The sequence below is a fragment of the Humulus lupulus genome, chromosome 2, assembly GCF_963169125.1.
Source record: "Humulus lupulus chromosome 2, drHumLupu1.1, whole genome shotgun sequence".
In the NCBI taxonomy this organism is placed as follows: domain Eukaryota; kingdom Viridiplantae; phylum Streptophyta; class Magnoliopsida; order Rosales; family Cannabaceae; genus Humulus; species Humulus lupulus.
In genome coordinates, this window is record NC_084794.1 from 16740309 (window position 1) to 16812397 (window position 72089).

The 72089-nt window shown below is 35.2% G+C and overlaps 5 protein-coding genes across 5 annotated transcripts in view; 3 read left to right on the forward strand and 2 right to left on the reverse strand.

Annotated features, from left to right (window-relative positions):
- LOC133817382 (bifunctional riboflavin kinase/FMN phosphatase-like) overlaps positions 1–3580 on the forward strand; it is a 3898-nt gene extending 318 nt beyond the window's left edge. Inside the window, exons 1-10 of the mRNA XM_062249885.1 lie at positions 1–78; positions 198–387; positions 629–759; positions 1160–1229; positions 1659–1724; positions 2127–2278; positions 2364–2441; positions 2737–2879; positions 3040–3138; positions 3284–3580. The exon at positions 1–78 is cut by the window's left edge and continues 318 nt beyond it. Coding sequence (XP_062105869.1) covers positions 1–78; positions 198–387; positions 629–759; positions 1160–1229; positions 1659–1724; positions 2127–2278; positions 2364–2441; positions 2737–2879; positions 3040–3138; positions 3284–3391 — 1115 coding nt within the window. The 3' untranslated portion in view covers positions 3392–3580. The remainder of the gene's footprint in view (positions 79–197; positions 388–628; positions 760–1159; positions 1230–1658; positions 1725–2126; positions 2279–2363; positions 2442–2736; positions 2880–3039; positions 3139–3283) is intronic.
- Positions 3581–12739: 9159 nt separating this feature from the next.
- Positions 12740–16426, forward strand: LOC133817386 (ubiquitin-conjugating enzyme E2 36-like). The gene is made up of 8 exons (XM_062249889.1): positions 12740–12893; positions 13019–13046; positions 13896–13982; positions 14542–14600; positions 15303–15344; positions 15445–15518; positions 15680–15777; positions 16190–16426. The coding sequence occupies exons 1-8, from the start codon at positions 12858–12860 to the stop codon at positions 16225–16227; spliced, it is 462 nt and encodes a 153-aa protein (XP_062105873.1). The 5' UTR covers positions 12740–12857; the 3' UTR covers positions 16228–16426.
- A 305-nt stretch (positions 16427–16731) lies between these two features.
- On the reverse strand, positions 16732–18061 carry LOC133817385 (uncharacterized). The gene is made up of 3 exons (XM_062249888.1): positions 17744–18061; positions 17591–17635; positions 16732–17430 (listed from the first exon to the last, which is right to left on the reverse strand). Exons 1-3 carry the CDS (start codon positions 17858–17860, stop codon positions 17011–17013), a joined length of 582 nt encoding a protein of 193 aa, XP_062105872.1. The 5' UTR covers positions 17861–18061; the 3' UTR covers positions 16732–17010.
- Positions 18062–19419: 1358 nt separating this feature from the next.
- Positions 19420–20296, forward strand: LOC133817387 (uncharacterized). Its single transcript, XM_062249890.1, has one exon. The coding sequence runs from the start codon at positions 19781–19783 to the stop codon at positions 20195–20197; it is 417 nt and encodes a 138-aa protein (XP_062105874.1). The 5' UTR covers positions 19420–19780; the 3' UTR covers positions 20198–20296.
- A 1966-nt stretch (positions 20297–22262) lies between these two features.
- LOC133817388 (inactive TPR repeat-containing thioredoxin TTL3-like) lies at positions 22263–26304 on the reverse strand. The gene is made up of 7 exons (XM_062249892.1): positions 24856–26304; positions 24197–24392; positions 23915–24099; positions 23498–23831; positions 23211–23415; positions 23022–23128; positions 22263–22728 (listed from the first exon to the last, which is right to left on the reverse strand). Exons 1-7 carry the CDS (start codon positions 25878–25880, stop codon positions 22555–22557), a joined length of 2226 nt encoding a protein of 741 aa, XP_062105876.1. The 5' UTR covers positions 25881–26304; the 3' UTR covers positions 22263–22554.
- Between the last annotated feature and the right edge of the window lie 45785 nt (positions 26305–72089).

Sequence of the window (72089 nt, forward strand, 5' to 3'; positions counted from 1 at the left end):
GTCTCTGCAATGCCCAAACCCTAAAACCACAGATTTTGGCTGTTATTCTTGATTTGGATGGTACCCTTTTGGACACAGGTATGCATATCATATTTGTTTGATTCATCCTCATATATTGCATTCGTTTTCGTTTCTGTGAAATGGGTTTTATTTAAATATCTGTTTCTCTACCTGAAATCATGTGTTTGTTTGTGCAGAGAGGGCCACAAAGGATGTTTTCAAGGAGTTCTTGGCAAAATATGGTAAGGTTTTAGACATGGAAAGAGAAGAGAAGAAGGCTGACGGAATGACCCTGAAGGATTCCTCAGCTGCCATTGTTAAGGACTATGATCTCCCATTGACACCAGATCAGTACATCCAAGAGATAATCCCCATGCATCAAGAAAAGTAACTCTCTTTTGTGCTCTCGAGTTAAAAGTTTGTGTAATTATGCATAATTATGCTTAAGATGTTCTTGTTTTTGTTCCCATAGCTCTTCTAGGATTTTCATTTGTGTCAAGTTGATGTTTGTTCAGAAATGAGTTTCAACATGGCTAAGCAAATTATATATATACACTAGTATATGCATCTGCAGCCTAGTATTATGGCTTTCTTCTTTTCTCATTTTTTTTCATGTGTATAATTTTAGGTGGATGTATGTCAGAGCACTTCCTGGTGCTACTCGACTTATTAAGCATCTCTATAATCACGGAATTCCACTTGCTCTAGCATCAAACTCCTTACGAGAATACATTGACAAGAAAATCTCCCACCAAAAAGGTTTATTTTTTATTTTTGTATAAATTTTAAGTCAGCCTGTTGGACCCTGCAGTCTTAGCAAGGTTAGAAACTCCACCATATTGCAAAATTAGGGATTTTTTTTGTGAAAATGTAGAAAAAGGCATTATGATAGTATCATTTTCTTTCTATGATTTTGTTTTGATCATCAATAAAATTTCAGCTAATAACTTGACAATGAATTAGTTACTGTAGTAAACTCCACCAAATTGTTCCTTCTTCTTCTTCTTCTTATTTAGTGGTTATATTCTTATATGTTTTTCTTCTTCAAATCTGGTATTAACCAGTTACAATTCACTCTAGTACTTACCATGACAGTTAAAATTGATAGTGGTAACTGGTTACAACCACATTACTAAAAAATCCAAAATAATTTGTGCAGGTTGGAAGGAATGCTTTACTGTAATTCTTGGCAGTGACCAGGTTAAAGCAGGGAAGCCTTCACCAGATCTGTAAGCCTTTTGACATTAAGTAATTAGGATTGATCATATATATGTATACCATGAAAGAGTAAATGGAATTTTTTGACATCAAAGTCCCTAAATTGCCCAACATGGAGTTGAAGGGAAAATCACTTCCTTAAATTGAATCAGTAAAAGCATGGGATCTTTTGTGATATTCAGTGAAAAGAAGAGACCGTTCTAACAAAATTCTGAAAACTGTCCAATATATTTTACTTTGACAGAGACTTTTCCTACGAATTGGAAGGAAGATTAAACTGATGTTATATATTTGATACCATGTAAAACACTAAAAATGATGTCATTCCTATTAGGCAGGTTCACCCTGGTAAATATACTTTGATATCAAGTAAAATCCTTGATATGCATAATACTTTTGCCTTTCCAGGCGTACTATTTTACTTTGTAATTTGTTTACAGATTTGAAGAGGCAGCGAAGAGAATGGGTGTGGACCCAAGTCAATGCATAGTGATTGAAGACTCCTTGTAAGATTATTCTACACTAATTGCTTAGTAATCAGCAACTGCATACTGATAGCTTAGTTCTGTTTTATATTCACTAAAGAGATCTAAGGGTGACATGATGAAGAAAAAGCTGCTTGAATAATCCAGAATAGATGGAGATATTATGTGTAGGGTATAAGGTCTCTGATCATTTAATTTTTTTCCAATTAAAATGACTGAAGAGACTTAAAGACCTCAAGGGCTACAAAATTGATAAACCCTTGGATAAGTTTATTTATGGCATTTGATTCGATCCCTTTAAACCAAGATGATATCCTGATAGCAATACCAAAATAACATTAATGTTATGAAAGTAGTAACAGAGTTCGTCCAAATTATTTTAATAGAGTCAGTGTTTACTTTGGAATAAATCAACAAATACAGGGTTGGTGTTAAAGCTGCAAATGCTGCAAAAATGGAGGTGGTGGCTGTTCCACCCCGAAGTGAAACTGATTTTTCTTCCCTAGCAAATATTGTGCTTCATTCTCTTCTGGAATTTGAGCCTGATCTTTGGGGTCTTCCTCCATTTGAAGACTGTAATAATCCCTTTCATATTCTGTGTGCTACTGTTTTCTTCTTTCCACAGGCTTCTATTAAAGGGTTTGTTCTGATCAACTGCAGGGGTTGATAATGCATTGCCAATTGAACCAATATATCTAAGTGGTCAATATGTAAATGGGTTTCTACATGATGTTACAGGTTGGTTAAATTGTTTCTTTCCTTCCCAAGTTTGCACTATGGATTCTTAAATTTTAGGTTCATATTCATAGTATGCTACACTACTAGAAGTATGAAACTAGATATAGTTCTGCTATTTAACTTGGTCGACCTAATTCTTTAAGTGAATTAGCGTGAGATGACATGCCATGCCACTAGTTTTTTTTTTAAAAGTATTCTTCCACATACAAAGGCGTGTTAATTGCTTTCACATTAATGTGGCCTTTGATTTGTGATGATCCTTTCTTTTTTATTTCTTTTGAGTACATAAATCCAGAAGATGGAACACATTCTCTTCCCAATCAAGTTTTCGGAGTTTTCTTTGGTTGTGCTTATGCGGAAGTTGATAAGCAGAGGATTTCCAAGGTCCTGGTTTGGATTGGAAATGAACGGTGTTCCCGCACCCATCAGAAAAAAATTGTATGAACTCTCAACTTGTCCATCTCAATTCAGTCTAAGCAAATTTATTAAATCTCATTTGCTTTCTACAAATTGAGCAATTGTCAATGCAAAAGAGAACAATACAACAAAATATGCCTGGTTTTTTGTTTACTGAGAGATTTCGGTTCCATCTTTGAAGCAAATGCACTTAGTTGACGAAACAGACGTAGTCAGCTACGCATCCAATCAACAGATGACACTTGAGCTTTTTGGCTACATACGATTTTTGACTGGCAAGGTAATGATAAACCTATCAAAACCTTATAGAGAAGATAATGATAGTCTCTGCATTATCTTTTTCACCTAAATAGTAATACCTCTCTGGTTTCCAATTTTCATGGATAAACTCTTAAATGTGTGGTTTTTTTTTGGGGGGGGTGCAGGAGAGTGGATGCTTCGATACAAAACTACTGGAAGAATACAAGTCCATTGCAAGAGCTTCAATGGATCTGCCAAAATTTACTCAGAATTCCCATTTACTCTCAGAATAGGGTTCTCTCTAATGATAATGTAGTATTATTAAGACTAATAGACTGTATTAGTCTTGTTCTTATAAGCTTCCTTGTTATAAATACAAGCATCTCTGAAAAATGCTGTATTTCTATAATATTGTGATTGTTCAATGGGTCAGCCATAATGACATTAGAATACATATAGTTTAAGGGTAAATACTCATTTGTTACCCTGTTTTTGAATACAAACTTGGTATACAACCAAACTGCTCCCAGTTATATGTAATTGAATAATTAAATTTGAATATTTGAATTTAGAATCTATATTGAGAACAGTTTGGTTATAGTGATAAAATTTTATTGATAAAATTCGTGTTCCGGGTGTGTATTTTAACAAAACACATAATTATTTACCCTAATTTTTTGAAAAACTAGAAATTGCAAATTGTAATTTTGCGTGCCTGGCACATACTTATTTTGTTTATTATATAATTTTATATAATAGTTTTGAAATTTTATGATTTATAATTGTTGTTTGAATATTAAAATTATATATTTTAAAGATTTTTATTATGTTGTACCCAATTTTCGAGTAATTTAATATAGGAGTTGGTTAGGATAAATTCATTTTGGATATAGTCAAGTGGGAAGTATAAAATGAGCATGCTTACTATTCAAATATTATTATGAAGATAAATTAGTGAAAATGACCTCTTTTTTTAAGCCATTTTGCACTGTAACCTATTTTTGATAATTTTTTGCAAAATAGTTTATGTCTAAAATTCGACCAGTTGTCTAAATTTTTCGACCAGCTGTCTAAAATTTTCGACTGACTGTTTGAATTTTTTAACTAACTACCTAAATTTTTTACTAGTTGTCTAAATTATGAGAGACCATATTTTACAAAAAATTATTAAACTAGGCTAGAGTGCAAAGACCCTGTTAAGAATGATTAATTTGCTCAAAGCGTTATGGTCATTTGGTCTGATAATGATACAAGTTTAGGAATGTTGAAATAGAAGCATCAACTTGATGGAAACTACTCGGTATTAATTGGTCAGGTCTAGCATGTTTTGTTTAAATGTAGATTTGAATGAGTAAGCTGTTAGTTTTACTTTATTATTAGATATTCATAGTTAAATTAATATAGATTAGATAGTCTTTATTAACTGTATTATGCGGAGAAGATATTTTAGTAAATCTCTACTATAAATAGGGGGTCGATTGATGAATTTCAGATTAGTTAATTGTTTTCGTGATAAAGTAATAGAAAATATAGAATACAATAAAATTATATATATATATATATTTTATTTTTAATTTTATGAAAGATTATGTGTTTTATAATGAATATAAGTAAATCGAGTATTCTAAACATTATATATATATTGAAAAATAATGTGTATTTTTTTAATTAAAAAAATCGTATTAACACATCAATGCGACGATTTAAACTCTCTAAAAAATCACAAACTCTCAGCTGGAAAATGACACGATGCTTCTTTAACACATTAACTTGTGACCAACGAAACCATTTTCTTCATTCTTTAATATTAGTCGTAGTGCTTACCACCTAATTCTACCTTTACTGTTTTCTTTCTTTTCTAGTTTATAGAAATATTCCTAACTTTCTATTTCCCTCATAATTTAGGGGAATTTTTGGGTACTGACGCTAGAAATGTCAGTATCATAGTGTCGTTTTAAAAAAAAATCTGAAGTGGCTTACTTTCTCTAATTATCATATGCTAATTTTGGAAATTATTTTCAAAAATAGTTTTAAACAAGGGTTTATACTTTTTTGTATCATATATTTTGTTTCTTTATCTATTCAGATTTTGTGTTTTGACAAATTTATTTTTGAACCCTGTATTTTGTAAAATAGTTCAAATAGACTCCTAAACCTAATTTTGATGATGAAAAAATTAAATATAACTATACAGTTGTTAGGCAAAATAATTTTATTTTTGTTTTAAATTGTTAGTTTAATGAATTATTTATAATTTTAGCTCAGAAAATTTTGACCAAAAATGAGTTTAGAGTTTTAATTGAACAATTTTATAAAATACAGGGTCCAAAAAATCATTTATCAAAATACAAATACAAACAGGTAATTGAACAAAACACATTATACAAAAAGTATAAACATTTTTAAATAATGACATGTGCCGTTTTATTTTATTTATTTAACATATATACAGTTCTTTATAATGGATTAGCATGGTGTAATGTATTTATATACTAAATTTGCATAACAAAATCTAAGATTTTATATATATAAAAAGCTTTAAAAAATAATAATAAAGAAAGCATAGATTACTTTTATTTGCGGCATAAATTAATGTTGTTTCACACTTATAGTTAAATACTTAAAAAAAATTTATAGCAAAAACACACAATATTCAATATATGTTAAAGATAAATACTTAATTTTTTTTTACGGCAAAAATACTTAAAGTTGTTAAAACATTGTTTTTGTAAGTACATTCTTTGTTGAGTTGTTAAGCTTGTTGACTAAGCACACATTTGACATTCTATAATCGGTCAATTTCATTCATTTAAAAAAAAATTAAATTAGAAAAATAAATTAAAAAGACATTTTAAATTAATACAAATTAAAAAAAACATATTTTAATGATAAAAATACCCAAATTACGAAGTAATACATGTTTGGTGAGTCAACACTTAACAATTCTGACAAAAAGGTTACTGACAAAAGCAATGTTTTAGCAACTTTGGGTATTTTTGCTACAAAAAAAAATGGATTAATTACATCTCCCACCGTAAATTTTAAAAAAAATCGTTTTATACGGCATGTTAAACAAATTACAAAAATACGGCATGTTAATCGTTTTATACGGCAGTTTTATACGGTTATTCTTCTAGGCTTCATGGAGTACCATGGACAGTTTTTAGTACTCCAAATCTTCAAAGAAAAGACTCCTGTAATGAAGAGAGAGGTGACTCTAGATAAATCATTTCCAATATTGTCTTTGAAAATTAATAAAGTAGATTAATTTATTTTTATTTAAAATGAATGTATTTATTAATATTTATACAATTACTCAAAAAAAAATATTTATACAAATTACAATATGCAGTTAATTAAAATTAATATTAATAACTATATGTTACAATATACAGTTAAAGTTTCAAGTTTTGTTACAAAAATATATTTAAAGTTAAAAAATTAGTTTTGTAAATCTTTGTAATAATCATGTTAAATAAATTTATAAATATTTATGTAAATGTGAGTTACAAAAATAAACTTTTTAGTTGTGAAATTAGTTTTGTAAATTGTTGTTACAAAAATGTAAAACTTGTTTAAAAAAAATATTGTATTTCACCACTACATTCAATAAAGTGTTTTATAAATAATGAATATCTTAAATTTGTATTTTTAAGTTGTATAGCATAAATATGATGGTTCATGTAATTTTTTGGTACAATATTGTAATAATATAGAAAAATATAATATTTTTATGTATCTTTTGTTTATGATTTCTTAACTATAAAATATTTTCGTAAATATTAGTTACAAAAATATCTTTCTTAGTTGTAAAACTAAATTTGTAAACTATTGTTACAAAAATAAAAAATTTAGTTACAAATTTATTTGTAAGTTTTATCTACAAAAAAACAAAAAAAAAAATCTACAATTCTATAACGGATTTTGTAAATATTATTTACAAACACGTAACAAATATTTACAAATTTGTAACAGATATTTACTAGTTTGTAAACGTTGTTCACAAAAAATTGTATTTTACAGCTTTTATTTATGATTTTGCCACTCCGTATTTACAATTTTGCCATTCCGTGTTTTTATCCAAAAGTTCCGTATTTTTGTAATGCACCGTATTTTTCAGATTTTTTTTAACTTTTAGTGCACTTTTGTAGATTTCCCAAAAAAAATTAGGTATTTATTCTTAGCTTATATTGAACATTGAGTCTTTCTGCCTTGAAAAAAAGATTAAGTATTTAACTGTAGTAAGTATAAAACATTTAGTATTTATGCCACAAATACCCTTATATTTTTTACCTTTTATTTTGACATTTTTAAGATTAAATTATATATCTTATTCTTAGAATGGTTTGTCTACATTAAACATCAACAAAACTTGCGTTGTTTGCCTTATCTATTATTTCGTCATATGAGTCTAAGATTATTTCTAGTCTTTTAAGTTTATTTCACTGTTGTAAAACTCTATAAATAGGCTTTGTTCTTTTTAAGAGAACAAATTTCATAAGGAAAAATATATGAGTATAGCCAATTTTACCTTTTTTTAAATTCGAGTTTATAAGTTTTAATTGTAGAATTAATTTTCTGTTAAATTTTTTAGCTTTAATTATAAAAATATTATGCAACAAATTAAAAATAAAAACATATACATACGTCTTACTATGAATTCAAGCTTAGAGACATAAATATTTTTAATCAAATCTAAAATAGACTCTAGCAAGTAAGCACATCTCCAATTAGGCCAACTAGAGTTACCAGAGAAGTAGTTAACTAGCTGCTACAAACAGTCTAAGAAAATCACCAGCTTTTTCCATCATTTCTTCAAAGCAAAAGTAAGAGTGGAATGAATTGCAGTATCTGACATCGAGCAACCATTATTCGATGAGGCCTTTAAAATCAAGATTGTCATAAAAAAACGACTTTGTTTGATAGTAGTTCGATTGTGACTCGATGGTGCTCGATGTGATTCTTGCAAGCAATGATGGAGACAGGGGGGGCGGAGGTGGCCATGGCTCTCCCAACTTTTTCTTAATTTTTTTACCTAGTTATATTAATTAACAACTTAGTTATTATTTAATACAAAAATAATAAATTAAAAAAATGTTATAATTGAAATTTGGATTTAAAGTTTACAACTATGAACCAAATTATGTATAAGGCCAATATTATTTGTTAGTAATCTTGATAAAGTTAGTCTCTTTTTATTTTTTTTTAAACCCTAGTATTTTCCCTAAATGAATGAAGACAAATAGTATGGAGGTGGAGCCGATACCTGCAACGGCTATATGCATTAGCGCAGAAGCGCGTACTTGTCTTTAATCTTCCTCTTCCACCAAAATTTTCTCCCGAAACAAGCCAATACCCTTCCAATCAATACCCCCTAGTCAAGGTCCCCCACCAAGTAATTAGTTACAATTATATTTTATGTTTTTGTTATTCATTATATATATATTTTTTTTTGTTCAGTTTATTTGTTATAATTTTAATATTTCATCGATTTTATTTTATTAATATAATTAACTACATGCCAGCAACTAATTAAAATTTCATAAGAAAATATATATTATTTGTTACAAAGTAATACAAAAGGTTGATAAAACTGATATCGTTGGCTGTCATATAAGATGTTATAATTTAATTGATTGAAAGATTGATTGTGTTGCTATGTGATTATGGATTGTAATTTGTACATAATTATAATTGACAAATCTATTACATTTAAAATTATATATTTGTGTTGTTATAAATTTTGATTTATTTTTCTCTTATATATAGTTTCACAATACAATTTTAGATTCAAATACTCTTCATGGTCATGGGAAAGCTAAGAATTGATGCATTTTTTAAAAGAAAAAGCATTGAAGATAAAAAAAATTTGGAGAAAATAGTCAAACATCTATTCCAAATTCTGAAAATTTAGTTCCCACACATCCTAAGAAAGTTCAAAGAATTGAAAGTGAAATATTTGATATTGCCTCTATGGAGCATGATCCTGGAAAATGTCCTCCAATTTGGGAATACCCAATTAATCAACAAGATGAAATTCGTCGAGCTTATATTAAAAGCTTGACCATATCAAATCAAACTTGAAAGCTATCCGCCATTCGGATCAAATGAGCATCTTCGACATTTTTGTTGCTCTTGGTTTGAATTGTTTCCTCATTGGCTAGAATACTCTCCATCAGTTGATGCAGTATTTTGTTTGCCTTACTATTTATTTAGTAAGCCAATTGGACGGATGGAAGCAAACAAATTTCTTCTTTGAGGCTTTAAGAACTAGAAGAAAATCAACGATGGAAATAATTGTGCTCTCTTACGACATGTGGGTAAAAGTCCTAACTCAGTTCATAAAAATAATGTAAAAGCCTACAATGATTTGATGAATGCTTCAATACATATTAGAGGTTTTATTGAAAAACAAACTTCTGAGAAAATTGAGAATAATAGATTAGGACTTCAAGTTACAATTGATGTAGTCAAATGGCTTGTCTTTCAAGCTTGTACCTTTCGAGGACGTGGCGAAAGTAAAAAATCAATTAATCGAGAAAATTTTCATGAACTTCTGAAGTTATTGGCATCTTACAATGATAAGGTAATGGTGATTTTTATTCTTTCATATATCATTTTCTAAAAAATTTATTCTTTTTTACTTCTTATATTTGTATGTTTTTTCATAAAATAATTTGTTTAATTAAAATTAATGTATAAGTTGCAAGTGTTGTTCAAGAAAATGCCACTTATACATCGCCTGATATTCAAAAGGAGATTCTTTATATATTTTCCAACAAGGTCAAGAAAGAGATTTGTCAAGAAATTAGAGACTCAAAATTTTGCATCATAGTAGAGGAAGCGTGTGATGTGTCCAAAAGAGAGCAAATGACTCTTATTTTGAGATTTGTAGATAAAGAAGGGTTCATTCGTGAATGATTTTTTGGTGTTGTCCATATACATGACACTGCGGCATTAGCTTTGAAAGAAGGTATATTTTTTGTTCTTTCTCAACATAATTTAGCTATTTCTAACATACACGAGCAAGGGTACAATGGAGCTAGTAACATGAGAGGAGAGTGGAATGGCTTGCAGGCTTTAATTTGTAATGAATGTCCATATGCATATTACATCCATTGTTTAGCCCATCGCCTCCAACTTGCTTTAGTTGCAGCTTCTCGAGAAGTAAGTCAAGTTCATCAATTTTTCTCTACCTTGGTTTTCATTATCAATATTGCTACTGCATCTTGCAAGCGTAATGATGAATTAAAGAAGGCTCAATCTGTTGAACTTGCTACTAAGATTGCAAATGATGAAATCGAATCAGGGATGGGGCTAAATCAAATTGGCACCTTAAAGTGAGCTGGAGATACTCGTTGGGGTTCTCATTTGGATTCTATTTCTAACTTGCTCAAAATATTTGATGCAACTTGTGTGGTTTTGAGTAAAATTGCAAAAGAAAAAGTTTCATATTCTCAACTTGGAGATGCATATTTTTCTTGCAATCAATTATTATCTTTTAAGTTTGTTTTCATATTACATCTTATGAAAGAGATTTTGGAAATTACTCGTATTCTTTGTGTAGCTTTACAACGACAATCACAGGATATTTTGAATGCTATGCATATTGTTGCAAGTACAAAAAGGCTACTTAAGAGCTTTCGAGATTTAGGATGAGATTCTTTCCTCATGAAGATTGCATCATTTTGTGAGCAACATCAAATTGATTTCCCAGATTTGGATGATCAATATGTTGCAAGGGGTGGAAGATCTCGAAATCAACAAGATAAGATTAGTGTTATGCATTATTATCGAGTTGATATCTTTATTACCACACCTGACTATCAGTTGCAAGAATTAAACTCTAGATTCAATGAACATTCAGTAGAGTTGCTTGTTCTTAGCACTGCTTTTGATCTTAGAGATGAATTTAAATTGTTCAAGATTGATGATATTTGCAAACTTGCAGAGAAGTTCTATCCTGATGATTGCTCATAGCAAGAAGTAGTACGTCTAAGAATTAAACTTCAATATTTTGTGCTTGACATTCCAAATCATCCTACATTACAGAATTTATCTAGTATTCATGAATTGTGTCAAGGCTTGGTGAAAACAAGAAAAACAATTACGTATCTTCTTATTGAAAGATTACTTAGGCTTATTCTTACTTTTCTTGTATCAACAACAACTACAGAACGAACATTTTCTATCATGAAAATTATCAAGACAAAGCTCTGAAACAAGATGGAAGATAATTTTTTGAATGATTGCTTAATTGTTTGTATTGAGAAAGAAATCGCTACAAAATTTAGTACTGAATCCATTATAGATGAGTTTGCATCTAGAAAGAATCTTCGAACACAATTTACTTATAAAAATAAAAATAGATATTTTGAATTATTATTGTCGCTCTTTCTATTAAGATACTTGTTATTTGAAAGAAGATAACTTATTTTTAAAGGTCATATACATAGTATATTTGGATCTTTACGATGAATTATTATAAATTATAGTTGTATAACAATATGAATTATTTTGCATGATATTTATTATTCAATAACAAAATTGGCCCCTCTTGTCTATAAATCCTGACTTCGTCACAACATGCACATGCAATTCTGCATATGAGAATATTATATTAATATAACATTTGCTTTAGTTAGACAATCCATTTATTTTATTTAAAATATAATTAAATAATTGGATGAACTTGTCATTTATATAAAGCAGGTATTTGTCTAAAAGGTTTGTTGTTGTACGGAATCAAGAAACTAATCCTCCTCTGCACCAAGGACCCATACTGTCATGTCTTTTCGTCACTCTCCTCCTCTGCGTGAAGCGTATACATGTGCCTGGTTGAAGAGTACAATGCACTTTCCATTGCGTGTGCGGGCTTTAACAAAATACAATGAAAACGCTTTCCACTCTAATGACGTTTTCATCCACAGCACACAAGAATTTTCCATAATTTATAGCAACAATTTTAATTAGTAATTAGGTACTTAGGTCGCATTATTTTAATAACATTTTTATTTTTTTTAAAATTAAATTATTTATTAAAATTATTAGAAAATAGATAAATTTTAAAATATTAAGAGTTAATTGTTTTTATTTTAAAATAGAGAGAAAAATATATATTATCAAAGAATTTATAGTGTGTACTTTTTTATAAGTTTTTGAATTTTGATATTTTTCATAAACAACCTACGAATCAATTATTTTATTTTAAATGAATTTTGGACTCTAAAAGAGTTTCAAAGAATTTTACTTGTGAATTAATTTTTGTTTATAAAAAAAAAAAAGAATTACATGCCTCGATATTAATAGTCATCGGGGAAAATTACTTACAGCTGCCTACGCACAAAAAAGAATCTTAAAATAAATTTATTTTATTTTAATTTTAATTTTTTATCTTAATAATATTTTAGGAATTTACTAATTTAGTATCTTATGTCTTTGCAAAGTATTATTTTTATACTTTCTGTTTTCAATAATACTTATATGGTACTTGATATTTTATTAAATAATTAAATTTAAATTTGGATGATTAAATTAATTAAATTTAAATTTACGGTAAGAGAGAGAGAGAGAGAGAGAGAGACAGAGTAAAATTGAGTATACCTTCCAAATGAAAATGAGTATATATATATTATATAATAGATAAAACTGAATATTACAGAGTTGAAATTACCATTCGATTTCAGCTGTTGTGTTCTGACTCTCTCTCTCTCTAAAATTCTCTGCGGTCTTCTCTGAGCTCTTTCGGGAAGAGAATCAATGGCGAATAGTAATCTTCCTCGAAGAATTATCAAGGTTATTCTTGCTACACCTTCCGATCCTTAAATCTTTCAATACAATAAAATTATTTTTCTGTATACTATGCATGTATTGACGTATGTCGACTTTCTGGTTTTTGTGTGTTTCGGTATTGCGTATAGGAGACGCAGAGGCTTCTCAGTGAACCAGGTCTATTTCTCTTTCAAACCTCTCTTAAAATTTCTCTTTTGTTTTACTTTATCGAGAATACTGGTTGTCTGCGATTCCGTGTTGGAGCACTTTCTTTTTAACGATTATGTTATGGTTTAGGCTTCTTGTTATGAGAAAAAGTTACGATTCAGTATGTTAAATATTGTCTCTCGAGGAAAAACTAGTTCTTGAAATATGTAATTTGGCACTTCAGAGATTAATTCTAATGGTGTTTGAACAAAATATAGTAGCCTTAACCTCAAGAGTTTGTGGGATTGGATTTCGAAATGGATGTATCTGGTGTGGTGAAATTAGAATCTTTTTCATTACGGACTTTGTTTGCTGATTGATCCGAAATGGGAATTGTAATAGGAAAAGATTGGAGATGAATGAGAAGTATAAAAGGGGAGAGTTACCTCTTCCCAATTTCATTTCACTAATTATGTGAGGGTTTCGCCCAAACTTGTGTCCTAAATGTATAGATATATATATATATATATATATAGATGAGAAGAGAAATACCTTTCTTATTTTCACTCTTATGATTGCGGTTCATTACTAGAATTAGTAAACTTGAATTTTCTAACTATGAAACGTTGTGAAGCAGAGAGATAATTTATACTATCCTATAAAGGTCAAAAACAATATCTTTTATGCTCTTGTTGAATTAATGAAAATATTCTTATGAAATAATAATTCTAAGCAAAAACCCTACTTCTGTTATGAAATTGGTATTATTAAAAAAATCTAACTGAAGTCTTACTTATATTTTATTCATTTTATAGTTTTTAAATTAAGTTGTAATTTATATGACTAATTTTTATTAGTTATTTTATCTTTTGTTAACAGCTCCTGGAATTAGTGCTTCTCCATCTGAAGAAAATATGCGGTATTTTAATGTGATGGTTCTCGGTCCATCTCAGTCTCCTTATGAAGGTGATCAATCCGCTAGATTGCTTTTTACAATAGTGCTTAGTTGAAAGATATATGTTAAACATCTTCCCTGCCTATTTCTCACTAGTCATTAGTGTCTACTTTTTCTAATTGTACATCATTTCTATCCTTTTTCTCGAAAAGGACTTTCCTGGAAAATTCCGAGAAGAGCAAGCATGTGATTAGAACTCTGGTGGACTTATTTCTTTTATCATTGTGCAACTAAAACTAAAAGAGTTGTTATCTTTTGTGAGCCCTTATGATAATGTGGATCTTTTATGAAATTGGCAATAGAAAGGAAAAGGGAAATCAAGCTTGTGTTTATATGCAATATTTTTCATAAAATTTACACAGCAAAGTTATGTTCTCCATGCATCATCCTTTAGCAGATGCTTCCAAGGTCATATTTCATAACCACATTGAACGGAAAATTTTGCCATCATATTCTGTCTTTAGCCACACATTGTGATTTAATAGAATGCTGTATAAACATTTATTTTCCTATTTTCCTTGCTTCATGTTTATATGCCATCTGAATGTTTTAAAATTCATTTCTTCTTAGGTGGGGTTTTCAAGTTGGAGTTGTTCTTACCTGAAGAATATCCAATGACACCTCCCAAGGTAAATAAATTGTTTTATTCTGTGGAAACAACCCAACTGTGTGGGGAAAATTGATGCGCTAGCATTTATTTGATTGTTGCTCCACCTTACTTACCATTTCATAAAGTTTGTTTCAGTTTCATAACTTTTGTTTTTCTGTGTATATATGATGTCCAGATGCTAGATGTGTCGGAGTTCAATTGATTTTTTATTTTGGACTAGAAGTGGTAGTGACATATAATACAAGTTAGGATCTAAAGTATTTCCAATTAGTGGTTCAAACTACTGCATGATTACTTGAAGTTCTTAAAAGGTTATGAAGCTAAGATCGAAGAAATGAGGATAACACGGGGCAAATTCTGAAATGTGACAACTTAAGTTGTCAATCTTTACTTCTGTGTAGGTTATGCTTGGTTCCAAAATTCATGTTCGCTTAGGGCTGGGATGACGGTGAATGAAAATTGTCAATGTGGTCGCAAACACTCGTTACTAACTACTCAAGATTTTTGTTTGGTTTCTAGCCTTTTTGAATGAATCTGCATGTTTTTTAGTAGGATAAATGAACTAATATTGATGGATATATATATCATGAGAAAAATAATAGCAAATGAGAACGCATGTTTTTCAATATATGCCTCTTAATTTATGTTATAACAGACTTCATTGTGCAATTAGAACAGCTGTAGTCTCACAATCGATGCATTTACTATTTCTCATTTACAGGTTCGCTTCCTCACGAAAATATATCATCCTAACATTGACAAGGCAAGTAATCTTCTTCGTGTCACTTCTTTTGTTGTTCATGTCCTGTTTTAGTGTTTTGAAACTTGTGAATATAAAGGATAAGAAAAATCTTCTTTTGTAGCTTGGACGGATTTGCCTTGACATTTTGAAAGATAAGTGGAGTCCAGCCCTACAAATTCGAACAGTATTGCTCAGGTGATGTAGTGTGGTTATTTCTTTGGTTCCTCACTCTTCAGCGTGAAAATATATGTCTGTTGTAAAAGCTCAAACTAAACTATAAACTGCAATGGATAAAATTTACTTTGCATTTACCCCAGGATATGGGTTATGAATGATTTCGTGGTTTACTGAAACAGTATTCAAGCCCTGTTGAGTGCTCCAAACCCTGATGATCCTCTTTCTGAGAACATTGCAAAGCACTGGAAGACTAATGAAACTGAAGCTGTTGAGACAGGTATTTTTCTTTCCCCACAATAGTTTGTATATGTTAAGATATTAGTCATTACGCTCTAATGGAAAAACATCAAATTTTGAATGGATGGCTAAACTACAATCTTTTCATGGATAAACTATAGGCATTGGCATTATTATTTTCAATCACAAGTAGTTCTTCAAGCAATAATTTAAATACTTCACTATTGTACAAATGAAGATATATAAACAAACATACTATATTAAGTTGAGTAGGCACTAGGTAGGCTAGAGCTGATTTATGATGTCAAGGGACTACAATTCCTTGGTGGTTCCTGGTTCCTCTACTTTCTTAGAATAGCGAAAAAGTACGACAATTCCATATTGTCGTAAAAAAAATATTCTCCTCAAGGGTTCTGTACTAACTGTTTTCTTACAATGGAAACCGTTTGCAGCAAAAGAATGGACCCGATTGTATGCAAGTGGGGAATGATGATGAGAGGCTTCCCGAAAAACTTATGATAGTTGTTGATGTTAAGTGTCTGTCTTTGGTCTTAAAACATGCTTTTTAGACTCGAATAGAGACATATTTTCTGACAGGTCGAGATTCCTTGTGATTTTTCTCAAATGGGTAGTCTGAGATATTATTGTATTTTATGATATCATGATAATGTAGGAGTGTTGGTTATCAAGTTTTTAGTCTCTGTTTTAATTCGTATTCCATTTTATCTGTCAATTATGGATCATACATGATTATTTTCTCGGGATTTTTTAGGGTGGAGGAGCAATTGTTAAATGCTCAGTAATTCGAGGATCAAAATGAAAAATGTCCAATAGAACGAGACTAATGGGAAACAACTGTAGCAATCTCTAACTAATAATATGGCATCACTCGATAGACTAATTAACAATAACATGTATGAAATTATGATTCGCATATAATTAAATATGCTTTTTCAGTAACATGTTTTAAAAAATATGGTTTTCCTAAGGTAAGTCTCAAAAAAATCATATTGTATCCATTATTTGTGTAACTTGCTTCCATTATCCATAGTCAATCCATCCAACAAAATTACATTTCAAAACTTTAATTGTCCGAAAAACTAAAACAAATATATCACAAATTCAAATTCAAAATCGAATTCTAAGCGATGGATCACAGATTTCATATGACAGAAAAGTCCTTGACACTTGATGATTATTACTACTACTGTAGCAATGAGCATTGCTTAAGCTGAGAAGCAAGGTCTGAACATTACCATAATATGGAGTGATCTCAGCAACGCGATCCGATTGAGAATAAATCCAAAGCCAGACATCCTCCACATTCAGGAGCACTACCGTTTACGGTTGCGGTTCCTCTCTTCCTTTTCGGTCGTCTCCCTCTCTGGCGAGCGCCTTTGGGATTGCCGCCCGTAGCTTTCTGCCGCTTTTTTCCGTTGGAGCAATTCGCGTGATGTTGATTGGAATCGGTAGGAGGAGGAGGAGCAACGGGAGAGGAGGTCACGAGGCCGTGACCGGCCGTGCTCAAGGTCTGAACGGAGGCGGTGGAGCACTCTTGCCAGTTGAGATCGTTGAGGTCGGAGATAACGTCGTCGAGCGTGATGGATGCCATCGGCGAGAAACTGATGTCGTTGAGAGCAGAACGATGTGGACTAATCAAAAGGAGCGTGCTCACTGCATCTTCTACGACCGTCTGTGAGAAATTGAAAACCGAAAACCGCGAGCGAATCAGATCATCAATCCGTTTGGTTGATGAGAACACTCGTTTAAGTACTTTCTCGGCAAACAAACAGAGAGAAAAACCTTAAAAGATATCATAAACAGAAAATGAGCAGCGAATTTTAACAAAAGACCTTGGGAATCTTGTGCAATTTCTTGTAACCATGCATGCTAATGATCTGCACACCAAAAAAGAAAGAAGAAAAAGAAAACATAATCGATAGTGCGAACTTGAGATCAAAGTTAATGAATCGATGATGAGAGAGTAGTAGAGTAGATGGAGCGACCTGATTGAGATGATTGACAGGGATGTTGAAGGTATTGCGGGAATGGAAGAATTGGATATACTCTTCAAGAGACATTTTGGCTCTGCACCTCGGCTTGCAGCACCCCCCTTTCGCCATAATTTCTACTCTTCTTCTCACTTTCTCTGCTTTCTTCTATTTTTGGCCTCTTATATAGTTTCTTTTGGCGGGAAATGATGGCTCAGCCATTATTTTTTTATTTTATTTTCCAAACAAAACGGAAAGATTAGTTAGTTATTCATTGAGCAGAGTTACGTGAATTCTTTCACCACTCATCGCCAGTTTGTTAGCCTCAAAACTGTAACTGGCCTTAACTTTGTATATGATGAATATACTTTGTTAATTATCCTATTTCAGTAGACTATAGCTATAGCTAGGTAATAGGGTATGGTGTGGGCTACAATTTACAAATTTAATTATTCTCATTCTACCACTATTATCATTACAAAATCTTCATGAATTTATATATCAAAATTATACAAAAATCTTGATTCAAAATCTTCACTTAATTTCTCAGTAACTAATTTATCTAAAATATTATTCCAAACCCATCATCTGTAGGTACTTTTAACTCCACATGTGAATGCCAAGAGAACAAAAGTCGAACAATTACTTATCTTTAAGACCATCTTTGCGCGAGTATTAATTGTAAATATTATTATGTAGAATCATCTTAAAAAGTTAAATATGTAGGTGAACCAAACAAACAAAAATTGTAAGGTACACAATACCAAGTGGTTATCTACTATGACTTATTAAATGACATTAATAGTATACCACCTTCGTTGTCCCCTAACAACACTAAAAAAAGGTTCAAATGAGCTTCCATAATTTATGTTGAGCTTATCAGAGCGTGCCTAAGATAGGTGAGGCCCAAGATATATGTTAATTTTTCAATTTTTACACATAAAATTATATTTTTCTAAAATTTTAGATTTTTTTAAAATTTAAGGGTCATTTAGGGTGGGGCCCTAAGTTTGGGTCTACCGCCTATACTAGGCAAGGATTATTTAGATAGTTTCTATATATATAAACATAATTTTCTTATCTTCTTAACTAAATCAATTGCTGATGACTATTACTATTTTTTTTTTCTGTGTTTTATAACAAATACATATTGAGACATACATTATTTAGATAAAATATCTTGAATTAATACAAAGGAAAAATATTCAAAAGTAGGAACTGTAATATTTATGGAAAATTCAAACAAAATCTTTTTATGGAAAGAACAGTCATATAGTATTGGGAGGTGGGGCATTACTTTTGTTTTGGATGGTTTTCTATTTTTGACTCTTGCAAAAATTATAAACCAATTTTTTTTTAGGAATGTGTACGGAATATTTATACTAGACATGTTGCTAATTTTTTAAAATTTTTGAATAATTTACCGTGCTAAAATCAGAGTTTAAATAATCAGTTTCCACTTGTATAAAAATATCATGCACTAGTGCAAGTGACTCTTTGAACTCTGATTTCGACACCATAAATTATTCAGAATTTTTCAAAAATTGACGGGATACTTATTATAACTATCATGTAAACTGTCATATAAAATAATTGAGTTATAATTTCTCTAAGTATCGAAAATAGAAAATATCACACGATAAAGGCAAAAGTGATAGTATTACCTAAGAAAATTTCACTAGTAGTATCATATAATGATTTTTTTCAAAGACTAGATCCATATAAATAAATAGCATGCATATTCAATAATGCAGTAATACTTGTAAATACTATTTCTCTAGAAATTAACAAAGTAGCCATAAACAAACAAAAACACAGAAAAACGTGGTTGACGCGACGACTACTACAAAGCAAATCACATTGTTTTCCACCATGAAATTTGTTTGAACTCATTTGTCTCTTAACACCACACAAAGTCTATATAAATTTTCAATGCTTCACCATCTTCTTCCATCATAAAATTTTAAAGCTTATATTTAATTAACTATTCAAAACCACTACATGCAATAATATTAATATTATTAGAACGTAATTATAGTAATTAATAATATTATGGCAGCGGATCCAAAGGAGGGAGGGGTGGTGAAGAAAGGGCAGGAAGAAGGCCTGAAATTTGCGGTGTCGATTCTGAAAGAGTTCGAGCTACCGGAGGGGCTACTTCCGCTGGAGGGAGTGGTGGAAGTAGGGTTCGTGAAGACGACGGGGTTCATGTGGATTTCACAGGCCAAGAAGATTGAGCACGAGTTCAAGATGATCTCCAAGCTTGTCAGCTATGACACTGCCATAGAAGGCTACGTCGACAAGAAGAGGATCAAGAAACTCAAGGGAGTCAAGGCCAGGGAGCTCATGCTCTGGCCTCCCGTCGGCGAGATCACCCTCGACGATCCCCCCACCGGAAAAATTCACTTCAAGAGCTTCGCTGGTATCACCAAGACTTTTCCTGTTCAGGCTTTTGCTCTTGACCAGTGACTACGTACCTACAATTATATATATATACGTACTGGTGGTGGTACTCATTTCATGAACTAATTAATAAGGATTACCTTGCCCTACACCTAATAATATTACATATATGAGTTCACGTAATATGGGATTGGGTAATTATTATTATTATATGTATATATATTGTAAATGTATGTGTGCAAGTTTGGTCAAGCTTTTTGAAAGCTAATTAATTAAAAGCACTTTTTATATGTATAATAATTTGTTGCTAATAAAGCGTGTATGCATGTTTTATTGAATTTTTATTCATTTAATATATAGTCAACATTTATACCCAATTTTAATTTCCGAACTAAGGGAATATCTCAAATAAGTTGAAAGAATATGTCAATCTTTGTAACTGTGGCTGAAATTATGATTATAGGTCACTCTATAAATATAAAATACTGATCCTAAAGTTATTGCTCATTCTGTCTTCTACTAACTCCATATAAAAGAATCAGTGAGAATTTAGAAATTTGTTTACTCGTTCTAATTTCAGTTTCTTTTCTTTTGATTTTCTTTTGTAGATCTAGAGTTTATAAATCGTAATTATCAATAACAATAATTGGAGGTACAATATTCAATTCTATTAATAATATGTTTATTCCACGTTAAAATTGTTATGCAACTAGATTAATATTTAATATTGCATATTTTGATTAAAAAAAATGAAGATGATAGAACAATCGATCGATCGGTGCTAAAAAAAAGCACAACATGTTTTGTTTCTAGTCACGTCAAATTCACTACAAGCATCAAAGATATTTTTTATTGCTTACATTACATAAGAAACAAGCATATATAGAAGAATCATACTGTGTGGCTATATATGAAATGTATATATTTGTCAGTACATAGCTCACCATTCCCATGCCCTGCAAAATCTACAATTATATATATACATATCAACATATAATTTGTGGATTTAATTTGTCCCGACTCTTCTCACTCCATACCCAACTTATCTCTATGTACCTTTTCTAGTTTGTCGTCACCACAACAGGATATATGAATTTCTCTCCTAATTAACTTTTTTCTTATAATTTTTACCTTTCCTAGTAATAATTTTATCAACCTATGAAATTAACTAAAAAGAATAAACTCAGAAGGTTTATATTTTCATCTCACACACACACACACACATATATATATATATATATAATGTTCAAGGTGTACTCTATTCTTTCAAATTTTCCTGGATGTAAGAATTGAACATATATATAAGTTGGAGATCAATGATCATATACATTTTTCAAATAATTTATTAATTATATATAAAAATAACAACAAATATATAATTACAAACTATTAAATTCAAACATCTTATTGGGCCGGGAAGGTATAATTTAGTCTTTTTATTATTATTATTATTATTAAAAGTGAAAGAAAAAAAGGTTTTGTTGTAAATCTAAATGAAGGGCACATTTTTTAAAAGTAGCTAGGAACATGTACGTAGCACACCAGATATAATTGCTTACAAAGTCAATGTACCAACTGATCCAGACGAATGTGGTAAGATTATGGATATAAAAAAATAAGCAAATTAATTACACAAATAAATAAAATAAAATAAAATGGTGTCGGCTGCAATTGAATTGGTTGTTGTTGGTGGTGGGAACGTAAAAGGTAAAATTAATGATTCATTCCAGAAACATCGAGTTAAAATGAGTCCAAATTTTTTTTTAAAAAATTGAATAAATAATACTAAAGTACTACTAACCACCCCCAAAGTAAAATGTTTAAAAAAACATAAACCCATTTTGAGGAGACTAATAAATTGGTTTAAAGAAATATGTTTGACCTGAAAAACCCACCTAAAATTCACCTAAAGTCATCTTAATCCCAATTTTTTTTATTAAACTGTGGATCACTCATGAGACCAGGTCAAATATTTAAGACCCAGTTTTCTCTCAAATTTGACATTTTTAACTTTTGTACAAACACCCAACCAAACCCTATAATTTCTCTTTAAAATATTCCAACTAGAGGGAACATTATAATTAAAAAAATAAATACAAGATTAAAGATTGGAAAAGAGAGTGGAATCCAATGGGAGAAGGAATTAACCCAACAGAGCAAATTAAATTGGAAAGAATATATAATTCCGCCACCAAATATGTGAAACTAAAACAATCTACTCTCTCTCTCTTCTCTCTCTTTTTTTTTTTCCTTTTCTTTTTTACTTCTCTCTCTCTCTAAAGGGATTCTGTGCGTTGAAAAAAAAACTATATGAAACAATTTATGTACCTGGTTATGTCACAGGTAAAAAGACTAGTAATCCTAGTATGAAAATAAACCAATTGGTTGATATTCAGAAGAGGACACCAAAATGGACAAGCCTTCTAGAGAGCCATATTATTATTATTATTACTACAGTTCCTTACTGACTCCTCCAAAATCTGGTGATTTGGGCGGATCATCTCCTTCACCTTCTCACCATTCTTGTAGATTTTAAATGTTGGTACTGTTCTTATATTTTCGGCCTTCGCCACCGTCAAGCTCTCTTCCACATCCACCTGCAAACACAATGAACAAAATTTAATAAAACCTTTGTATTCGAAACAGATGACACTATAATGTTTTTTTCAGGGTACTAAGTATGTATGAGATCCTTCTTCCACTGCTCTTGCGCTTATGTCCCCCATTTGAGTCTACTAAAAACATAGTTTGAAAACAAAACGAGTTCAGATTTACATATATGTGTGTGTGTGATTATTTCTCAACTTCAACGAGGAAAAAAAATATCATACACTAAGCAGACTTTCTTTAAAGACTAAATTAGTTGGCTTGCTGCAATGAATTTGATTACCTTGAAGAATTTAACAGAAGGGTATCTAACGCACAACATGTTTATAAATGGCGATATTTCTTCGCACTGTTCATTGGTTGAGACCTTGAAATGAACAACCGAGAAACCTGAAAGTTTTTCGAGTTAGTTTTCAGTCAAAAGGGAAGATTTGTATGAAAGCCAATGTGAACAATAAGGGGTTGAACTCACAAGGTGCAGAAATTGCAGCCTTGAACTTATCTAGACTAGAAATTTCCTCTACTTCCCCGTCGAACTTCTTGTTTTGTAAACCCTCTCCATAAGATCTCCTCAGCGCAACTTGAGCACGGTGAAGAGACTCAGCAACTTCATTGTCTCCAGGAAGTTCCCTCCTCAAGACCTCATAATCTCTCACGGCTTCTGCCCATCGTTCGAGCTATGTAAAAAAAAATGTCAAACAGTCAAGCAATGACTAATAGCAAACTCACTGAGCATGGTTAGAAGAACGAGCTAATTACCTTTGCGTTTGAGACAGCCCTGCGAAGAAGGGCCTTGGTGTAGTTTGGCTGAATCTTGAGTGCTTGGTTACAATCCACAACGGACTTTTCCCAAATTCCAAGCTTAGACCAGCACACAGCTCTATTGCAATATAGAACAGAGTTGGAAACATCATATTCTAAGCCCTCACCGTAAGCTGAGCAAGCATCCGCAAATCTTCCAGAGCTGAAAAGTTCGTTACCACGAGAACGAGCTCTTGCCACCATTTTCACATTCTTTAACACCCTTGAAACTTCAAGGTTACTGTAGTCAATAAGGCCAGCCTTCTCTGCTGCTGCTAAAGCATTCTCAAACCTGCAAGAAATCTACTACCCGTTCTTACTTATCCAAAACCCAATACTAGTTTTGCTTACTCGAGTTAATGCTTTTGAGCTTACCTTCCCAATGCCATATCAACTTGCGCTCGAACAAAGTGCAAATAAGCTTCCACAACCATGCCAACAAACTTGGATTGTAAGCAAGAAGAAGGGTAATCTTCGAACTTGTGAATGTTTGAGAGGCTTAACTCTGCTTCTTCAAGTTGATGAAGCTTCAAACAGGCTTCTGCTTTGCAAGAAAAAAGCTGCGAAATGCAGTCTAATGAGTTAAAGTAGTTTAAAATTTGTTTTGGACATCATCATCAATAAGAAACCTTAAGCTTTCTAATGAGGTTTCTATACCTGAGGAGAGAAATCAGCCCCAATTGCCAAGGCCGCATCTGATTCCCTTATCACGCTCTTCCAATCACCAAGCTTTCGGGCATCTGCGCATTGTTTTAAATGCTTCTCCACTGATTTCAACTTCTGCAATTCAGACTGATCTGGTAGTTGGCCATGAGAAAAGAGGTGGCAGCGTGCATTTTCAACCTGCCCAATGCTGTAGTTGATTCAAGTTAATGGTTAATTCAAATAACCCCAAAAGATCTAGTGCAAGAACTTTTTAACTTTCAAATCCTTGTATTAGATAGATGCAAATATTTACTTTGAGATGTTGATATAGACAAGTAATTGTTGCACGGTAATTTATTCATTACTACTACTAGTAGCAACGTCAATACTTAATCCAATTAGTAGGAGAGGAATAAATAAAGAAAAAAATGACACAAAAACCAGGGAAAACGATAACCAACAAATGAGAAAAAGGCCATATGAAATGCACCAAAACCAACAAGTAAAACAACACAACAGTTTAGATCAAGGATTTCATAAACCAATCACATTAATCGAAGAAAAAGGAATCAAAATAAACAAATATATTTCCTAGAAAACATGAGTAAGAGATATAAGATAAGAAAAGATAATATCAAGAGAAACTCTTCCCCACTGTTTCTGACACTTACCGGAGATAGAGAGAAGCCAACCTTTGGTGGGCCCTCCCATAACCAGGGTCCAACCTCACAGCCTCCTCACACTCCCTCACCGCTTCCCCCAATCTCCCAAGCGCCGTCAATGCCGCCGCCCTGTTACTCCGGTAAGCGGCGTTCTCCGGTGACAATGAAATAGCACGATCATACAACGATAATGCCTCCACAAAATATCCTTTTCTATAATGCTCGTTCCCTGCCTTTTTCACCTCCTCTGGATCAGAATTCGCCAATATCCTCTTCGCTGGTTCTCCGGAAAACTGTACATTCACGGAACCGCCAACGGTGGCGTTCGATTCTACGGCACTGCCGCTCAATTTTGCGCCGCCCCGCATGATGTTTCCATGGCCGTAGTTCACAGTACCAGAGCCCAACACATCAGTCTTAGTGGCGGTTCTAGACACCATTCCGGATTTCAAAACCTTCCCAGAGGGACAAATATTGCCGCTCGGGAAAATAGTGCTGCCGGAGTTTGAAGGGGACGAAGTTGCGGAGTTCCCACAACCTCCACCACCAATACCACCGCCACCATTGTTAGCACTGCTAATGGCGCTAAAGCTTCCACCAGCGTAGATCAATGGGGGCCCAGCCGAGACCGATCTCCGATGACCGGGTTTGAAATTACGCGTCGCGGAAGCAGATCGATGGTTCTCTGGCACGCTCGGACTGGTTTCGGACGAGAACGAGAGCTCACCGGAGTGGTTTTTGGCTTTACCATCGGTGGATCTTCTACCCAATTGGGCATTGTTAGTTTTACCCGAAGCCGAACCTGAAGAGCTCGAGCTGCTACTCGAAGTAGTAGCGCCACCACCGCCGCCGCCGGCGGCATTAACCGAAACCCGAGTTCTCAAGGGCGAAACGGGTGAGCCCAGATCGAGCTCTTTAAAGTCCGGCTTGTTATCATTCTCACTACCATTGCCACGGCAGCTCAAGGCATCTCTAAACCTGTTTGTCAGAGAATCAAAACCCATTTTTTGTATTGATTTCCCAGCATGCGACATTTTTTTCCACAGTATAAATATAAATATATATATCTTGAACTACAAGAACAGCAACCAAAATAAAAGAACAAAATAAAAAGTAAAAGCTGTTTCTGGGTTCGGTTTTGTTTCTTTATATCTATCTAAGAATCTAGTTCTCTCTTCCGAAAGAATGTGAGAGTCTCAAAGAAGAAGAAGAAGAAGAAAAAGAAAGACAGAGGGATACGAAAAAAGAGAAGACACAGGAGATGGATCCCGTGATGTAAAAGAAGTAAGCAAAGAATTTTTCTCAGTTTTTTTTTCTTTTCTTTTATGAGATTTGGAAAAAAAATAAATAAAAATGTAATCTTTTTAGAAGTGCAGCTTCTTCACGAGAGACAGTACATGGCTGTGTTTAACTCCTCAACTCGTACTCAACCCTCCTCTTCTTCTTCTTCTACTTCTCCCTCCTCTCTTTTTCTCTTTTTATTTCCTGTTATTTTTTAATTTGAGGAAACTCAATATTATTATTATTATGGTAATAAAATTATAAATTACACATGTGTGTGGATGACTCATACAAAGAAAAGATAACTTCTTATCCATTTTCCAAGTTTAGAAATTAATTAATTCTAAATTATATCTTTTAAATTTGATTATGTGTATACATATGTCTCAACTAATTTAGGTTCTATTTAATCACTTTGTAAAAGAATCATTAGTTTAGTGATATGAAGAAAATAAAATTTATTATATTTGTAAATATACTTGGAAATTAATTTTTCACATGTTCAGGGGCCAATGATAATTATAGAATGTGTTCGATCTTTTATACTTTTCTGTGAGAGTCAAATAAAATTAAATTATTGTGTGCATGTGATATCGTTTAAATATTAAGCCTATCAAATAGAAAATAAATCATGGTTTGAAAATCACCACATCAATGAATAATAAATATTGAAATTGTGGATTAAGTTGATTTATAGCATAAAAAAACCCTTTATGTAATGTCACAAATTAATCAGTTAAGAATCTTGTTTAATTAAAATCAAAATAGTTGCAATTGTTTTAAATTTCTGATTAGTAAGTAATAAAAATTAACAAATTTAATCCTTTTTAGTAATTAGAATGATAGTCTCTCGCATTTCCGTCGTTTATATAATAATATTACAACTTACTGTCATAAAAATGACGGATAAAACAGTTTAAATATAAATCTACTTTTATGACACTATTTTTTAAATATAAAACAATTTCACACTATTTTATTAATCATAAATAAAAAGTATATTTGCATCATACACACTTAATATTTTACAATTTTTACAATTAAATACTTAATTTTTTATTTTTACAATAAAAATACTCAATATTCAATATATATTAAAAGATAAATATCTAATTTTTTTTCTTCGCGGCACAAATACATAAAATTGCTAAAATATTGCTTTTGTTAGTACCTATTATGTTAGAATTATTAAGTGTTGACTTACCACTATGTAATTTATGTATTTTTGTCATCAAAATATGTATTTTTAAATTTGTATTAATTTAAGATGTCTTTTTAATTCATTTTTCTAATTTAAAATATTTAAAAAAAATAAAATAGACCAATTATAGAGTGACAAATGTCTGTTTAGTCAACATGTTTAACCAGTCCAATACAAGAGGTACTAACAAAAATAATATTTTAACAACTTTATATATTTTTACCACAAAAAAATAAACTATTTATCTTTAATATATATTGAATATTATGTATTTTTGTCATAAAAAAAATTAAATATTTAATTATAACAAGTATAAAATGTTAGATATTTATGCTACAAATAACCCTAAATAAAAATTAAAACTTGTTCGGCACTCTTTTCTACTTTTTATTTCGTTACTCAAATAAAAGAAGATATTTAAAAAGTGACAAATGTTTTTTTATCATACACTGAAATTCTATAAATAATAATTATTATTTTTTAAAAATTGCACTTCAAAGTTAAAAATACACCTTCGGATATAGTCCCCTCAATCTAGTATATTACAAGTAATTAGTAATGATAATTTACACTAAAATATTATATATTTATGTAATGAATCATTTTATTACAGGAAAATTATTTTAAATAAATATAGTTAGTTATATAAAAAAAGTATCGAATAAATATGTGTAATATTTTAGTATAAATAATATAAACTATTTTATTTTTAAATTATTGTAATAACACTTATTTTACTTGTAGATGTAGTGTACAACGGAGTTTTGTACTATACGAAATACACTAGTCAGACTTATCATCTTTTGATTGGAAAAAAATAAAAAAAAATCTCTAAAATGCTTTAATTCTCATTTTCTTCTACTAGAAAAATGGCAATCTTGTAGGATTGTCGTATAAAATAAAAGTGTCTTGATCAAGGGTTGTTATCCCAAAAAAATCCCAATTAAAAGCATTTAGTTTTTTTTTAAGAAAAATAATTTATATTTTGGAAAGAAAAAAAATTCCAGAAATCCACTAAAATGTCTTGGCTGAGCTGGCAGTCTTGGGGATGATGTTGGAAGCTGCCCTTTCGATTAGGGGAGTGTTAATGATTGTGCTTACGTCTACTTACCCAATTTAACTTATTTCCTTTCACACCCCTTTCATTCTTACATATTCCCTCCCACCCCCCTACTTCTAGGATGCTCTCCTCATTTACCATTCTACCCCTTTCTTTCTTTCTTTTTTTATTGGATGATTGTACAATAATAATAATATATGGAGAAGTTGATTTTATTTCTTGGAAAATAATAATAAGAATAATGGGTTTGCTACATAAAGTTAAATAATTGAAAGTGTGACATTTTCATTGACAACTAATATCCCTTAATTGCTCAAAATATTATCCCCACTACACCACACCACCAGCCTAAATAGAAGGCCCAATTTGTAGAACAAATTTCTTGAAAAGTAAATTTTTTGTCTCTGTTTAAGGAGTTTTTGGTTATGCTTTTTTCCATATATATGGTTGTGGTATTGTTGGTGGAGACTATGCAATCAACTTTCTGTCCTAAAAGTCATATACACTTAAAAGCTTATATGATGCCTAATGAATCAACTAGAAAAACAATAATAGGCCCCATTAGCAATCCATTAATTCTAAACTTGTATGTAATATACAAATAATTGCTTTTGAGATACAATACTTACCTTCTTAATTTATAAACATGTTCCTTCCTTATAAACTTCTATTGTATTTAAACATATCGTGATTAAAATAAACAAATGTCTTATTTTCTTACTTTAACCTTGAATTAAGAAAAAACAATAAAATAAAATAAAAAATGGGAAGGACATGGAAGTAAATTTGAAAAAAGTGTAGGGAGATAAATGTAAAAAAGAGTGAGAGTGAGTGAGGTGTGAGTTGGAGACAGTAGCAGCTGGCCATGTGCGGAGTGCCGTGCCAGCTGGGCCATTCAGAGAACCCTAAGAAGGATCTCTCTCTCCATCGGCTTCCAGCTAAGCACACCACGCGCCGATCAACTTCACGGCTCACACTGGCGTTGGCTCCAAACTTCATAAGAATATTCTCTCAGCGGCTCCCTCTTCAGCCGAGCCGAGCCGAGTGACATAGATGGTGACAGCAGAGGAACATCCACACTCATTTGCCATACCGTCGCTTGACCAACTGCCCTTTCCAAATTCCACGTCACTTTCTATATTTTCCCTCTCAGCCTTATTTTTATTTTTTTGGAGTACAAAAAATATATATAATGTATATGTACAGTTATATATATATATAAATTCTTGTAATATACTCGAATATTCTCAATTTTCAGCTCCAATAAAAGAAAGTAGTCTTAATTTACGGTGAATAAATGTTTTCTTTCCCTTATTTAAAGCTATGTATTTTCTTGATGGCTTTAACTCAACCATGAAATGAATAACTTCATTCACTATCGATTTTTTATTATTCTCAACAAATCATTACAATAAAACTTATGATCAATTATTTTCTTCTTAATTATCGATATAAATTCATTGTCATGATTCAATCGACACGTGAATTATATCATTTAATCTTGTTTTTTTTCTTAAATAAAATATTAAATTTCCCTAAAAAAACATACAATATTAAATCATTTTTCTTCTTGAAAGAACTCATATTTACAAATAAAATAGAATCAATAATATTTTTACACCCCGAACTATGAGTATTGTATAATTGTACCTCTTGAATGATTCAAGATGTTGAACATTCTCTCGAACTATGCACGTTACTCAAACATGAGACTTTTATTAGATTTTATCCTAAGTGGCTAACTGGTAAATAATGTGACATTGTCATATATAAAACAATTAACAATTTTGTCCCACTAACTTTTACCATTACCAAATTGTGTCATTTTTATTAAAAATAATTTAATTTTTTTTTTAAGAAAACCTATTTTTTTCTTAAAAATAATAATTATATCTTTAAAATAAAATAAAAAATTATTAAAAGTTTCAAATTAATTAAATAAATTTTCAAATACTCAAAAATTAAAAATTTAATAAATAACAAATATTTTTTTTAATTTTTTACAATATAAAATAAATATATCTTAAAATAAAAATTGAAAATAATTCATAAAACAAAGTTTGTTCCCTTCGTCCTCCTCCTCTTAAATTAAAATTTTTTTTTTATTTAAATCATTCGTCATTCGTCATCATCTTTAATTAAAAGTTGTTTCTTTGTTTAATATTTATTTTAAATCTTCATTATAAAATAGATTTATTTTATATTGTAAAAGAAAAGAAAAATAAAAGTAAAAATGAGTTATTTGTTATTAATTAAAATTTTAATTTATTAATGATTCAATTATTAAATATTTTTTTTAATAAAATGGGTATTATTTGGTAGCATTCAAAGTTTGGGAAACAAAATTGATAATTATTCTACATATGGTAGTGTCACATCAACAAACAAAATGTCACATCATTAATTTGTTAGCCACATAGGATGAAATCTAACAAAAGTCTCATATTTCAATAACGTGCATAGTTCGGAGATTTTTAACATCGTAAATTATTCGGGGGCACGATCATGTGGCCGTTATAATTCAGGGACAAAAATGTTATTTATTTAATAAAATAATACTATAGCTCAATTTTCAATCAAATTACCATATTTTAAATTACTTAATTTAATATAATTAATTAATTATCACATTTTAATATTATTCTTAAATATTTTCAACAAATACATTCATGCTCGTTTAAGCCATTAAGCTTTAATATATATTTAGATTTATGAGTTTCAAATTTAGAACTAATTGTTTAAGTTGCGTTTGGAAAGTCACCATATAATTAGAATTTGATATAATTTAGAGTAATTACTCAACGTAGTGTGTTTGCCCTACCATGTAATTACACTGTAATTATATAATTTGAGGTAATTGAAGGGTCCCAACTACACTCTCTAATTTTCATAACTTCATGAGAATTTTGTGTAATTAGACTGTGTAATTAATAATTACTATCAATTTTTATTTATTTTATAATATTTTTTTCTATATAATAACTAACTGTTTTGTAAAAAATGACAATAGAAAATCATAATTAATTACCTTTTGACATCCAAACACACCTTGTATTGTAAAATATTGTATAATTACTAAGATACGTAATTATTACCTTAGTAATTACATAATTGTGAATTATAATGTCCATATATTTTTTCACGGAAAAACTCTTAGGGTATGCTTGGAAACAACTCTCTAATTACTAGAGTAATAATTACATATTCGAGTAATTACACTATATTTTAAAATACAATGTGTGTTTGGATGTCAAGTGTTAATTACTCAGAGCATCTTCAATGGGGTATAAAAAGTGTGATGCATTATTATATTTAGCACATTTTAATAAAAATATAACTCCATTGATGTTCTAAAAAGTGTGTCAAATTTGACACGCTAAAAGTTGTGACAAATTTGACACAAGATATAGCATGGGTCAAACTTGACCCAGCAATAAATGTCACATTTTTATTTACTATATTGCCACTAATTTATTAGTGAGCAATTAATGACTAACCATATTATTATTTTTATTCACTTTTTCTACAATAAAAAATGGAAAAAAAATATATAATTTGTGTATATTATCAATAAATATTAAATGAATTGTTGATTTTTTTTTTGTTAATTTGCATCTTGTGCATTGGAGCACAATTGCAAATATTGAACCAAATATAACATTGACTCATTTTTTGGGCCAAATTTGGCATAAAATTTATATCTGCATTGAAGATGGTCTTATGAATTTATATTGTCATGTTTAGCAAAACAGTTAGTAATTACACAAAAAATAATATTATGTAATAAATAATATTTAAAATTAATAATAATAAGTAATTACACTCATCAATTACTTGTGAAATTATATGATTACACAAACACGCTAAATTGATTAATTACTCTAAATTACACTCAATTTCAATTACATAATCACTTTCCAAAAGTATCTTAAGAAGGATGAAAACAAGAAAATAGAGTTGTTTGGTAAGTTATGAATGATATATTTTTTATTTTGTTTTTAAAAAAAGAATAACTAAAACTATGAAGAGAGATTTAATTATAAAATTATCATGTTACTTTTATATATTATTTATATATATTTTTATCATCGCACTAATACATAATATTATTATTTTTATTTAATTAATATCAAAATTGTGGGAATAATTTATGAGAAACTATAATAATAGTTAGTTCTTCTAACTTATTATGTCAAAATATATTTATGTGTAAAGTCTTTATTTTTATTTTAATCTTCATATTCAGAGTATCAACTATTATCGGGTTGAGATTTTCCCCCCTTTAAAATGTTTGGTCTTTAATGAATTTCGTGTAATTTTTTATTAAAAAAACCTATGGAGATATATATTATTATTTTATGATTATCGTGACAGAAATTGGGTGAAAGATACGATAAAAATGGAGAATTAAGAATAAAAATTGGAGTTTTGGTTAATGTAAGAATTTATTTTACTAGGAAATTAAAGATAAAAATAATTTTCTCAAATTGAAATATAATAAAAGTTTATGTTTAATTTTTTTTTTAAATATGAAAAATTGAAGTTTAGTAAAAACGGAGAGAATAACAATTAATCACATGTTACGATGAACTAATTTAGATTGGATTTGTGATCTCAAATTCAATATATTTTCGTTTATACATAAACAAATATTGTGAAATTCTTTTATGGAGAGTACGAGGACAAGGCAACAAGTGGGGGAGTGGTGACCCCATTTGATTACTATTATTATTAGTTATTTTTTAACATTTTACATATATTTTTCTTTTTATTTTCTATAATAAAAATGATATTTTCAATAACACGCTTTTTACAATTATATTTACATATGGTGTGTAATAATATATATTTTCTTGCCCCATTGTAAATAGTCTTGCTCCCTCGGTCATTGAACCATTGGAGAGTACAGTAAGTACACACCTACATATAGATATACAACTCATCTATTAATTATTATTATTGCAACAGTGGGAAATATTTTTACTGTTGGAAAAGAAATCCCTCGACTCACCACTCCCAAAAATATTTGATAATTTTTTTTTAAGGTTTATAGACAATGTGTTTTGACTCATTATTTGTTTGGACTTTGTGTTTTGACAAATTATTTTTTGGACCCTGTATTTTGTAAAATAGTTCAAATAGGCCCTTAAACCTAATTGTGATGAACAAAAAATTGAGTATAACAACACAGTTCTTAGGCAGAATGACTATATTTTTGTTCTGAGTTGTTAGTTTGATAAATTATTTGTGATTTTAGTTCAAAAAACTTTGATCAAAATCGGATTTAGGGGTCTATTTGAACTATTTAAGAAAATACGGAGTCTAAAAAGTAATTTATCAAAATATAAAATATAAACAAGTAATGAGACAAAATACAGGGTATAAAAATATATAAGTCCAATTTTTTATAAATATATATATTAATTTATATGAGGCTCAAAACTCATGTGACATTCAGTTAATTATTTACTATAGAGGTAGTAGTAGTAGTAGTTACAAATACAAACTATGAATTATCTCTATCTAGTCTCTAATAATGATTCCCACACACAAATGTTTGCTCTGTTCTTCCGTCATCAACTCGGCCGTGGTAAGGTGCCGAACACGTTCACACGTACTTGTCAATTAGTTGGCAGTTCAATATTTATATATAAAATTTGGCTATGCATTTGGTTGACAATGTCATGTGTGACCTTTTTTGATAAAAAAAATCTTTGAAATTTCAATAGTTTTCACTTTTATTATCTAAATTTTAATTAGATTTAACAAGTTTGTTTAACTAAATAATTACATAATAATTATGTAATTGAGTATGATTACATGATTACTAAATAATATCAGTTTTAAGTAAAAAAAATTACTTAATATAAATTTATTGTGTAATTATTAACTCTTTTGTCATACATAATAATATAATTTCTTTATATATTATAAATGTGAGTTTAACAGAAATTATTGTTTTCCGTTAGAATTAATATTTTTTTTATTATTTTATAACACTGTTAGTTTTAAAATTATCTAAATAAGATAAATATATTAAATAAATAAAACGTAATAAAATCATTTAAATAAGATAAATAAATTAAAAAACAAAATAATAAGTAATAAATGAGTGATAATAATTTCTCAACCCATAGTTTATAATTTCATATTAAAGTATTTAAATTACTCTATCAATTATGTTTTCAAAACTATAATCGAAAAATATTTAAGTGCTTAAATTTATTTTCTTTATTTTATTAATTATTTATTTTGTCATTTAACATATTTTGTTTATCTAAACATATATGTAATAGTGAAGTAAGACATAAATATACATATTTGTTTGGACCCTGCGTTTTGATAAATTACTTTTTGGACCCTATGTTTTGTAAAATAGTTAAAATAGAACCCTAAACTCAATTTTGATGAAGAAAAAATTGAATATAACAACACAATTTTTAAGCAGAATAATTTTATTTTTGTTCTGAATTATTAGTTTGGTAAATTATTTGTGATTTTAGTTGAGAAAACATTTACCAAAATCAGGTTTATGACTCTATTTTAACCATTTTACAAAACATAAGGTCCAAAAAGTAATTTGTCAAAACACAGGGTCCAAACAAATAATGAGAAAAAACACAGGATCCAAAAAAGTATAAACTCTAAAAAATATGTATCTAATTTGGTTTAATTTTTTCTAATATGTTTATGTTATTTTTGTATAATATAAGCTATTATTTATTTATTTAAAATTTATATGACAATGAAATAAATATAATAATAATAAATTAATATATTTTCTAAATAAAATTAAGTAAATACGCATTGCATGTTGCTTATATCTAATCATAAAATAATTATCATTTAACATTCAAACACGCCGTAAATGTTTATATACCAGTGCCTAATTATGAGATCATATTTATTATTGTTAGGAGATGCATTTCATTTATTCTACAATATTTTGATCAATTGTTAGATTTATTGAACGGTGATTAATTATTAGAAATCTAAATATATCAAACTAAGCTTATACTATTTAAATACATATTTTTACAACATAAATTAACTTTGAATTTAAGAACGCCTAACTATTTGTTATATATTAGTATTTTACTCTTCATATTACCTTAATTATATGTTTATATAATTTTACAACATAAATGAACTTTGAATTTAAGAACGGCTAACTATTTGTTATATATTAGTATTTTACTCTTCAAATTATCTTAATTATATGATTATCGCGTATTTATACAGTTAAATAAAACATGACATATCTAGTAATTACTTCATAATTACACTCAATATGTATATACCATTATGAAATCAGATTTACACTCGTTAGAAAATGTATTTCATTTATTTTATAATTGCCTGGTCAATTATTAGATTAATTAGACGATGAATAATTAATAAAAATTTAAATCACCAAACATGAGTATGTTACCGTTTGGTAAAATTTTTATATTTTAATTTTTTAAACACAAAAATAGAAATATTATTTTATTTTTGTTTTTTTATTTTTAAAAAATAAAAATATGTTTGGTAATTATTTTTGTTTTTGTTTTTAAAAACAAAAAATAACAATCTCGTTTGATAACTTTTATTTTTATTTTTTGTTTAACAATATGAAGTGTTGATTTGAAGAAAAGAAGAAAAAAAAGAAGGGAAAAATTGAAAACTGTTTAAAAAAAAATTGAAAGTGAAAAAATTCTATTTTTAAAATTTAATAAATTTTAATTAAAATTTAAAAAATAGAAAATACAAATAATATTACCGAACATGATTTTGGATTTTGTTTTCATATTTTTAATCAAATAAATAGAAAACGGTTTTATTAAATGTTACCGAACGCTACCTAAATTTAAATACACATTTTTACAAAAATTAGTGATAAATTAACTTTAAATATAAGAAGCAGTGCCTAATTATTTGTTATATTTTAGTACTTTACTCTCTAGTCAAATTTAGAGGAAATGGGACCTCTAAGATTGATGTTCCAAAATTAGAATGTGATTAGACAATAATGATAATGGTGTCCATGTTTTTTAAGTACATAAATATATAGGTCTAGCTAGCATCTAGGTCCAGCCTTACAAAACCTATATCGTTAATCATTTCCCTTTCTAGTTTCTACCAACCAAAAACACCATATATAAATCACATACATTATTAGCTTCAACTTCAATGAAAAAAAAAAGAAAAGCATTTGTTCATCCGAGGCAAGAATAAATCTGGCAAAGTTGGGCCTTTAACAGTAAAATTACCCACTTTTGGAAAATATATAATTATTATTTTCACAATCAAGAGTGACCTAATAATTAAAGATCTACTGACAAAAGTTGATTCTCCCCCCTATCATATATATGTGTGATCAAACCAAATAATCAAGGAAAACTCTCTAATAAAATTGGTTGATTAGAAGTTAATTCTAGGCATTTTGACCAAATTAGATGGTGAAATCAATAGAATTATAGAATTAAAGTATTCAAAATATGAGATGCACTTTTTACAGAAAGACCACTAATTTTATTAGACACAATGATGCAATGTGTATAATAAGCACTCAACTAGATCTAAGTAGAAATTTACAAAGAGTCATGCCCCAAAATAAAATCTACTTAATTATATTTCTTAATTGTGTCGCTTTTTACTAAATTGTTTGGTAAAAACCCGGCAGTATAATTATATAAGACAAGTAGAAACATACACATGTTTATTATTATGTATTAATAATTAATTAATATAAACAATTATGAGTAACGAATTCATACATATACTACCATATTCTTCATGTGCACCCCATAAACTATTTACTTTATAATTTAAATATGATTCTGCCTGACATTTTATTATTAAGTCACAAGATTTCATTAGATACACCAATGGCATCCTATGTTTCCAAATAAACTTTTTTGTAAAAAAAAAAATCATTGATTTGTATATGTGTAACCTCTTGTTAATTCATGCATTATGGGCTTCCTCTTGTCTTGTATAGTATACGAACATATTAACCTCATAATTTTTCCTAGATTTTTATTTTTGGTGTCTAAACCTCCCAAATTATCATTCCGTTAACAAACTTATAGTCTAGTTAGTTTTTTGTTGTTAGTTGCCAAAATGGAGTCACAAAGACACATGTGGTCATCTCTTACTCGTCCACATCATAATTTAAAAATTATTTTAATAATTAAAATAATTACAATTAAATAAATCATTTTAAATTAAAAGAACATAAACATGTTTAATTTCTTTTAAAAGTTTCATTTAATCCAAAATTAACATAAAAACCATAAATTTAGAAAACTATAGATGAAAAAAAAAATTGAATGTCCCTTATTTCAACTAATCTCCTTCTCACTTTTCTGCAAGCAAATGATTGGCAATCATGGAAGAATGTCAGACTAAGGTGGAGATGACAATGGATTCGCGATGAAATCTTAGCAAGCGAGAAGAAAATTTTGGGTGAGGGAACTTGGCGATGTGTCTCTGTCGAGACTTCAGCGAGATTTGGGTGACACTGAGGTGAGAGAAGACAGATTTAACGCAGTGGGTCTTCGACGATTTTCTATAGGTCAGCGACGAAATCTGGGCAGACAATGAGGTTTTGGCAGAGGTGGGGGATAGATCCATCGTTTTATGGCATTAGACTTTCTTCTTCGAGTTTTGAGGTTTTACTTGAGTGTACATGCCGCAAATCAGGACATCCAACATGATAAACTTGTGGAGTTCTGTATGACCATAGTAGAACATAAACTTGATTTTGCCATGAATCATATGATTTTAGAACTGCTTAATCAAGATAGTCTTATTGAAGCGAAAGTTCTTTAAGTTCTTCAAGGGGTTCCAGAGGGTATTATAAGCATGCTCTTCAAGTTCAGTGTAAAGAAAATGATCAGTTGCTTTTACCTTTTTTAGTTTTTAATTTACTTGGTTTGTTTTAGTGAATGATAACGTTTTTTGTTATTATTAATAAAAAAAGTTAATTTAAATAATATTTAATTATTGTTAAATTCAAAATAATTTATAAATTATGATATTACATTAGTTTTAGATGAACACATGGCTGCATACTCGCAATTAATTGAAAAAAACTAACTGGACTGTGAATTTTTGAACGGAATCGCAGTTTGAAAGATTTAGTCACCAAAAATAAAGAATGAGGTTAGGGAGTTTTACATAATATAAATATATATTTCAAAATATGGACTAATGATATATTTGTACTAGTGTATGATTAAGTAAAGATAAGGTTACGTTTGATTCATCAAAACCTCGCCTTTTAATTCGTTTAGATTTGCTAGAATAATTTGTGCTCTATGTTTTGACTTTTGAGTATTGCTACAACAATTTATTCCCCAAAATTGATTTATCAAACTTTTTTTTTTTTTTTGCCTTTTCTGGCTACGAGATGATAATTATGTAATACATTCACACTAGTTTAAATGGTGAAATCGGAATGAGAAGGTGACTAAACTAATAGAGAAGCAATACGAAGATACAATATATATACATAAGAAATATCATCTCTTATTTTGGAAAATTAAATGTTGTGTCCCTTTTTGTGTTTGGCATTTCACTTTTCCCATGTATTTAGTTTAGGCTTATTAGGATTTTTTTCCTACCGAACTATTACCAATCCAAATCATGCCTCTGAATTTTTCAACTTGTTAAAAATTCCTCCTGAATTATTCACGTTACTGAAATGTGGGACTTCCGTCAAATTTCACTAACGGAATGGTGATGTGGCAGTTTGGTGGCCGATGTGGTATTTCTATATTAATGCCTCATTTATAATATAAAGAATAAATAAAATTTTTACGCCAAAACTATTACCATTACCAAATTGTGCCCTCCGAGTTTTAAATTATACATGTTGCAATCCACATTAGCAGTCTAGTATCGCCATATCACCATTATGTTAGCAAAATTTGACGGAAGTTCCACATTTCAGTAACGTGAATAGTTCCGGAAGAATTTTTAACAAGCAAATTTTTTTTCAAGGGACACAATTTGGTAGTGGTAATAATTCGGGAGGAAAAAAATCCTAATAAGCCTTTATTTTATTTATACTATTTTTAGAAAGAAAAAAAATGCATTTGGCACACCTATAGATTACATTTTTACTAGTTTTTATACATATGGCATACCTTTACAAATCTTTTAATTACTATAGGTATAAACTTATATATTTTTACTTACAAAGTTATGTTGTCATTAAAAAAGAAGAAAATAATTTTGATATGAAAAAATGTTCACGTTATAAATGTATGAAATTTTTTTGGCGGGCATCATTTTTGCCTCAACTATAGGAACATTTTATATTTTTGACACTTAGAAAAATAATAACCCAATTTTCTACCTTAGCTTTTTACTGAAATTTTATCAATAATTTTTTACTTACCCGGCAAAAGGCAAGACCGGCAGATTGAGATGTTTAGATCAGTCTCACTCAATTTTGGGTTAATCTAAGTTCTGAGTTTTTACTCAACAAGTTGTAATAATAAGCAAAATAAATATATATTTATAAGGGGTTTCTTTGGTAGGGCTCTCAAAAAGAGCTCTATTGTAGGCTCTTTTGTGTTTTTCAACCTTTGAATAATTTTCGGCGCGATTTTTTTTTATGATTGTGTATATTGTAGTTATTTAGAGCATCCTGCAAATTTTCAGAAAATTCCGAATAATTTACAGTGCCGAAAACATATTATTGCATACGTGACTAATTTTTTTATGCGCGTGGAAAATAACATATTTGAACTTAGTTTTCGGTACTGTAAATTATTCAGAATTTTCTGAAAATTTGCAGGATGCACTAAATAACTACAATATACACGGCCATAAAAAAAAATCACACCGAAAACTGTTCAAAGGTTGAGAAACATAAAAGAACCCTACGCTAGGGCTCTTTTTGAGCCCTACCAAAAAATTACCCTATATTTATATACTAATCTCTCTTTCACATTCTCATATTTTATTATTTGACAAACAGATTGTAATAATGACTTGCTAGTACTATTATATATTTTATAGAATTCATACGTCAAATATTAAAATAATTAAGTTTTTAAAAAAAAAACTACCAGCACTCTTCTTGAGAAACACTAAGAACCATTTAATTTGAAGAGTTGACAGTTTTATATTAATAGTAAAATTGAAGAGTGTGAATTGAAAGTTTCAAAACTTATATAATTCTATTTGGTTCTCCACTAGAATTTTATCTATGATTCTTAAAAAAAATTATTTTCTATCGTTATGCATAGAAATTTGTCAATTTTTTATATTTTTATAAAATTAAAATATAATAATATATTTGTAAATTATATATATATTTTTTAAATTACTAAATTTTTTCATAGACTAATAATTTTACTTTTGAAATAAAATTTAACAAAATTAAAAAAAAAATACAGTTATTAAATATTAAAATAAAGTATGAATTTAAAAAACACAACAATAACCTTATTTTCTTTTTAATGCTATTTCACTTGTTATTTTTAACTCAACAGGTGATATAAAGACTTTACTTATCAATTTCGTTATATAAATAAACATTATTTATCATTCTATAATTTGTGTATATTTGTAAATATTATAAGTTTCAAAATTAAAATAACTTATCAACTAAAAAATTAGGGTTTGTTTCAGTTGTAGCCTCGAACATTTATACTATGTAACATTTAGGTCCAAAAAGTTGATTTTGTATCAGTTAGGTCCCAACATTTTCAAATCGTATCATTTAGATCCTTAAATACTATTTTTATTTCTTTTTTCTTTCAAAATACATAAATAAAATATAAAAATTGGTGAAACATTCTTAAAAAAAAAATTAACCACTTAATTTATGACAAAACCATACATGACGCTGAAAAAATATATTTTTATTACATTTAAAAAATATTTCATAGTTTTACAAATTAAATTAATTTTTCATTAAAAAAATTATTACCTATATATTTTTTAATATTAATAACTGAACTATCACGAAATTACCAATATTTATCATGTACATATTTATTTTTATTTTGTAATTTTTTATATAACATTATGTACACTATTATGTTTAAAAAAATGTATGAAATAAATAAGCATAAACATAATAAAAATTAATAATATCAAGATAATCGAGATAATGTAGTTATTAATATTAATTATTGTTGACGTCGTTTTTTGTCAGCTTAAATATGAAGAGCTCTAAACAAGAATATAGAAAAAATAGAAGGATTCAGAGGTTTTTTACGTGGTTCAGCAGTTAAAATCTGCCTAGTCCACGAGTCACTGTTTGTTGACGCCGTTTTTCGTCAACTTAATTATGAAGAGCGCTAAACAAAAAAAGTAGAAAAAGTAGAAGGATTCAGAGGTTTTTTTACGTGGTTCAGTAATTAAAATCTGTATAGTCCACGAGTCACTATTATTCTCACTACTCTCTCCAAGCTTTAAAGGAAAGCAATTTGGAGAGTATTCTCTAGTACAATTTTGTGTGTCCCTACAAATGAATTACTCCAGACTATTTATAGACCTGGTTATGAGAATATCTTCTTTTAATTCAGGGAAGTTACAATCAATCAAATAAATTTGAAATAAATACAATAAATACATTATTTACATAATATCCCATGACAATAAGGATTTAATATATGATAATAACTACTCCTTATTAAATATGGATTTCCTAACAGTCTTCATGTGCAAAATGCGTCACTAAGCTCGATCGTTGACCTGATGCGCTTTCGAGATTGACCTGGCTTCAAGCTCATCGTTTCAGTTATAGCCTCCTCCTCATCCAATGATTTTGTCGAACTCGTCCCTTGGAGAAGGTTGGTGTCTTCGAGCCTGCGACTCGTGCTCGAGTGCTAATAACGGATTTGGGACCACTTGACAATTTGTACAAGGGTACTGCCAACATTTATTATTTTTCGAGCTCACTCTTTTTGAGCCTACATTTCGAGGCTATTTAGTTATTCTCAAAATTTTGGTGTAACATTTTTCCCCCTCAAAAGTGTTGGTTCGAATCCTCTGAGAAGGAAACTTTTGAACTTCACTTTCGGAAAACGTGCCCACCTACCACACTCGAGTGTGGATACGTGTCATCAGGGGATTGCTTACCGAGAGTACTTGAGTACCCTTTTACCTGCTCATGTCCTTTCCTATTCTCTTTTTGCCGCCAACTTTTTGGAATCAAATGTGATCACTTAGATCACCTTTTAACTTCGATCAAGGCCTCTGATTTGTTTGCCCTTTTACAATTCCTCTTGCCTATATATACTCTTTCTTCTTCCCCACTTTATTCCAGTTAGACTTCTGATTTCGCATCGGATCAGGTCGTTTAAAAGGGACCTGATTCTCATTTGCGATAAAAATGTTCTACTGAGTATATGTAAGCTCGGTATAAACTGTGTATATGGAGAAGTATTTATATCCTTTTTTCTTCTTAACCCCATCCGCCTCTGAGTTATTCCCTTTATTCTTCTTTCTCTTTGAAGGGTTATATCCTGAGGGCCGTGACGTTGAGGGTGTAGTCGAGGTTGAGGTTGAGTTAACGTTCGTCGTTGTAGTTATTATGGGTTGGGGAGTCAGTTTTAATGCCGACCTCGCCTCTTCTACATTGACAAACCTTTGAGCCTGGTTGTTGAACTCGGTTATTGTCCTCACGAGTTCCTTTTGCATGACATCCCAAAAGGGACTCCCTGGCAATACTGTAGCTCATACTGCCATGAGATGACCACTGTCATCGACATTTCGAGCTCGTGCCACTTCTATGTTGAATCTCGCCATGTAGCTTTTTAATGACTCTCTTGGTTGCTGCCTAACATTAGTCAATGCTGAGGCCTCGGGCTTAACACTCACCATGGCCATGAATTTCTTCTTGAAATTTTTAGTCAGCTGTTTCCATGGCGACATCGAGTGCCTCTGAAACTTGTCGAACCCGTTTTTTACTGGTCCCGTGAGTGTGATTGGAAAGAGCATGCACCTTAGCTCGTATCCGACATTGCTCGCTTGCATTATAGTGTTAAACGTACTCAGGTAGCTATATGGGTCGGAAGTCTCATCGAAGGGCACCACTTGGGGTATCTTATATCCATAAGGAATTGGGGTGTTTGATATATGGGGAGCAAAAGTCTCGAGCTCCTCATTGGAGTCATCAGCCTTGTCCTTAATTCTTTCTTCTTGAAGGAGCTTGGATGCTCTTTCAAGTTGGTTGATCCTTTCTTGGACCAAGTCCACCAGAGGTTGAGCTTGCATTTATGGTAGCTAGTTATTGTTTGCAAAAACTGTTGGGAATTATGCTCTTAAAGCAATTGTAGTTGACAATGGTTTTAATGAATGAATTTAATTATTGTTAATAATATTAAGTAAAAATTAGAAAATTCTCAAGTTCATCTATGTGGTCTCAATCTCGTATTGGTATGAGAGGATTGAGATTGAGATAATAAAATTAAATAGTTCGTAGTAAAATAAAGTTATGGAATCTTTAGATTAATTACTGCTAATACGGTCCACTAGTATTATGAATATATGTGACCTAGATCCGGGTTACTAGTGTAGTAGGACACTTCAGTGGAGGTACTTTGCAAGTTGAGAGTATGTAGAACTGGACCAGATGTGATTTAATAATACTTGTTTAAATGTTGTTTCATAGTATTATGATTGATTAAATAATGTTACAACTCTATGATTGAAAAATATAAATAGAATAAGAAGAAGTAGAAGAAGAGAATAGAAAATTACAACTCTAAACAAAAGATATAATTAAAGTAATAGTGTTTGGAACAAAAAGAAATAAAAGATTACAACTCTTAAATAAGAAATACAAGTAAATAAGACAAGAAGAATAAGAAGAAAAACAATAGTAGAAAAGGTAAGAACAAGAATAAAGAACAAGAAACTCTCACTCACACAACCAAAGTGAAGAGTGTTGGGGATCACCAACTTGAACAAGGTCTGAAACATTTGTCCAAAAGCTTATTTCCCCCTAACTCAAGCACTAAGGGAACTCTCACTATTTTGGAAATAGTTTTTTGGAATTATCAAGCATCTAGGTGTTTTCTAGCCAAGTGCTCTAATGTATAGAAAAAATTGTGTCTTACAAGTGAGCAATAGGCTCCTATTTATCAAATTTAGAGACACCTTTTGAATTTCAAATTCCACCAACCTCCATGGTTGTTACCAATGTTTAATTGAATGTTTATGGAATTAAAATGGAGATTTGGGAGTTACTTAGAAGGTTAGAACCGTTCAAATTGGAAAAAACTGAAAAAACATTTTGGCTGTCAGCCACATTGGTCTCTATCCCCAGGCCGCGGCCACTGGCCATTTTCAACACATAATTTTGTGTTGTTTTTCCAAATGGTTCCAAATCACTCCCAATTGATTTTGTAACCCCCAAACACATTATTGGGGTTAAAATAATATTTCTAACAACCATTTCACTTATGGCTTTAAAAAATTCAACTCAAAATTGTGTACCAACAAATCTACACAATAATGGACAATATTTGGAAGTTACAAATTTGTAACTAAATTTGTAACATCAAATATGCTACATATTTGAATATTCACATATATCCAAATATTGTAACTCTCACTTATATGTTACAATATGTGACACTCTTTGTCACATTTATTTAAGGGTAGGTAACCATTTGGTACCCTGTGTTTTTGCAAAGTATCATCTTGGTACCCGAGTTTACAAATAATGCTCATTTGGTACCCTGCATTTTGAAATCGTATATATTTGGTACCCTACATTTTAAAATTGTACATATTAGGTACCCTGTATTTTAAAATTGTACATATTTAGTACCCTAAACTAAAATTTAATTAATAAAATTTTACCAATTTAATCAAATTACTCTGAATCATATGAGTTACAAATTATATATAACTGCTGACAATTTGGTCATATTGACAACATTTTATTAATTAGGATACCAAATGTAACGCCCTAGTTACCCCAGAACAGTTACGGTGAACCGGAAATTTGACCCGCTACCCGAGTCATTTGGTTAAAAACGTGCTCTAAGTGTTATAAACAGGCTAAGGTGGAAAACCAGTAAAAATGAAATGATATATTTCATTAAGTATATAAACAGCTCATGAGCTATTCAAAACATTTACAAGTTGTTTACAGTACAAAATGATCATTACTGTTTCAAATTTACAACCCCGCCGACCTAAGCGGCAAAAATAGGGTAAACCCCCTAGTTCCTCTGAGAACTCCTTAGCCGTGGTGGTTAAGCGGCCGCATATGTACACATCACCACCTAAGCTCTCCACTCAAGGTTGGGTGAGCTTTTCTTCCCCTTTACCTGCACCACATAGCACCCATGAGCCAAGGCCCAACAAGAAAACACAATATAGCATGATATAATATTAACAATGACCATAATAATTGATAACTCTACAAAATAGAGTTATTTTACCACTTTTTATGTGCTAATTGTTGCTTAATTCTTGAGTTTTTAATTGATTTATTAAGTTTTTAAGTAATTTTGAATTTAGTAGTCCTATCATGATTTTATATAATTTTGTGTGTTTTTATAAGTATTTTGTTGTAAAATGTTGTAGTTAATTAGTTGAATTATTATTGTTAAGTTAGTGGTAAAAAAAATGTTGTATTATTGAACTTAATTGTAAAATATAAATTAAGTTATAATTAATATTTTTAAAGAATTAAATTGATTTATTTTATAGTTGAAAATATTTTATTATGATTTATTTTATATTTATTTTGTAGGGAATGTATGACACTTTTGCTCTTGAAAAGAAGAAAAAAAGAAAAAAAAAATGTGGTAGTTTTGAAAGAAAATAACAAGAAAAATGACATTTTTCTTAGGCCCAAGGAGGCTGCCCAGCCGACCCACTAGATTCCACATTTCAGGCCCACGCCTGCCATTCATCACTCCTGAAGCAGCCACACCTCCTGCCTTCAGTGCCCCAAACAGCCATCATCACCCGAGCCTCCCTGCTCTTATTCCTCTTCAGCATTCAGCCTCCCTCCAAGCACTCTCCAGCCCACCATGGGCCTGCCCTCATCTGCCAGGCCCAACACCAAAGCAGACCCAGCGCCTGGCCTCCTTCTTGGGCCACACCATCAGCCAGCAGCCCACACCAATGCATTGCCAAACAGCCACCAAAATGGCCAAAAATCACATGTTTCTTCCCAATGTTCTTTTTCTTTTCACTCAAATATCAATTCACTATTCCCTATTTTTCTTACCTAAATAAACATTCCTAATTCATTTTTTTTACCCTAGCTTTTCACTAATCTTTTACCCAACCAAACATTTCATCTTTCCAATACTCTTACACTTACTCTATTTATCCTACCACTTCCCAACACAATTAAATTAATCAATTTATTTATTTTAATTTGATTAATTTAATCTCTATATTTTTTCTATAAATAGAGTCTTGTAAGACCATTTGGGGAGCTCTTCTTCATCTTTTCAACCTCTCCTACACTTCATATTTTTCTCTCTTCTTTTCAATATTTTCTCTACTATTTTCATCTTTGAAGAGCATGTCAAGTATGTTATTTTGTAATTTTTATTTCAATCTAGTTATGAGCTTCTAATCTTTTTCAAAGGTTATTAAGATGATGATGAAGCAAAATGTAACTAGATAGTATTTTTTTTTTGTATGTTGATTTCCCATTTGTACAACATTGTTTATGGATTTTTCTATCAAAGATATGCATTTTTCATCTAGTGTTGATTGTTAAAGCATATTACACTTAGTTCTTCATTATGCAAAAATATGATATTATTTGATTAAATGTTTTTCATTAAATTGTTCACATCTAATTCTTAGAGCATAAGTATCATATTTTGCCTAAACATAATCTCTTTGATTTTTTGTAGTTTCATTAGGTTGTAACACAACTAATGCTTAGAAATTATATCTTATATAAGTGAAGAAAAATCCTACTTTTTTAAAGTAACTTGTGCTTGAATAGAAAATCTATTTTGAAAAAATATAGTGTGATTTATTTCAACTATATCTAAACTTGGGAATCAATATACTTATAAATACTATTGAATTTGCATTTTGTGGATTCTAATATCTTAATAATCTTATTTTACTTATCTCATTTGAAAACTATTTTTCTATTTAATCTTAAATCTTTTTATTACTTGTCTTTTATTTTTCGAAAACAAAATCTCATCAAATATTTGGAACTAGGTTAGAATATTCTTGCTTTGTTTGAAATAGTTTCTTTTGATGTTAGTCAACTCCCATGGGTTCGACCTCGTACTTACATGAACATTATATTCCGAAACGATTCGTGCACTTGCGAGTTTAAATATTAAAACACCATTTTTTGGGATCAACAAGTTTTTGGCGCCGTTGCCGGGGAGTTGCAAGAAAGAAACGATCTTTCTACAAGGTAAGTAACATTCTTCTACTAGTTATTTTATTTTTATTTGCACTATTTTCTTAAAAAAAATGTATATATATATCTATAAAAAAAGAGAAAAAAATCGAAAAAGAAAAGAAAAAAAGAAAGTTATACATATATTTATTTATATTGTTATATATTATATTATATATATTTCTTGGTAGTTGATGGCATTTAGTGCATCCTCCATACTTATTAGTTGAGTGTATTTGTGCCTCCTAACCCTTTTTCTTTTTCTTTTTATGTTTTTTAGTTGAGTGCATTTGTGCCTCCTACATACTTGATAGTTGAGTGCATTTTTTGCCTTCTACATACTTGAACAATCTATCTCCTCTAGTGATGGCATTAGTGCCTCCTAGCTTTTATTTTTGTTTATTATCTTAGTTGATGACATTAGTGCCTCCTAAGTTTTATTATTATTATCATTATCATTATTAATATTGGTTGATGGCATTAGTGCCTCCTTGCTTTTATTTATTTATTTATTTTTTTTCTTGATCATTTAGTTGATGGCACTTGTGCCTCCTAATTTTTACCTTAATTTTGTTATGGTTGATGGCATGCTATGCCTCCCTACTATTGCCTAATTTTTGATAATCTTACTTAATTTTATCTTATTTTTCTTTATTTTTTATCATATTATTGTATAATTGTTTAATATCTTAACATTTTGTTTGTTCTCTTAATTTTTGTTTCCCCTTAATTATCATCTTAAAAAAAAGGGAATAGTATGTCATTTAGTTTTTACTATATGGATCATTTTAATTATAGTTGGAATTCTGAGTACAACTATTATGAGCATTCAAATTTAAATTATAGAGAAACTAATGATATATATAATATGCATGAAAATTTTGATATCCATTTTGCCCCCACCTATAATCCAAATTTTTCATGGAGTCATACCCAGTCTCCAATAGGGCATGAATTCAACATGCATAATCAAAGTCATGCCCAATCCGACCTATCATATCCCATTGAACAAGAAACGAGCCCATCTTTAGAGGGTACCCTACAACAGTTTATGCAATCAACCTACCAAATCTTACTAGCCCAATCTCAGTCAATCTCAAAAATTGAGACAATAGTAGGACAACTTGCAACTGTTATAGAGTCAGAAAAACAAGTTTATCCCAACCAACCCATTCCTAATCCAAATAGTCAAATTGAAAATGAAAAGGAGAATGAAGTTGTTGAAGAACTTGTAATATGCATCCAACCCCCTAATAAAACCAAAGAGTTGGATGAGATAATTTTCGAGGCTCATAAGGAAAATGAAAAAGATATAATTATATTTCAAGAGCCCATAATTGAACAAATTTGTTTATTTACTCAAAATGAAAATGAGTCTAATATAGATATGCAATTTTCTTATTTTATTGATATTCCATTAAAATTGCATATTTCTAATTTTCTTGTAGGTGTGATGTTATCAATTATTATTTATGGCATTTGCACCAAAGTCATAACTCACCCTACTAATGAACAAGAAACTCTCACTCAAACAACCAAAGTGAAGAGTGTTGGGGATCACCAACTTGAACAAGGTCTGAAACATTTGTCCAAAAGCTTATTTCCCCCTAACTCAAGCACTAAGGGAACTCTCACTATTTTGGAAATAGTTTTTTGGAATTATCAAGCATCTAGGTGTTTTCTAGCCAAGTGCTCTAATGTATAGAAAAAATTGTGTCTTACAAGTGAGCAATAGGCTCCTATTTATCAAATTTAGAGACACCTTTTGAATTTCAAATTCCACCAACCTCCATGGTTGTTACTGTTATCCCCAAAATTTAAAAATGATGATGTGGCAATAGAAATGACAAGTGGCAAGGAATGTTGGGTGATCTGGCTTAGCAGCAGCCCAGTACATCAATGAAGAGTTTTGACTGCTTGAGAGGTGTCATGACCGACCGGGTAAGTTGCATCCGACCAGGAGTGATTTTTCTGTCTAGCACTGGCATGTCCGAGCCGAGTGCATCCGAGAAGCCCGATGCGTGTCCGGTCGGACACCATGCGTCCGAGAAGCAGCCCGAGTGTTTGGTCGGACACTTAATGCTAGGGGAGAGGCATCCGGTCGGACACTCATCCGAGGAGAGTGCATGCCTTGTGTCCGTGATGAGGCATGAGTTAGTCCGAGCGGACCATGTTTGGCATGGTGCAGGTTGAGCGTGTCCGGTCGGACACCTTAGGCTCGAGGAGATGATGGCCAGCCGCATGCATCCAAGTAGGCGTGTACTTGGGCTAGGGGTATGCCTGGTCGGATGCATGTTCGAGGAGAGATAGTGTACTTGGGCTCGGGGTGTGCCTGGTCGGATGCATGCCCGAAGAGAGACAGTGTGGTCGGACACATGACCGAGGAGAGACAAAAGGCTTGGTCGGACGCATGTCCGAGGAGAGACAAAGGCCTGGTCCTTATGCATATGTCCAGCAAGTGCATGACTGTCCAAATAGAGAAGTGGCATGCTAGACCAGAGTGTTATGCCCAACCCGAAGGTGATATTCATCAACCAGATAGAGCAGACTACGTCAAGATTCCCAAAAACTGCTTCAAGAAGAATCGGTCTGGGCATACGCGAGAATTTCTCATTCTTCACACAAATTGAGGATTCGGTTGCATTTTGAATATTTTTTGTAATTTAAATATAATACGAATAATAAAATATCCCGATCCTAGGGGATATCAGTGTATGATCCTAAGCCTATAAATAGATGGCTGATGAGATCAGAAAAGGACTTTTTTGGCAATTTGAAGTTTTGGTCTGAGTTTTCTAGAGAGAGAAAGTGCATTTTCTTGAGAGAGAACTCTTTTGTATTCTGAGAATTTACACTGAAGAAACTCAGTTGACTAAGGTTCATTTGATTTTGAGTGTAGATAAAATAATCAAATCTCTAAGTGGATTAGGCTATTACCAACATATTGGGGCTGAACCACTATAAAATCTTGTGTGTTATTTACTTTCTTTATTAAACCGTCTGTGTCGTTTGAATTCTCTTGAAGGTTTGTTGTTTTTGATGTTCTCACGTCGTTGGCCAAAAACGCGGTCAAAATTTTGGTGCTTTCATTGAGAGCCTACAGAGAAGAACAGACGGTCCCTGAAGCAATATGGCGCCTAAGAACACCAATGCAGCCTCCAAGAAGCCGGGCTCCTTTAAGGAGCATGCTAGATCAGAGGGTCCTAGCGTTCAAGATCGTGAAACTGAGCCTAGAGTCGTGCTCGAGGACGTAGCTCCAGAAGTTGAAGAGCTTCAGAAAGCCATGAGCGCCTTCCAGGAGGAGATGGCTCAGTTTAACACCAGGTAGGAGGCGTTCGCTGAGGAAATGGCTAGGCAGAATGCCGCATTCGAGCAGCAGAAACGGGAGATGGACACCAGGAGTGAGGAGATTCGTTGACAGCAGGAGGAGGCCGACATGCAACATCGCGAAGCTGCACTCGCTCTGAAGGCAGCTACGCAGCTGACCCGAGCCAATGCCCAAGCTACACCTGGAGTGGCAGCCACCCCAGGGGCAAGGACCACAGAAGCTGGTCACAAGAAAACTGATAGACCAGGCAAAGGTGGTGGTAACCCACCTGGTCATGAGGAGGATGGAGTCCGATCGCGCACTGCCTCAACTCAAAGGGGGAACTCCAAAACCCCCTCAAGGAGCCACCGATCAGAGACTTCCAGGTCAGGGAGTCACAAGTCAGGCAGCAAGAAAACACCTCCTGAGCAGGAGCACAATAGAGCTCCTCGTGGTAATGAGACTTCCCACTTCAAAGATGGGCATGGGCGTGATGAAGCTGACAGTCATCACACTAACCATTCGAAGGAGAAGAATAATAATAACCATTGAGGAGGAGAGGATCGACCAGCTCAGACAGGAAGGCCACCACGACATCCCAACCAGCGCAGTGACAAGGAGCACGTTCCACCCAGCAAACCTTCCGAGAAGACTCGGAGTACGGTGTTCGATAGGTTGGTAAAGCACACTGCTCAGAAGGACTTGAGGGACATCATTGATGATAGAAGGAGGACCGTCCCGGTCGAAGGGCAAGAGTCAATCCGTCCTACCAGTCGAGTAGAAATACTCGATGATGGTTTGCCGGATAGGAACACCCGATCGGGAGGTCCCGAAAGTGAGTCCCCAGCAGTGGCCCCAGGAATCCAAGCCCAGCTTGATGCTTTAACGGCAGCAGTCCAGAGTCTGTCAAAATGACCAGCGATTGATCCAGTGGACCACAGGAGTGGCAGCCCTTTTTGTGCTCGAATTCGAGCAGCTCAACCACCAGCAAAATACAAAGCACCGGTGCTGCCAGTTTATACAGAAAAGGCAGACCCGATTAGGCATGTTGGGAAGTTCGAAGATCAGATGGAGCTGCTCGGGGTGAGTGATGACTATCGCTGCAGAGTCTTCCCTACCACATTGTCTGACACTGCCCAAGAGTGGTATTGGAAGTTCAAGCCTAACTCCATCACTTCTTGGGAAAGTTTTAGAAAGGAGTTTTGCAGGCAGTTTAGTGCTGCTCGAACCCCTCCTGTTTATGCCAATCACTTGGCAGATATAAAGCAAGGGAAAGATGAGTCTCTCAAGAATTACATACAAAGGTTCATGAGAGAAGCTAATCGAGCTAATGCGGTTGGAGATGAGGGAAGATGGTGGCAATTTCTTCCAACATTATCTACCGAAGTCCTTTGTGGGACAACATCCATCGCCATCCAATTTCAACACTACAATAGTTTTTAGACTGGGCGGACAAATACATGAAGTTGGATGATGCAATTGAGAAGGGAGAGAATGGGTTGAACAAACCAAGTAGATCGACTGATTCTCCCAAAAATGGCGGACATGATCAAGGTGGTGGTAAGAAACGTGGGAATAACGAGTCTGACCGCCACAATGAGAAGAAAGCTAAGTCGGGACCAAACGACAAGCCAACTAAGTATGAACCTCGATTCACCAACTACACCACTCTTTCGGCGAGCCGAGCAGAGATCTATTTGGCCAGTCATCAAGAGGTCCCTTACCGGAAACCCCCACCAATCAAGAAGGAGATGAGTAAGAGAGATGTGAACAAGTTCTGTCGCTTCCATGGAGACTATGGTCACGACACGAATGAGTGTAATCATCTCAAAGATGAGATAGAGTTTCTCCTCCGGTCGGGGAAGCTAAAAAAGTATCGAGCAGAGAAGACCTAAGGAGAGGGGAGCAACAACAATCCTGGGTTCAAGCGGCAACGATCCCCACCTTTGCAACTTGAACCTGTGGACTTTACACTAGATACTATATGTGGAGGACCACATCTTGCGGGAGATAGCAACAAGGCGAGGGAGAGGTATGCTCGCACCCTTTGTCATGAATTGGGTGCAGCATCCACCTACAAAATTATGACAGTAGAGGAGAGACCACCAAAGAACCCAAGATATGAAAGTGAGTTCCTCACTTTCACTGAAGAAGGTGCTCGACACGTGAGGTATCCTCACAATGACCCTCTTGTTGTGACAGTCCAAATAGCTAATATGAAAGTGAAGAGATGTCTGGTCGATACAGGGAGCTCTGTAAACATTATTTATAAGACATCCTTCGAGAGGATGAAGCTATCTATCAATGACTTGAAGCCGTGCTCTTAAGTCATTTATGGGTTTACTGGAGAAGGAATGTCACCAGCTGGGACAATCAAGTTGCCAGTCACGACGGGGGAAGCTCCCAAACATGAAACCGTAATGACCGAGTTCTTGATTGTTGACTGCCCGTCCGCTACAATGTGGTTATTGGTCGACCACTGCTCACAAACTTCCATGCGGTAGTTTCAATCTGGCACCTTTCCATGAAGTTCCCGACCAGTGCTTGCATAGGCTGTGTCCAAGGAGACTAGAGGGAGGCTAGGGAGTGCTATAATGCCTGGGTAGCTAAGGCAAGGAAGGGGGCCAAGGAGAGCAACATGATTGTATGTGTTGAGAGAGAGGAGGTGGACGAGATGGATGTCGACCGAAGTTTTGCAGTTGTAATCGACAAGGAAGAGATGTTAGAGGAGTTTGGCCAAGAGAGCACTCTTGGTTTAAAAGAGCAGGAGACCCCATCCGGTGATGAAGTCACCAAATAGGGCGTTGCCCAAAGCGAGGGAAGGGACTTTGATCCTCGCTTTGGGGATATGAAAGTGAAGTGGGACCGTCTGAGTAGTTAGAGGAGGTCCTTATAGATGAGAATGACCCGACGAGAGAAGTCAAAATTGGAAAAAAGTTGAAAGCAGAGGTGAGAGCACAGCTGATAGAATTCTTGCGAAGGAATCAAGATGTCTTCGCCTGGTCTCACAAAGATATGGTGGGTATCTCACCAACTGTGATCAGCCACGTGCTCAACGTGGATGAAAGTTATCCAGCAGTGCATCAGAAGAGGAGATTGCTTGACAAGGATCGAGCAAAAGCTCTTAAGGAGGAGGTAGAGCGGTTAAAGGAGAATGGGTTTATCAGGGAAGCATACTACCCTGCCTGGGTTTCAAACCCAGTGTTGGTGCCCAAACCCAATGGAAAGTGGAGGACTTGTGTAGATTTTACTGATCTAAACAAAGCATGCCCAAAGGATTGCTTTCCTTTACCAAGAATAGACCAGTTAGTAGATGCAACCTCTTGTCATGAGACATTGTCCTTCATGGATGCATATTCGGGGTACAACCAGATCAGCATGCATCCTCCTGATGAAGAGCAGACCAGCTTCCGAACAGATATAGGGCTATACTGCTATAGAGTCATGCCCTTTGGACTGAAGAATGCAGGAGCTACCTATCAGCGTTTGGTGAATGGTATGTTTCGCGACTTAATTGGCAAGAGCATGGAGGTGTACGTAGAAGATATGCTGGTGAAGTCAAAGGAAGCTGAAGGGCACGTGCGAGACTTAGAGGAGTGCTTCGCAATACTGAGAAAGTACAGCATGAAGTTAAACCCCCTCAAGTGCTCATTTGGAGTGGGTTCTGGAAAATTTCTTGGGTTTATTGTGAACTCCCGAGGAATAGAGGCAAACCCAGAAAAGATAAAGGCTCTCATAGAAATGAAGTCTCCAGCTAGAATAAAGGATGTACAAAGCTTGACTGGGCGGATTGCAGCTTTAAGCAAGTTCGTTTCGAAATCAACAGACAAGTGTGTCCCGTTTTTTAACCTGCTTAGAGGAGGCAAGAAGTTTGAGTGGATGGCAGAATGTGAGCAAGCTTTCCAGGCCATAAAGGAGCATTTAGCCCAACCTCCTGTTCTTTCTAAGCCAGTTGATGGAGAAGACCTCTTTTTGTACCTAGCAGTCACGGAGCATGCTGTTAGTGCTGCCTTAGTACGAGAGGAGGATAGAGTGCAGCACCCGGTGTACTGTGTTAACAAGCGATTGATAGGAGCAGAGTCCCGGTATCCCGTGATCGAGAATTTGGCTTACTGCTTGGTACTCGCATCACGAAAATTGCGGCCATACTTCCAAGCACACCCCATTAAGGTCCTTACTGACCAGCCTCTACGCCAAGTCTTACAGAAGCCAGAGTCATCTGGTCGACTACTTAAATGGGCAGTTGAGTTAGGCCAATTCGAAATCAAGTACCAGCCGAGGACTTCTATTAAGGGTCAAGCTATGGCAGATTTCATCGCTGAATGTACCGGGATCGCTGATGTTCCCGACCAGCAAGAGAGTGTCACTGGGCAAAAAGAAGAACTTCCTACTTGGCAACTTTTTGGTGATGGGTCGTCAAACGAGCATCATTCAGGAGCTGGAATTATATTAGTCACACCATAGAAGCACCGAATTCATTGTGCACTGAGATTCGGATTCAATGCTTCTAACAATGAGGCGGAGTATGAAGCCCTCCTAGCAGGCTTGCGACTGGCCAGAGATGTACGTGTCCGGTCGGTGGAAGTAAATAACGATTCCCAATTGGTGGTCTACCAAGTCTTGGGGGAATACCAGGCAAGGGGTCTATGCATGGTGGCATACTTAAATAAGACCAAAGATCTGCTAGCACAGTTCAAGGAGTATACCATCAAGCTAGTACCACGAGAGCAGAACTCTAATGCAGATGCTCTAGCAAAGCAAGCTAGTGCAAAAGATGCCGAAAATCTGAATATAGTACCGGTAGAATACTTGGCGGAGCCGAGCATTGATGAACAAGAGGCCATGCCGATCACAATAGCTAACACCTGGATGACTCCCATCATTGCTTATCTTGAGCAAGGGACCCTCCCAGATGATCGTAATGAAGCAAGGAAGATTATGAGGCAAGCTGCTAGGTACACCATAATGGATGGGGTGTTGTATAGAAGAGGGTATTCCCTACCTCTACTCAGGTGCATAACACCCGGCCAGTCAAAGAATTTATTAGCTGAAGTGCATGAAGGGTTCTGTGGAGATCATGCTGGGGGGCAGAGTTTATCTAAAAAGATCTTGCGGCAAGGATTTTTCTGGCCTACCATGAACGAGGACTCTATGGAATATGTGAAGAGGTGTGACAAATGCCAAAGATTTTCTAAAGTGCCCAGAGCGCCCCCAAATGTCTTGAAGAAATGCAAAGTCCATGGCCTTTTGCAGTGTGGGGTATTGATCTGATCGGGAAATTGCCCAAAGGGAAAGGAGGAGTGCAGTTTGCAGTGGTTGCAGTAGATTATTTCACTAAGTGGACTGAGGCCGAACCATTAGCCACGATCACATCGAAGAAAGTGTTGGACTTTGTGGTTAAGAACATAATATGTCGCTATGGTCTGCCCAGGAAGATAGTGTTTGACAACAGCACCCAATTTGACAACGACATATTTACCAATATTTGCACTCGGCATGGCATCACAAAAAGTTTCTCCTCAGTAGCCCATCCACAAGCCAATGGGCAGGTTGAAGCGGTAAACAAGACACTGAAGGACACTCTGAAAAAGCGCCTGGAGCGAGCTAAGGGTGCTTGGGCGGAAGAATTACCAGAAGTCCTTTGGTCATACAGGACTACTGCTCGGACAGCAATTGGACATACCCCATTTTCTTTGGCATATGGGTATGAAGCCATGTTACCTGTGGAGATAGACCCACCATCTCATAGAAGGACCATGTACAACCAAGAGGAGAATCATCAATTGCTAGCTGAATCCTTGGACTTCCTCGAGGAGAGAAGAGAGGAGGCAAACCTGAGAGTTGCTGCTCACCAGCAAAAAGTGGCGCGCTACTTCAATTCCAAAGTCCGAGATCGAAAGTTCTAGGTCGGAGATTTGGTCCTCAGAAAGGTGTTTGTCAGAGACCCAGCAGCTGGTGTGCTAGGACATAACTGGGAAGGACCATATCAAATTGAGCAAGTCTTGCCTCCTGACACCTATAAGCTTGCTCGGTTAAATGGAGAGCTGATCAGGAATTACTGGAATGACGAGCACTTGAGGAAATATAATCAATAAATACTGCGTACAGAGTAGTAGCTTTGTATCAAGTGCTTAACTTGTTATTTAAGTTTTTTGTTTGTGAACTGGCTATTTGCTAACCAGTCATGTTATTTTGAACAATGTTATTTTGTTTGAAACTCGTTGTTAGACACGTTTTGTCATTTATTATTACGAGTAATAAAAGAGATCACGCGCAGTGTGGTCGAACCTTGCTACAAATTTTGCATATGTGTTGATTATTCTTGCTTGGCAGTGTTCAACTGTCATTATGATTTAAACAAAACAGGTCTTCTAAAACTACATATACATATATACCGGACAGTGTTCAACTGGTCGGTATTATGAGATGAAAGACCAACGTTTAAATAGTTGCATGTGTTTTGTAGTGGATAACTGCTGAAATATGTTTGTATATTCTATGTGTTTCACGAGTAGTCACTGCTCGGACAAATTCGGTCAAGTAGCAAGTGATCAAGGATTTTTTAACCCTCAATCACTTGGGGGGCACATAAAGTATACTGGCGTGCACACAAGGAATACTGGCGTGCACTTCAACACAGGCAATAAGAGCACGAGCAAAGATATCTGTTTTTGGGCTGACTTGTAAATTTGGAAGTCTAAAAAGGCCATTAAGCTAACTTGTTTGACAAAGCTTAAGTAACTTGGAATTTTTAAAATTTTAAGTTAGAAACAGATATTCGTGTGATAATAAAAGTTATGCTCATAAAATGTTAGAGCAATAAGAGCATGAGGAAGTATATTTAGTATGGACTTATGAAATGTTTAGAATTTCTAAGTTAGAAAACTAAATACTCATGTGAAAGTTTAAGGCATATAGAAACTTTACTATTCACAATAAACTTGTAATGTCTTAAGTGTAAAAAGACTTAAAAGTTTCAAGCTAGCCAAAAAAGAAAAGTAAAGTGCAAGTGGATAAAAAATAAAACAAACTATGATAAAAGACTCGTAGGACTACAACTGGTCGTGCAGGAGCTCTCTGATAGGATGAGGAGTCACTGGCGTGCTGCTCTGGTAGGCTGATCAACCCCCTCCTCGACATCAACTGCTCCTCTCGCTCGGAATGATAGTGTAGAGGAGGCGGGTGTAGGGCCGGTAGGATTAGCAGCTTCCTCAGCAGCCCTGGCCTCACATCTGGCGAGCTCCTCTGCCTTGATCTCATCGGTGAGAAAGTCGAGCTTGAGGGGTTTATTTAGCTTCCACACCTGGTAGAAGCAGTTGAAGCAAGTATCCTCGTAGCGGGTTAGATCAGCCTCCTTCTCTTGTTTTAGCTCTTCATTCTTGCCAATAAGTCCCTCGTTCTCGCGAGCTAATCCCTCGTTCTCACGAGTCAGTCTGTCTAGCCGATCAGTCAAGGATTTGTTGGCTTGGGTTAACTGATCATTCCCATCAGCCAACCCCTTGAGAGACTCATTTTCCTCAGTTACAGTCTTCTCCACCTGTTCCAGCTTGGATTGAAGAGCGTCCATTTTCGCTCGAGCCTCCACGAGTTGATCATTTAGGACCTTGATCAACTCCTTGTAATCGACTGATCGCTGCTGGGCGTGACAGAAGGTCATAAGCGTCTGCATGAAAAACAAAAAGTTACTACAAAGCATTAACGTAAGTAACAATCTATCTTGTGGTAGAGCACTTACATTTGTCAGCTGAGCAATCCCTATATCTAGGACAACATCAACACTGAGTCGAGGAAAAGATTCAAAGCCTTGAATCATTGATGCATCATGGAGGGTCTGATCAGCTGCCCCCCTGAGTTTGGTGTCAGCAGCTCGGAGTGCCTCGCTCGGGCCGGACGGGCCTGGGGGAGTCAGGCTCGCAGATGGAGGAAGTGACGAAGGGGTCAACTCCGGGATCGTAACTGACCCCTCAGGTTGTCTCCCCTAGCTCGGGGGCACTACCCTCGGGACCTTCCTCGGGGGAGTGGGACCACTTCCTTCGCCAGATTTCCTCTTCGGAGCAGGAGGAACGATGCAATGTCTGAACATCTCTGGGTATGCAAAAGAGGAAAACATGAGATTTGTTAGAAAAAAAAAATATATATATAATAAAATGTAGATAAGTATATTACTACTACAACTTTATTAGTCTCAAATCACCAAGTTATTAAACATATTCCTATGACTACTAGACCTGAGTTGAAAATCTGATCAATGAAGTCATCCTCGTCGTCTGAAGATGAGCTAAGTTCTCTCTCAATCTAGATGGCCTTTCCTTTCCCGGACCGAGCGGGAATAGCAGATCTGTGCTGAGGCTCAGACTGAGGCTCCCTAATGACAAGGTCGCCAGGTCTATGAGAAAGCGGAGATGGCCCAGGAGAAAACTGGTCAGTCACTACCTCCGTGCCCGCATTGGACTGATCAGTCGTGTTGTTCTCCCCAGTGGTACTTTCCACCGTCATATTTTGGTCACACGGTATCAGGCCCACCATCTGAAGGTAATCTACAGTGACCAAACTTTTTACGTCTTTCTCCTCGGCACTCATGCTAGCCAACGCCTCCGCTCAATTGAACATCCCTTGAGTAGGCAAGGGTCAGGGAACGGACCCGCATGTGTAAAAGCCAAGTTGTTGGCCTTGATGTCTGATGTGAGGAAATATTCTCTGTAATATTTCTCGGGGTTCGACTTGTGTGCGATACCGCTAAGGTATGTAATCCCCTTTTGCCTGTGATAGAGGTGAAATAAGCCCGTGTTCTTGTGGCTGGGGTTAGTCCTAAAGTCGAACAAATAGTGTACCTCATGAGGAGTGGGCTCGTCCTAACCTTGTAGAAAGTAGAGAATATACAGCGCGGACAGTGCCTGGACCCCATTCGGTGCAATCTGGAATGGGGAGACGTTGAAGTAATCTACTATAGACCGGAAATAAGGGTGTAGTGGGAGTGTCGCTCCTTCGTGAATATGGTGCCTGGACCAGGCACAGTATGCTTCGCCGGGCCTATTGGCTCTCTGATGAGGGCCCAGGCATACCACGTTCAGCCCACTCAAACCCAAAGCTTGGATGTGTTTGTGGAACGTCTTGGGATTGAGTTTTGAAGGTTGGGCAGTGAACCAGGAAGGTGCTTCTTCTCTCCCCTTCCGTGGCTTTTGAATGGCCAAGTTCTGGACCTCGGTGGCAAACTCCTAAGAAGGTGATCCTGAAGAAGTTGTAGTGCGGGCCTCGCCGCGTTCCACCACCTTTTGCACCGCTCTACGGGCAACTTGTGGATCTTGGTCCTGGGGGAGTCTATTAGATTTCTTCACCCTCATCGTCGACTGTGCAGCTTATTGAAGAAACTGTTCCTCGTGGAGGAAATACAGGGCTGAACGGGGAAGGATACGCTTGAAGCGACGAAGGCGATCCTCGGGAGTACGACTGGTGGAAGATTTTGATGAAGAATCGCTGTTTTGAGGAGTCTCGATTGACTGCGGGATAGATGTATCGGAGTCCTTATGGCTGTCACCTCCCCTATATTCGAAGCGATTCATTTACAAAAGTAAATAAAAATGGGGAGGTGAGTAACCATACAGATAAAATTCAACAAGAACAAAATTTATTTTTATACTTAGAAAAATTTATCTAAGTGGTAAAAATATAGCATGCATGAAAAAAAGATTTTTAGTGCTTGAAAGTGCCTAAAAATGTTTAAAATTTCCTAAGTGTTCTAAGTGCATATGGCATGGAGTATGCCATGATTGGTCTTAAAATTGTGCCTAGTGCCAAGGAAGGCTTGTGCATCCTACGAGGCGCGTACGAGGGCTAGGAGTGTGTGTCCGGTCGGACACCATAGGCCCGAGGAGAAGCGTGCCCCAGCCGTGTGCATCCAAGCAAGCCAGCCGAATGCAAATAAATGTCCGATCGAACACCTATGTCCGAGGAGGAGGTTCGGGAGGTGGCATGCCTTACGTCCGTGAAGAGGCGTGAACAAGGTCCGATCGGACCATGCTTGGAATGATGCCAGGCCGAGCGTGTCCGGTCGGACACCTTGCATCCGAGCCGAATGCGCCCGAGGAGCCAGCGATAACAACCCGAGGACTCGGATCAGACATCAAAGATCTGAGGAGATGGGTTCCACACGGTCCGAAGAGTGCCTATGCAGTCCGAGGAGTGCACATATGGTCCGATTAGACCATATGTTTGCCCAGAAAAAATAGTGGCTGATTTTCCATGTCTCTAAACTTACCCCATTTTTCATACCCAAACTTCACCAAAAAATCCCTATATTCCTTGAGCCGAAAATAAAAGCTTAAACTCCCTAGCATAAACATGTTTCCTCATCCAAACACACAAACACAAGATCAAAATAGAGAAGTTGAAAAGTTCATCAATGTTCTTGAAACCCTCTATGCCATCAAAAACCCCAAAACCCACAATCATAGTTTATGCTAAATTGACCTATTTTCTTGAGATTCTTATGAAATTGAGGATAATATTGGGATACCCATAGCACAAACATCATCAAAATAGTCACCCAACACATTATATCTATGTGATTCATGAGCAAATTCAAGAAAAAACTCTTAATGGGGTTTCGGCCACAACATGCTTTTTTCATGAAATTTTTTGAAAAAATAACAACAATATGAAAGCATAGAAGAGGAGACTTACCCAACTTTGGAGAACCCTTGAGTTGCTTGGAGATTGCTTGAAGGAATGAAGAACTTCTTCTTGGAGTCCCTTGGAGTTTCGGCCAAGAGAAGGAGAAGCTTTGGGGTTTCGTCCAAGAAAGAAGAAAGAAGGAGAAGGGTTTTTAAAATGTGATTTTCTTGTGTAAGGAAGAATGTGTAAGTGTAGGGGTTATTTAAAGGGAAAAAAAAAGTGGGAGTTACCACTTATTTTTGGACCCTTGGAATTCCTGGGCTATTTTTTCTCCCTACGATCATGGACAGTTATTTGCAATGATCGTGGTCTGTAAGTTGTGGTCTGCTGCATGGCGGGAAGATGAACAGTTATTTTTTATAATGCCGTCAACTGTGGAGAAAAAAGTTTATTATGTGAAGTATCATATAATAAACTTGGGGGGCAAATGTTATCCCCAAAATTTGAAAATGATGATGTGGCAATAGAAATGACAAGTGGCAAGGAATGTTGGGTGATCTGGCTTAGGAGCAGCCCAGTACATCAATGAAGAGTTTTGACTGCTTGAGAGGTGTCATGACCGACCGGGTAAGTTGCATCCGACCAGGAGTGATTTTGCTGTCCAGCACTGGCATGTCCGAGCCGAGTGCATCCGAGAAGCCCGATGTGTGTTCGGTCAGACACCATGCGTCCGAGAAGCAGCCCAAGTGTCTGGTCGGACACTCAATGCTAGGGGAGAGGCATCCGGTTGGACACTCATCCGAGGAGAGTGCATGCCTTGTGTCCGCGATGAGGCATGAGTTAGTCCGAGCGGACCATGTTTGGCATGGTGCAGGTTGAGCGTGTCCGGTCGGACACCTTAGGCCCGAGGAGATGATGGCCAGCCACATGCATCCAAGTAGGCGTGTACTTGGGCTAGGGGTATGCCTGGTCGGATGCATGTCCGAGGAGAGATAGTGTACTTGGGCTCGGGGTGTGCCTGGTCGGATGCATGCCCGAAGAGAGACAGTGTGGTCGGACACATGACCGTGGAGAGACAAAAGGCTTGGCGGACGCATGTCCGAGGAGAGACAAAGGCCTAGTCCTTATGCATATGTCCAGCAAGTACATGACTGTCCAAATAGAGAAGTGGCATGCTAGACCAGAGTGCTATGCCCAACCCGAAGGTGATATTCATCAACCAGATAGAGCAGACTACGTCAAGATTCCCATAAACGGCTTCAAGAAGAATCGGTCTGGGCATACGCGGGAATCTCTCATTCTTCACACAAATTGAGGATTCGGTTGCATTTTGAATATTTTTTGTAATTTAAATATAATACGAATAATAAAATATCCCAATCCTAGGGGATATCAGTGTATGATCCTAAGCCTATAAATAGATGGCTGATGAGATCAGAAAAGGACTTTTTTGGCAATTTGAAGTTTTGGTCTGAGTTTTCTAGAGAGAGAAAGTGCATTTTCTTGAGAGAGAACTCTTTTGTATTCTGAGAATTTACACTGAAGAAACTCAGTTGACTAAGGTTCATCTGATTTTGAGTGTAGATAAAATAATCAAATCTCTAAGTGGATTAGGCTATTACCAACATATTGGGGCTGAACCACTATAAAATCTTGTGTGTTATTTACTTTCTTTATTAAACCGTCTGTATCGTTTGAATTCTCTTGAAGGTTTGTCGTTTTTGACGTTCTAACGTCGTTGGCCAAATGGGAATGTTGATTTGTATGTTGTATGTTGATTTCCCATTTGTACAACATTGTTTATTGGGGATGATGAAGCCATGTGACAAGCAGTAACCTAGGCCTTTGGCCCTAGCTCTTAGTAACTAGTCCTAGACTAGCCAAGTGCTTATAAGTTCTTTGACCTTAGGGTCGGTCCAACGTTAATGCCTTAGAGCCATTCAACGCTGATATCGATTAGATCTAATCTTCATTCGGCCCTGCGTTCAGGACGCTTATGCTGTTTCTGACTCTTAGGTCAGTGTCTCTGACTAGTCAGTACCATATACAAGTAAACAATATTCACTAGCATTTAATATGCAATCCATGTCCACATTTATCAACCAACATGCCTAAATAACAATCATGCATGTCATATATACACAGGGTGCAATTTTCTTAACTCAAATTCGAGCTAGAATGATTAAAAGAACGACCCTTGAGAACGATCAACCTTTAGTCCTTTAGCGGTTACCTAGTCATTACCAAATATAGGATACCATCAATAAAAATGATCAACATAGGTTTCCAAACCAATATTTAGCCTCCGGGACATCAATCCAAACTAATCCAAGTAGTAGGAATGATCTCGAGGCCTAAAACCATGTTCCTGGGGTCAAAACACACAAACGGGCACAACCCTGCTCTAAAGTCACGGCCCTGGCACCTTGGACCGTAGCCCCTAGCCACCACTGAAGCAAGGGTCGTGGCGCCCAACAAAGGCAAACTCGGCCACCTGCTTCTTCGAGCTAAGGCCGCGACTCTCCAAGAACAGGGTCGCGGCGCCCAACCCAGAACATGCCCAAACTCGTCCTCCAACATCCCATAGCCTCCAAAATCATACCTAAACATTCCCAAATCATCAAATCAAAGTTCCCAAGCTTCCCAATGGTCCAAAACCATCATAACCCAAGGCTCAATCGAACCAAAAACTCAACGATTCGCAAAGTCCAATTCAAAGCTTAGAAACTCTAAAAACTCAAAACTTTAAACTTAGATTACCTTCGATTAGGTTGTTTCTCATCAAATCCTTCAGTCAAGAAGCTTTTAATCTTTCCTAGGATCGCTATGCCTCGATCCTCGCTTGATTCCGACGCCTAGAACTCGAGATATCTTCGAAAACACTTCGAACAGTAAAAATGAACTACGGGAAGAGAACGAGAGGTTTTCTAACGTACGTTCTATCTGACAAGCTACTTCAAGCTTAAGTAGCCTCAAATAAAACCTAGTGCTCAGGGCCCCAAAAACACTCCCGAGGGTATTATAGTCAAAACTTCCAGAATTCCATCCTGATCTCAAACACTCCCAATTTATCATCAAACAACACTCCTATTACCCAATAATTGACCCCGTTATGACAAAACCACTAATCCTTTATATAGGACCATCTCATGCCGAATAGCTCGAATATATCTCCATAATAATGGGATCTCATTCATAAATCACGATATGCACCCAAATATACAATTATACCCTTAACGGGCCAAATTATCAAAACACCCTAATATTCAAATGTGGACCCACATGCATGCATATAATATCATATTACAATATAATTCACATAAACATGCATATTATAATTTAATGGCATAATTAAACAAGTATGGCCCTCCCAGCCTACTAATCCCGCCATTAAACCACATCAGAGAATTCGGGGCATTACACCAAATATCTATGTTTTCAAAATACAGGGTACCATATGAGCATTATTGAAAACAGAGGGTACCAAATGAGTAAACTCCCTTTATTTAATATAAAACATTATATTATAAAATAATATAATAGTAATCACTTATAAATAGATCCTTAAGCCTCTTTCTCTTAGTTTTCACAACTCTAAACCACAGCCTGGGTGTACCAAGTTCCAAGTTTTATTTGTCTCCCAGCTTTCAAGATTAGAGGTAATGTGTACATGAAATCTTAAAGTTCAATTTTCTTTTTCTTCTTCTCCATTCGAAGGGGATTGGTAAGCTTTCTTCCTATTGAATCGTGTTTCCCTTCTTCTTCTTGTTCCTAAAATCTTGTTGATTGGGTGGTTGAGGAGATTAGGTCATTGTGGTGCTAACTAGAGTGTCAAGAAGCTTATCCCTAGTGCTAAGTTTCAGTCTACACTATGAAGAGGTAAGTGGAATTTGCTTGGTTGTTTATCTTTTCCTCTAGAAACATATTAGGGTTTGTTGTAAAATATTTGAGACTTTGATTTTGGCATGAGGTTTCGGCTATGGGGTTTGAAAACCCATTATGTATATATGAGCAAGCATGTTTATGTTTGATAGTTTTTTGGCTTTGAGGAATTTACGCCCTAAATATCCACGGGTTATTAGCGAGCTGGAAAATGGCATAATTCTATCAGCCACGTGGAAGCCACCTACCCGGAGCTGCTGTTACAAGTCTCTACCTCTCTAGCTCGAGATAGCCAAGGTTTAGTGAGATTACTGAGGCATCGGATCAGCAGCGTGGACACCACGAGCTGAGACTACATCAAGCTCGAGGTATGAGCTTGAGTTGACACCTCCGACCCTTTATAAAGTCAACCACGCAATGTAAACGTGCATATATCAGACATCACGTGTCTACTCCATTCCTGAATTCTCGGACACGCAGTATAAACGTGCGTGTTCAGACAACCCACGACTGGTTTGGGCCATACGGCCCATTATCCCCTTACCTATTGATTAGACCACACTTCATTGTCAGGTTTTAGGAATTAATCATGAATGTCGCAGAAGTGACATGGTGGGTAAGAAGGTCACGGGATGACCTCCTTTGCCAACACCCAGGTGTCCTCTCCCTATAAGTATGGAGACCCTGGGAGTTGCAAAGGGTTGGCTTCTAATTTGTAAAGAAATACCTTGAATAGAATATCAGAGATATATCAATAATATTGGCTGGTGGACTAGAAGGATTTTAACATTTGAACCACCTAAAAAAGTATTCGAGTTATAATCTTCCTTTAAGATCATTCATCTATTACGGTTCATCATTTAGCACTAATCTCTCTCCTTATTTATATAATTATCTGTTGCCGAAGAACTGCGTCAACAGTTTGGTGCTTTCGTTGAGAGCTTTTAGATTGGTGCTATCGCAAATACCCAACCATGGTAGTTACTCACTCAAGACATGGTAACGAGGCGGACCAACGTGATGGGCAGGAGGCCCATCATGCCATTATGTCCAATGATCAGAACCCTGAGGTTCAACAGCAGCCGGGCAAGCAGCCAATGGGCCAAGATGACACTGGAAGTTCGGCTCCCCGGCCGCCCAATCCGAACCCGGATTTCTACACGGCGGTAGAAATGGAAAATGCACAGTTGAGGAGTCAGCTGGAGAAAGCAAACCAGCAGATTCAAGAGGTTTTGGCCCGATTACCCCTCTTACAACCGACACTAATGTCGGACAGAGGCATGGGGAGACTCATAAGTCTCGCCGGGGTAACCGGTCCAGGCCCAGTCGGTCGGTCAGACCCCCGACATCGAATTCTACTCCCACGTCGCACCACCGGGAAACCACATTTGAGGAACTTCCTAGGGCCGAGCAGCAGTTCAGCCGATCGGTCCGGACCTCAACTCCTAGCTCACTTCCACCCTCGAGTGCACCTAGGAGGGCTCGAGGAAGCTCACGAAGAAGATCTGGGGAGGGCTCACGACGACAGCCCGCCTCGGCCAGCCGTCCTGCACCCCGCTCAGACCACCGAGCACAGGACGCAGAGGATGGTAGAGCGGAGCGGCCGCGGCCTAGCTTAATCCGCCCTGACGGGGCTAGGATCGCGTCCCCAGTCAGGCATCCTTCTTCACCGATAAGATACCCATCTCCTCCCCGTCCAGTCCGAGACATTCCGGCTCATGGGAGCAGCAGGAGAAATTCTCCTTCCGTCAGACCTTCCCATCGTAGCCGAGCGCCCAGAGAAGTCCTGGATCCTCATCCCCAGCGGCGGGCTCCGAGCTTTTCAAACGGTAGTTATTGGACCGGAAGTCGTCGAAGTGGCATGTCCGGCGGAGACCTGCGCCATCGTTTGAGCTTGGCTTAAAGCCCTCAGGTCGTCCCAAGGGGCGACCTCCGAGATCGTCTAAACTCTCAGAGAGGAGACCCGGTTAGAAATGGCAGTCGTGCTCTCCAATGGGAAGGCCTATCTAAAGTACGTGACAGCGGGAATGTCCCACATAACCTATCTCAAGATAGGAGGGACTACAACCCGCCTAACACGTACAATGGAACTGGAGCTGTTGAACAGCCCCAGAATAACAAAGGAAGCAAACACCTAACCCTTGAGCGTCTGGCTCAGATGGAGGAGCTGATGAGGAAGCTCTTGTCGGAAAAAGAAAAAGATGAGTATGATTCAGGGGACGAACTCGAGCTCTTCGCCCCCAGCATAGCAGCAACAGCGTATCCACCTGGTTTCCATATGCCCCACTTGTCCAAGCTCAATGGAGACGGGGACCTGTCAGATCATCTGGGTATGTTCAACTCCCTGATGATGGCCCACAACATTGGTCCCGAGCTGAGATGTTTAATATTTCCTTCCACCTTGACTCGGGCGGCCAGGCAATGGTTCAAGCAGAGTAAAAAGCAATCCATCAGCTCGTGGAAAGCCTTTTCTGCCAACTTTAAGAGGGCATTACGAGCTTCTCAGGCTGCCCGCGTCAAGGCCGACACCCTGGCGAACGTAATACAGCAGCCCGACAAACATTTGAAAGCTTACCTGAGCAGATTCGCGAACGTCGCTGCTCGAGGCAGAGACGCGGACGACTGCTCCAAGCTCATGGCCTTGAGAACTGGGATCCTCGTCGGAGGCGGACTCTAGGAAGAGATACAGAGAAAGGGAGTCAGCACCGTAAACGAATTCCAAAATAGGGCCCAGGGATGGATCAACCTGGAGGAGGCGCGAGCATCAGCCGCGGGAACCAGTTAGGCCCCTGAGCATCCCACTGGAGTGGGAACAGATGTTGTGGCAGCGACACAAATCGTTACACAGAATAACCAGTTTGGTGGAGGCAAGAGAAAAGGGAGCAGCGAGGGCGGCCAGCACTGCCCAAAGAAGAACAAATCCGTAGAAAAATTTAAGCCGGTCTACGCGACTTATACCGAGCTCACACACACTAGGGAGAACATTTTCCTAGCAAACTCTGCTCGCCTCCCCTGGAAGAAGCCGGAACCGTTGAAGCACCAGAAGGAAAAGCGAGACCTCCCCAAGATTTGTCAGTTCCACAACGACATTGGCCACAACACCGATGATTGTAGGCACCTGAAGGATGAGATCGAGACTCTCATCAGAGCCAGACCCTTGGCTCAGTATGCGCAGAATAGAGTTCCCGCCGGCCATCCAGTTCCGGAGGTTCCGATAAGTCAGCATGGGTCTCGGATAGATCAGGACGTCCTTCCTCCTGTGATAGGAGGAGAGATCTCCACGATCTCCGGAGGCCCCCATCTGGCTGGCACGAGCAGAGGTGCCCAAAATATATATGTCAACGAACTTAAGGCTCATAATGGAGTGGAGTTCGTCCCTGAGCAGCATCTACCCAAACAGAAACGATTGGAGAGGCAACCTATCATATTCACCGAAAAAGATGCCAGCCACGTCCAGTTCCCTTATAACGACCCTCTGGTCGTAGCCGTTCAGCTCGCTAATCGGAGGGTTAGGAGAGTACTGCTCGATAATGGGAGCTCGGTGAACCTGCTATTCTGGTCTACGCTGGAAAAGATGGGTTTATTTGTCACCAAGATGAAAACCTCCTCCATGATGCTATACGGATTCTCTGGAGAAGGGTCGGCGGAAATAGGAACGATCGAGCTGGTGATCACCTTGGGAGAGGGACCTCGGACAGTCTCGAAACTCCTCGAGTTTGTGGTCATCAATTGTCCCGCCGCGTACAATGCTATTTTGGGTCGACCTACATTGATAGAGTTTGGAGCCATAACCTCCATCCGCCACCTCGCGCTAAAATTCCCCTCCTCCTCGGGGATATGCACTGTCCGAGGTGATCAGCTTGCTGCCAGCGAATGCTATAGAATTTCTATGGAGGGAAAATTAAAACCCGGGCAGTTAACGATGACCGTCTAGGGCGGGAATGAGGAATCTCAGGAACTTGTGCCTAGTCCTGAGATTGAAAAACCTCAGAGTGCCCAAGGGGAGAATATCATATTAAATAATGATATCGACCCCAGAATAGGCGAGGATAGATCCAAGCTCCAGGCCATCGAAGAGCTCGAGGAGGTAAACATCGACCCACAAGATCCTTCGAGGGTGGTAAAGCTCGAGAAAAATCTATGTAGCGAAAGGAAGGCGGAGCTGATTAAGTTTCTACAGGAGAATCTAGATGTGTTCGCTTGGTCTCATGAAGACATGGTAGGGATCAGTCCGAGCGTCATCATGCACACCCTCCACTTGGATAAAAGCGTGCCTACGAAATCCCAGAAACAAAGGTGCCTAGGAACAACCCAAGCTGAGGCCCTAGAATAGGAAGTAGACCGGCTCTTAAAGTGTGGCTTTATCCGCGAGGCAAAATTCCCAATCTGGATCGCCAATCCTGTATTGGTCCCGAAGCCCAACGGAAAATGGCGGACCTGCATCGATTTCTCCGATCTGAACAAAGCCTGCCCCAAAGATTGCTTCCCCTTGCCAAGGATCGACCAATTGGTAGACGCCACGACGGGGCACGAGCTCATGTCCTTTATGGATGCATACTCGGGCTATAATCAAATCGCCATGAATCCAGCACACCAGGAACACACTAGCTTCATGACCCCAACTAACATTTATTGTTACAGGGTCATGCCCTTCGGGCTGAAGAACACCGGAGCAACGTACCAGAGGTTGGTAAATAGGATGTTCGCCAACCAGATCAGGAAGAATATGGAAGTGTATGTTGACGACATGCTGGTCAAGTCGAAAACCGCCGATAACCATGTTTCCGATCTGGAGGAATGCTTTAAGATATTGAGAGAATACGGCATGAGGCTTAACCCCCAAAAATGCACTTTCGGGGTCGCGTCAGGAAAGTTCCTGGGTTTCATTGTCAATACCAGGGGAATAGAAGCAAACCCCGATAAGATTAGGTCGCTACTCGAGATGCCCTCACCTCGGTCACGAAAAGGACATTCAAAGTCTGACAAGAAGGGTGGCGGCCCTTAATCGGTTTATTTCTAAATCTACCGACAAGTGTCTGCCATTCTACAACCTGCTCCGGGGGAATAAGAAATTCGAGTGGACCGAGGAATGCGAACGTGCCTTCCTCGACCTGAAAGCACATTTAGCCGAGCCGCCCGTATTATCTAAACCAACGGCAGGAGAGCCTATTTTCCTTTACCTAGCTGTCACGGAAGACGCAGCTAGCGCCGTATTAGTCCGAGAAGAGGACCGATCTCAAAAGCCAGTCTATTACATCAGCAAGAGGCTCCTCAGAGCTGAATCCCGGTATTCGTTGATGGAGAAGATGGCTTTCTGTCTCATTACAGCCTCCCAAAAGCTCAGGCCGTATTTCCAGTCCCACTCAATACACGTCATAACCGATCAACCTTTAAGGCAGGTTTTGCAAAAACCTGAAGCATCGGGACGTCTGTTGAAGTGGGCTATTGAACTCAGCCAATTTGAGATTTTGTACATACCGCGAACTGCAATAAAAAGCCAGGCCCTGGCTGATTTTGTGGCAGAGTGTGCAGGATTCTGAGAAGATCCTGTAGAAGAATCAGCCCAGGCCTCCTTAGCCCAGGCGTCATGGAAGGTCTTTGTAGATGGCTCGTCTAACGAGAATGGCTCCGGGGCTGGAATCATATTGATATCCCCAGAAGGACATTGATTCCACTTGGCGTTACGATTCAGATTCAAAGCGTCCAACAACGAGGCTGAATACGAAGCTTTACTAGCTGGGCTAAGGGTGGCCCAGGAGTTGAAGGCCAGCTCCGTCCAGTGTTACAGCGATTCCCAGCTCGTGGTAAACCAAGTGTTAGGGGAATACCAAGCACGGGGAACCAAGATGGCTGCTTATCTGGCCGAGGTAAAGAAAGAACTATCTGCATTCGAGCGCGGATCAATCGAGCAGATACCTCGGGAACAGAATGCCAATGCGGACGCCCTAGCAAAGCTCGCTACCTCTGGGGAGACAGAGACTTTGGGGTTAGTGCCAATAGAGTTCTTGGAAAAACCAAGCATAGAGGAAGTCGGGGCGGAGGTCGAGATGATCGACGCCAGACCGACCTGGGTGACCCCTATCCTCGAATGTCTCACAGCAGGAAAGTTACCCAAAGAGCGAAATGACGCAAGGTGGGTACTTTACCAGGCTCCAAGGTATACAGTGATAGATGGGATATTATACCGGCGTGGACACTCTTTACCTCTCCTACGGTGTGTTCTGCCAGGCGAGGCGAAGACCATTTTGCAGGAGGTGCACGAGGGTTTCTGCGGAGATCATACTGGGGGGCAAAGCCTGGCCATGAAAATATTAAGGCAAGGATATTACTGGCCCACTCTGTCAAAGGACTCGATCTCCTACGTCAAAAAATGTGACAAGTGCCAGCGATTTGCCACTGTAATGCCCCAAATTTCCTAATAAGGTTTGGGACCTTGATTAGGAGGCCGGGAGGGCCATAATTGATTTATTATAGTATTTCATGATTATATGCATATTTACGTGAATTATATTATTATATGATGGTAAATTCATGCATATGGGAG

Coding starts and splice junctions, on each gene's coding strand:
- LOC133817386 (XM_062249889.1), top strand. CDS start 12,858: ATGGCGAATAGTAATCTTCCTCGAAGAATTATCAAG. Junction 13,047..13,895: donor GAGGCTTCTCAGTGAACCAG/GTCTATTTCTCT, acceptor TTTTGTTAACAG/CTCCTGGAATTAGTGCTTCT. Junction 15,778..16,189: donor AACTGAAGCTGTTGAGACAG/GTATTTTTCTTT, acceptor AACCGTTTGCAG/CAAAAGAATGGACCCGATTG.
- LOC133817385 (XM_062249888.1), bottom strand. CDS start 17,860: ATGGCGAAAGGGGGGTGCTGCAAGCCGAGGTGCAGAGCCAAAATGTCT. Junction 17,636..17,743: donor CTGTCAATCATCTCAATCAG/GTCGCTCCATCT, acceptor TTTGGTGTGCAG/ATCATTAGCATGCATGGTTA. Junction 17,431..17,590: donor AATTGCACAAGATTCCCAAG/GTCTTTTGTTAA, acceptor AATTTCTCACAG/ACGGTCGTAGAAGATGCAGT.
- LOC133817387 (XM_062249890.1), top strand. CDS start 19,781: ATGGCAGCGGATCCAAAGGAGGGAGGGGTGGTGAAGAAAGGGCAGGAA.
- LOC133817388 (XM_062249892.1), bottom strand. CDS start 25,880: ATGTCGCATGCTGGGAAATCAATACAAAAAATGGGTTTTGATTCTCTG. Junction 24,100..24,196: donor GGGCTGATTTCTCTCCTCAG/GTATAGAAACCT, acceptor TGCATTTCGCAG/CTTTTTTCTTGCAAAGCAGA. Junction 23,416..23,497: donor GGGCTGTCTCAAACGCAAAG/GTAATTAGCTCG, acceptor TTTTTTACATAG/CTCGAACGATGGGCAGAAGC.